This window comes from Cinclus cinclus, chromosome 13 (assembly GCF_963662255.1).
Source record: "Cinclus cinclus chromosome 13, bCinCin1.1, whole genome shotgun sequence".
Classification (NCBI taxonomy): Eukaryota; Metazoa; Chordata; class Aves; order Passeriformes; family Cinclidae; genus Cinclus; species Cinclus cinclus.
Genome location: NC_085058.1, coordinates 14,757,433 through 14,829,521, shown reverse-complemented (window position 1 = coordinate 14,829,521; position 72,089 = coordinate 14,757,433).

The window sequence follows — 72,089 nt, the reverse complement described above, 5'->3', positions numbered from 1 at the left end:
AGTGAGTGTTTAATGAATTATTACTTCTCTCTGTTTGTTGTTGTCATTTGGTTTTGATTTTGGGGTTTTCTGTTTGTTTTTTTGGTTTGATTGAGGCTTTGTCTTTGTAAACCTTTTTCCTTTTTTCACTGTCTCTTCCTTTGGACTAATGGAAACAATTACATGCTGTTTCCTGAGGAGAGCTTCTTCACCCTGTGGCACACTCAGCCTTATTCTGTCTTCCTCAGGTTTTGTGCTGCTCTACTTCCTTTCCCATTTTCCATTTGCCCCCTTCCTTCACATAGACACGCCAGGGAGCAATGCCCCAATGCCTGCACCCCAGAAAAGCTTTGGTTTGGTCTCTTGTGCAGAACACTTGCCCCACTGGTTGCAGAGGGTCCTGCCTGAGGAGAGCAGACAAGGATATCTCTATTGCATGGAGGGCAGGGATTACAGAAAAGCATCTTTCTGAGGCATCTGAGGTCACACGTACCCTCTCTCACATGTCTGTGCCTCTGTAAATGAGCCGCTCCCTGGATCCCCAGGGATCTACCAAGGCAGGTGCTGTGGCTGCCATCCCGCTGCCTCCTGCTGCTGATTCCCCTGGCTTTCAGCTTCCCGTTCATATCCTACATGCAGTATTCATAGAGACCAGCCAGAGGAAACTGGGATTTAGATTTCAGTCATGTTTCTGAATCCTTTGGTTTCCTGTAGCTTCTCCCTTCAAAGCAGTTCTCCTGAAGGCCCTGCTCACTCTTGCTTTCCTTTTGCTGATGCTCACAGGCAGTACAGAAAGAAGCCACAGCTTCTTCTTGCCAGCCTGCCTTTCCAGCACTTCTGGGGTCAGGGAGGCAGCTCCTGCATGGCAAACTTATTATACCTTTAAAAAAAAAAAATGCCTTTGATTAAAATGTGAGGGTCCCGTCTTTTTGTTGTCATTAATGTGGGCTGCAGGCTATGGGCCTTTGAAGTGTTTCCTCTTGGCTCATCTCCATGTTCTTTCCTTTTTTCCTCCCTCATTTTTCCTTTTTTTTCTTTTCCTCTCCTAATTTCAATTCTCTCAATTATCTGCCCTTTCCAGCTCAGGGTGAGATTTGTTAATTTTCACATGCTTGCAAAAACCTGGCTGGCACACTCCAGCTCCCTGCCAGCTTCTACATGGGCAGCCAGTCACAGGAGCAATCAAACAAGCAGCACATCTCTCTCATGGGCTGCCTTGACCCTGCTTGGCTGCTCCAGTGGGGAAGAGGACGGAATTGTGCACTTACCTTGCCAGAATGGCTCATCCCCTTTGCAGGAGCACCACTTAGCAAGGCACAACTGAATACTCTGCTGTGTTTAATTAAGGAGATTCAGAAATATTTCATTTGTGATCTCAGGCCTTCATAGGCTGATGGACTCCTTTTCATCCCCTAACCCTGAGGCAGTATTTTGCTTCCCAGCCTGAGTGGAATAAAAGGACACCAGGCTGAACCTTAATGTCCCCTCAGGTATTTCCACCTGTATTAACTGATTGCTAGTTTGGATGGGTCCAAAGAAGAAATAATAAACTTTCAAACTCATTTCTCTCTCCTCTGCTCAGAGCTGTGGTCTGGACAGTGGAAATGACTGGAACATTCATCTCTTGGTTGCTTAAGGACTCCCAAAAATTGAGGAAAAGGAGTAAAATGGCCAAGTTCCTTGAGGAAGGCGGTGCTATAGATCAGATGGAGAAAATGTAGCTCCCCTGGATGAAAGCCTCAGGCCCATGGGACAGTAGTGAGCACTTTCCTTCAGGCTGTCCTTCGTAGGTGTCATGAAGAGCCAAAATTTCATTACATTCCTGCAACCATCTGCCTTAACCTTTCTCATACTCAGTCTCTAGTTTCTTGTCCCATAAAAGCACAAGTGAATGCCTATAAGTAGCTTCTCTTTATCCCTCTCATAAAAGACTGCCTGCATGAGGTTTCTGTCTGTCTTTTAAGGAGGAAGAAGTTGCTCCAGATATGGAGCAACTCTGTCTCTCTTAGCTAAGGGGCTCGCCCCAGTTACAGGTATAGATCCGACTTGAACTTTTCACTGCTGGGCCAGCAAAACTGCTCAGGGAGAGAAAACAAAAATAGAAATAAAACTGAGGGGTACAACTAAGGATTAATTGCAAATCAACTAATGTTTTGGATTTCAATGTTGCTTAGATATACCCTGCCCCTGAGCATCCAGAGATATTTCCCCTGATCTGCATTGCCATAGGATAATGAACCATCCAAACATTGCACCTTGCTGGATTTTGGCTTCAGCATTGGGGTATAGAGAGTCTGGAGTGCTCTAAGAACTTTTTCTGACTTATCCAAGCACTCTGCAGAATGCTGTCATCCTCTTCATAGTTTCTCTTCCCCTTTTTCTCTCAAGCATAGACATGATTTTCTTCTACAGGAAAATGCTTTCCCCCAAGCATATTTTTTAGTCTTCCTTTTGTGTTCTTCAGGCTGGAAATTCTTCTTAATTTTTTTTTCCCCCCATAGAAGAGAACTACTAATTGGTGGAACTGATTTTAAAGTGATTGAATTAATCCTCCAGCCTTACAACTTCTCATGCCTCAAGCAAGAACACATCAGAGAGCTCCAAAACTGTCCAGTGATGCATCTCTAGCATGTTTGTCTTAAAACTGGAAGGTGAGATTTCCATGTACGAATCTATGTGGAAATGCTTGAATTTCTGCCCTGTAGTCACTGCACAGAAGCTCATACAGAACCATGTTAACAGGGGCGTTGGATTGCAGCTGGATCTGGTTTCTGGGGCACCAGATATCAGCGCAGAAAATCAGGGGACAATGAGATGGTGGCAGCTCACTCAGTCCAGGAGGGGACTTGATGCACAAAAAGATCTCTACTGTCTCAGGAACAGCAATTCCAATTAAGCAATTCTTAAATTCCTGGTGTTTAATAAGTCACTGGGTAAAGATAACTGATAAGAACCTTCATCCCCAGGTCATGTCAAATGGGAGATAGGATAGGTGGAGCTGAAACCTCCTCTGCTAACATCTAGTAACTTCTATAGCTGTGGTAAGTGGATTGTGTATCCCTAGCTTCAAAGTGACACAGAGCAGACAAGACATGAACTGTCTGCATCTGGCTGGATGCATTTGCATCCCATTCAGCCTCCTGCTCAAACCCAAGGGCCATCAAGGGGCCAGGTGCTGCACTTTCCAGCAGGCTTGGGGTGAGTGCTGCCAGCAGTGACGTTAAAAAACTGCCCAACCTCAGCACAGCCCGTTGGGACTCTTGGATTTTTCTTTATCGGACCTATGTCTTTTTTCTTCCAGAAATGAGAGGATGATGAACATGACACTTTGGTTGCCATGGGAACACAGCATGATGTTTGTGTTAGCTGTGCTCCTTCCTGCAGCCAGAGCTACTGCCTCGAGAGGTGACTGTGACCAGCACTGGTGGCACCTGGCAAGGCTCGCCCACATGCTCTCCCAGGAGTCTGGGTTTGGGGGTCAGCCCCACTTGTGTTATGAGAGCAAATCTGATGTGACAAGTCACTGGAAATTAGGAAAATCTGTCTGGCTGTTGGGTGGGAAATGGATGAGTTCTGCTTGAAACTTCTGCTGTAAAATCTTGCTGAAAACCATGAGCAGGGGTCCAGAGGGCCCCAGAGACCACAAAACTGCTCTTGCAGGGAATAGCTTGAAGTTTTTAGTGTGGGGGTAGGGGTGAAACAGAGCCCTGAGTTCTCCTTGAAACTTTTTTGCAGGGACAGCTCTAACATCCCAGGGAGAGTGTGAGGGGTCACAGCATTTCTACAACACCCCTTCTTCCTGCAGGTTTTTATATATTCCTTACCACTGTCCTCTCCAGGTTAGGGCTTTCCTGAGCCTCAGCTTGGCAATAATCAGGAAGCACTTTCGTGCTCTTGCAAAGCCATTTGGAGCTTTCAGAAAGACAGTGTGGGAGAGACCACTCATTGTCACTGCTGTTTTTCTCCTTTCACAGGCCTCTGCTTATATCCTTACCTAATATCATTTTATCAGGGAATCAGGGACAAAAATATATTTGTAAAGTTCTTACAGAAGAAAGTGTTACTGAAGCTAAGGGAGGGGGTGAGGATGCAATCCTGCTTAAGAGACAGGTAAAAACCACAGTCAGTCTCTCTCACTATGATGATTTGAATGATTTGAATGTGATGATTTGAATGGGAATCAGAAAGGGTGGGAGCACTCAGGAGGAGATAAAGGGAGCCCACTTAAAATCAACTGAGGTGATACTGAAGGAAAGGAAAAAGGTGAAGATGAAGGCTGTGTTGCAGGTAATACAGATGCTCTTAGGGCCTATGAGAAAGAGTGGAGAATACCACCAAGGGAATCCAGCCAGGTGGTTATAAACAATGATAAAATAGACTTTAGAGGAACAGTTTGCAGCATGGTAAGTGTTAGTCTTTAAGACCTGTCAGAAGTTTGGTAGAGAGTAGCAAAATCTGCAGAAATAGATTAGGAATGTGAAGCTTGTTGCTAGAAAAGAAAATTTATTTTCTGCCTGTCATAAATCTTTGCCTCTTCACCACTTTAGCTGCTTCCTGCATTCCCTAAGCAGGCTCAGTGTTCATACGTGGCCAGAGGGTTTCAATTTGAGCTCCAAATAATAATAAAAAATTCCATAAAGTGATTCCATGTGGAGAGGGGAGATAATAGTGCCTTATGTTTACACAGTAGGTTCCATGAGCCTTTGGGTCAGGCAGGCTGAGGAGCAGTTTCTCACCTGCTGCTGAAGTGCAGTGTGTTCTGGGGTGACACTGCACCTGCTCTGCAGTGACTGCACCAGGGTGGTGGGGAGAAACTACCCAGGAGGTTGCTGAGTGAAAACTGGGTAAAGAACGGAAGGAAGTACATTTCTCTGAATGTGCTGAATTTTAGCCAGGATGTTGAAGTTAAACACCTGGTTAATTAATAAATGAGCTGCAGCAGCACCATGCGCTTCAGAGCCATGATGGGACACTGGAATTTGTGCTTTTTTGTGAAGATGAACCTGGCTCTTCCATTACTGCTTTACTGCCATGATCCCAGGATTTTGCTGAAACTGGCCCAGTTGAATCTTGGATGGCAGCTGCTGTTTTTCCTGATGAAAAGGCTTTCCCAGCTGCAAGCCAGCCCAGCCTGCCTCTACAGAGGGCTCAGTGCCTGTCCTACCCAGATCAAGGTGTGCCATTTTGTTTAATCTGGTGTAGGAGAGCAGGAGCTGCATGATAGCTCCATGGAGAGATCTCATCCTTCATGTTAGCAGGAGGATCATGTGTCTGGGAAGGGCAGAGAGAAGACAATGTCTCTTATCACCTCTCTCCCTGTGTTTGACTTGGAATGCCTCATTCCTGCCTCCATGTGGAAAGGTCATCACAGCTTCTCTGTCCTAGGACTGGCTCCTAAACAAGGAGCACTGGGACTTGGTTCTTCTGTGTGATAAGAATCTCTCTGTTGACACCCAGCTCTGTTGGGGTGGGAGGACCTTGTGATGGCTGACCAGTGTAATTTCTGGTGGGAATTATGTTATTAAAATAATCTTTTACTTTTTCTTAGAGGTTTTGGCTTACTGAGTCTATCTTTGGGTTTGCATGCAACACTGGAATCCCTGGAAAACTTCCCCTCTGCTGCCTCTGTCCACAGAAGTTCTTCCTTATTCTGCTGTACCTGACTGATACAGGGATTGTCCCTGTACTGAGGCTTTTAGTTCTGGTGTTATGAGTGTGAAGGGCCATGCTTAGCAATGTGTTGGTTTTCTGCAGGGGCAGACAGAAGTGTGGCTTTTCCCTTACAGCGCTATTGTCCAGTTGAGCTGCTCCACCACATCAACTGCTCTGACCTCTGCCTGTTCCCTTTGCTCCCCTATTTCAGTTGTTAGAGAAATATGCAATAATCTTGAAACCTCACTGTAGTCAAATATTTTTTCTTTATATTTTCATCTACAAAAGCACAATGTTATTAGAATTTGCTCGGCTTGCAAGCAGATGAGCATCACCCTGTTTACAGAGGGTTCCCTATCACAGGCATGGGGTTTTATCCCTGCAAACCTCTGCTAGGGACATGGAGTGCTCTGAAAACATAAGCTGAGGCTTTGACTTCCCAATAGACTTTGAATCAAATCCAGGGTAAAGGGAAGGACCGTGACATGCTTACCATATCTGGACTTGTGGGAATTCCTTTTGCCTGGTTTACACAAGATTGAACAAGGGAGAGGTTTAACACTCCAAATGCATTTCTTAAGGAAGGAGTCAATGCTTTTCCTTGCATTACCTTGGATCCATGCCCCCTTCTCAGGCTGAACAGCCGAATGTGCGTACAGGGGCCTCAGTGACACAGTTCCAGGAAGACAAAAATCGAGGTCTGCCCCTCCTGTATTGGCAGGAGGAGGCACCACTGTCAGTGACTCTAAAGCAATTGAGCTGCATGTCCTGGCTGGAATCCAGCTGAACTGGGTCTAGAATACAACCTTCAATTATGTGCCCTTGGAGGTGATATCCAGATTGTCCTTCTGCTTGTTCACAGATGAGTGTGCTGATGTGGAGCAGGAGAGGGCTTGAAATGAGGTACTAGGGCAATGTCTGTGGTGGTGGCTGGGGTCCTCCCTGTCTGAAAGTGGAAGACAAGTGGGAATTTTGTTTTCCTGAAAGAGGAACTGGCTACATTTAGTTCTTGATTTTCAAGGTGCTGAAGGAGCACTGGTGTGCTTTGCATCAGAAGCTGAGTTATGAGATGTACTACATTCTCCCCTATCTCCTTTTGACCTGGTTAAACCAGTGATGGTTGAATTAAGATGGAAGTATATGATGCTTTTGTCTTCCATCTTGATCGTGGAAAACCTGAAAGATCATCTTTTTGAATGCTTAACAAGCCCAAAGCCTCCTGCTTCCCAGGGACCATCTGGCTGGGCTATATCTATAAAGTCCTGTAGCTCTACCAAGTTCAGGGTCATTAAATTATTCCAAACAAACCTTTCTCTTGTGATTTAATTGGATACGAAAACGACCTTTACCTCCTGCCTGAAGGTCTCTAATTGACAGTGTTGGTGGGACACCTGTTGTCCACTGAGGCTCCTGTTGGTCTCCCAGCATCAAGGCAGAGTTCTTTGTTTTAGTTCTGCAAGCAACAAAGCACTCCTGCAGTCCTCCCGTATGTCTCATATGCTGACTTTTCTACCTCTGAGAAAATCTCCACATCCCCAGTGTGGGAGATATGGATATATATCATTTTCATGAGGACTTTGGTTTGCGTAGCCTTCAGTTGATTTTTTGCTTTGTGAGGTTTTTTTTTTTTTGTTTTGCTTTTTTTGTTGTTGTTGTTGTTGGTTTTTTGTGGGTTTTTTTCTTTTTTTTTCTTTTCTGATTCCATCCCTTTGCTCCTAATCCCACCACCTGGTATGGCTCACACTGCAGAATCTCTCTGCCTCCTCAGTGTGTACGCCCTTCAAATATTTGTAGACATTTATCACTTCCCCCTCTCTGCTTAGTCATCTCTCTGCCAAGCTAGACATATTTAGTTCTTCTAATCTTTCCTTGCAAGTGAGTCCCTCCAGCACTCATAATTCATTTCTCCTTGCTCTTCTATCTTTTCCAGTTTGTCAGTACTTTAAGAATTTCTTATTTTGTGGTGGTTTAATATGAGCAGACACAAGGAACAAAAATGGAGAAGAAAAGCTTCCTGAGGACAGAAGGGTTTTTTTGGCTCCAAGTCACTGGGAATAGATAAGAGTGGGTAGTTCTGGGAATTCCTGCTGCAAGTTCTAGGTGGAAGTCTGGGACACAGAAGAGGGGTCCCCTCTTCTCTTCTGAATTTCTCTATTCCCCATCCCTGAAACATATAACAAATTCTATGAGCTAATGTTTTGGCTGGTTTGTTTCTGGAGTTTTTCTCTTAAAAGAGACGTGGCTCAACTTCCTGTTCCCTGTGTCTCTGTCAGGCTAAAGGCTTTGCCTAGGAGTGATTTTTTTTCTAGTGGGCTGCAGGGTGCAAGTGCTTCAGAGGTAGTGGGTGCATCTTAGCAGTGCTGGATTTCTATTTCTCAGCTTTGTTCTTCTCAAATACTGGCAGGCATGGTGCCAAAGGTTCATCAGAGAGCAGCCAGCTCCTTTTTATCTCAGGAAGATTTTTTTCCCCTCTGGACATTTGTTTCTGCTGTGTGCAAGCTTTATAAAAATGAATATAATTTCAAGTGGGTCCTGTTTCTAGGAGCCCAGATGGACTATTTTTCCTTTAAATAACCATCTCAACAAATTCTTTATATAGAACCTTGTTAATTAAAGCTGTACCCCAGGAGGATAGCTGGAGATGCTGTTCAGTCTCCACCTCTCGTACTGAACTCCACGGTGTTTTTGAGGCATTCCTGGTATCTCACACTGATGGCAATTTGTGCTGTCTGAGGTTACGTGACATGAGCAGAACTGAAAGGAGTGATGGGGAGCAGCAAGTTCCTTCACTCATTAACTACAGCAAGGTGTGCAGCTTTGCTGTCTGCATTAAGGGCTTTTTTAATATTCCCCATCACCATCTAGTGACCTGCAAGGGAGCAACAGTTTATCTAGCCACGAGATGCCATCAAATTTACTAAACTGAGATAGGTATCAGTATCAAAATGCTTCGAAAACCAGGATAAAATCCATAGCAAACTTGCACTGTCTGCCTACCTTTACATGGTGCAATCTAGATTTCAACTGCAAATGCAAAACCAATGTGTGTTTTCACACAGGAGGAATGAAAAGATCCTATTTTCCTTCCTTATATATCACCATCTTCCCACCCAGGCTAGGTACTTATTAAGCATCTGTCTTCTGCTTTGATTGTGTCCTGAGAACATTGAATTTAAGTAGAAATGTGCTGGATGGGCAGGAAATATTTCTCCACTGTGCATGAAGGCCTTTTGGGTCTCTTAAGCCAAACTATGGAAGGAAGGGGAAAGTAGAGGAAATAAAATTAGTGTTGGTTGGATATGGGAATGCAACTCATTCTTTTCATCCAACCCATGTCAGTCTATGCCACCAGCAAGTTGATGCTTCTGTATCGTCATAAAATGTAGAAACAAGGAACCCCAAACTTCTGGAGCAAAGAGCAAAACTGCTGTTGCTTTGACAGTGGATTGACTTTCCCAGCTGCCTGTGGGAACAGCTTTGGAGAGTCACACTGAGCAGTACATTGCAGATCTACAATGTAGATCTACACACTGGGTATCAAAACAGACAGAGCATTTACTGTCACTAGCAGGGTGCCTTTCACCCTTCTAGTTGTCAGAGCATTCAGAAGAATTAAACAATGGGTCTTTGTCTAGAAAAAGAAAACACTGCCTCTATCAGAAGCTTAGGCAGGAGTGGCAAAATCATTGTGAAGAACGACTAGAAAGAGAAGCAAGAGGCATTTTCACCAGCCCATCCTCAGATAAACTTGTTATGGGCTCTGATTCTTGAAACAGCACCATGTCATTTACTTTAGCACCTTCAAACTGCTGATTAGCATCATCATCCCACTGCAGCCTGGGCTGGCCAGCTGCTGCCTTTGATGCAGTTGCTTGTCTTTCCCAACGAGCTTGTCTTTCCCAGAGGAATTGGCAGCCGAGCTGGCTTCAGTTTGTCATGTTTGTCTACTGTCACTCACGTTTAGAAGGAGGGTGGGGTGGTTTTTTTCTGTTTGTGTTTCTGCTTTATAAGAATATGCAGTTGCTTAAGATCCATTTGGTTGACAAAGTGTTTTGCAAACAAACTGTACATGGGAATCACTTTGTTCGCTGCTGAAATGCAAAGCAATAATTTTTATTGTGGAATCTCGAGAGACAGATGTGGTTCAGCACAGCATGACTTTAAGGATTCGGCTGACTAGAGATGGGATTACTACCATATTTAAAGCAAAGCATACATTCAAAAGCTTTGAGCTGAGGTTTATTCTATGCAAATATTTGACAAGTAGCCTCTCATTTAAGCACAAATAAAAGTATTGAAGCTTGCACCATTTATAGCTGTTGGCAAAAGAAAATTGTTTCTAAACAAGTGTCTGTGAAGTATAATGGTTATTTCTCCCCATCATAAGTTCCTTTGTTATCTTGCTTGCCCCATTGACTCTTAGGTAGAAAAGGGTGTGGGAATTTTATTTATTCTGTCCCTCTTTTAATGTTTTCTGAACTTCTGATCTTTAGTGAGAATTTTTTATGTCTTTTTGCCTGAAATCAGCTCTGTATCAGTTAAAGTTCTTTGTGCTTAAATAACTAATACAAGGGCAGATCAGGTTTTCCCTTGCTCCTGTTCCCCAAGTGTGTTCAACCCCTGGCCTCATTTCCATTCATTGTAATGGAGTGCTAACAAAACGCATGGCCAACTTCTCTAATTAGTATCGTGTTCCTCAAGGTCTTTTGTTGTTGCCTGATATTATTTCTTATAGTTTAGCTTTTTGGGCTTTGTTGGTATTTCCCTAAACACCCCTAATAGTTCTCCCCATCTTCCAAATTATCTCTTTGGGCATGAACTGATATATTGCAAACAAAGCAATGCAATATTCATCATTAATTGATCATGATCTCTCCTGGTTTTGTTGTTGCTGTTGGGTTTTATTTTAATTCCCACTCTGTTTATGGGAAATTGTTTAATTTTATTCAATACCCTAACTTTTAAATTTTTATTAAACTATAATGCAGATATATATTCAGTGCGGCTTTCATGAGTTTGTTTTCTTGTGGATTGTTGATCTCATTTTAATTAAAATAGGGAAAGCATAGAAAGGAAATTAAAATAGGAATAAAAATAAACAGTTAGTTGTCCCACAATTCTACTGGGAGGAAAAGGTAAGGGACAGGGATTTTAACTTTAAATACAGTATATCATTCTTCTGCTCTTTAATAACCATTAGAAAAGTGAAGAAAAAGGACCTATGTCTGTAGAGGATGGAAATCTGCAGCTCTTCCCGCTAAGAACCAGCCTCCCGGGAGACTCTGTCTCAGACCAGGTTTGTTCAAGGGAAGGCTTATTATGTGGAATTGTGTCAAATGGTGAGGAGGGCTATAAAGAGCTAATCAGAATCCTCCAGCGCTAATTACCTGTGCTCTATAGAAGTCCCTATCTCCATTCAGATCCTTTTTAAAGGAACATCTCAGAGGAAACAAATGAAGTCTGGTTTTGCAAGTGCCGATTGAGATGGTAGAGAATTGCGAAGCTGTGGATTAAAGCCAGCGACTTTGAGACCTACCATAATATTTGACTTGCTTCTTCCCGCCCTCTCTTCCTCTTTTTGCATTCATGCATTGAAACATAACAAGAAAGCTCTGCATTTCTCATGCCTCCTTTATTCTGAAATCTCTAGGCACTTTGCAAAAATTAACTGTAAAATTTCACAGTTATCTACCCATCTATCCAATTTTTCTCAAAGCATTTGTTTTCCCTGCACAATTCAGAGGGATAGCGATGAACAGAGTATAATAAATATCTAAACAGTTTTCAGCAAAAGCAGGTAATTTAATCTATTAGAAAATGGTGGAGGACTCATGATTTATCATTGGAAGAAAGTCAGGACAACAGCTGTCAGAAGAAGAGTAATTGCTGTTTTACCAATGTCCAATGATAACATTCAGGATCAAGATTATTAGTATTTTTCATTAAAGGCAATTTGCAAATAATCACATTTGTAATTTGTTCTTGCAAATTTGGAGAGAGAGAATGAGGAAGTCTTGGGGGTAAAGTAGTGAGATCTTGAAAGAGAACATTCCGGAACAATAAAGCTAAAGAACATTTTCCTACGCAGCAGGAGGGAAGAATAAAAGCAATTTGAATCAGTGTTAACCTTTAAATCAGAAATAGCACTTGGTGCATGTTGATACTTGAGGATTCTCTATCATTGTTGCTGAATATAGGACCCAGCTACACTAGAGATACACATACAAAGTACCCAATTTAAGTGAGCACAAATAAGAGGCAGGTCTTGCCTCTTTGATTCATGCCACCAGCAATTTCAAGCAGAGCACGCCCAGAGTACAGTGCTCCTGAGCAGAGAGAGGTACAGCCTGTTCCCATTCTTATGGAGAAGTGTTAACACTGCAGAAAATCTCTCAGTTGTTGGGGACACCCGTGTGGGTCTGTCAGTGGTTTTGAAGTCAAGTTTGTCTTATCCTTAATGTCATTTCTTGGTGTGGAGTGAATAGAAGGACTTCCCTCATGGAAGAGATGAGGAGGACATTGGTCCTTATCCCAAAGCTTGACTATCTCCATTTTCCATTTATGCCATTGAATCTTGAGTATTATTTACCATAAAACCCAAATTAGAGCAGTTTTACTCCAAACATTTCCTGCTATTTTCAACCAGCAGGCTGCTCTAACCCATAGGTGTTTGCACGTTAATTTGCTTTGCATTCTGTGACTTCTGTCTTAACTGACCCAGGATATTTTCTTTCGGCATATGGTCCTGCAAAGAGGGCCTGGTATTTACAATATTAATATGTAGCCAGATCCAACTGTTTGGAAATACACTCATGAATGAAGTCTGATCAAATAGCACTGACACAACACCATTTGCTTGTCTGCCCTTTGTTCCTTATTTTTCCTTCAAATTGAAAGTACATTGCATTCAGCACCTACCAGCCAAAACCCACCGGCAAAAATTCAGATATCTGTCAGAGGTTAAGAGGTAAATGACAAATTATCCCAACAAAATTAAGGCAAAGAAAAAGTATCAGGAATTCTTTCTGTAAATCTGGAAAATAATTTGCATTTCAAATCTTAGACAAGCAGAGCAGCAGTGTAATTTCTGTCTGTAGATTCACCACTGTGATGTTCATTATCTGATTATCTCCATCTACAACCTTCCTAGTACTAATGCACATTGTCTTCCTAGTCCTGAATTAGTGAAATGTGTCTGACACTGAATTTGCAGGTAATTGCTATGGCTCCCCTCAATTAAATGTCTCTTAGGACACTCTTGGAAATTAAATGTTCCTTCTTGAGCCATTATTTGCTGACTCCATCCCTATCTTATTAAATAATTATCAAGTAAAAATGTGTAATTTGAAACATGCATGTCATGTCTAGGTAATGAAAGAAGGAGGCATTCTCAGTGGATTAATGACAGCAAAATATTGCCTTATATTCTCTCAAATAAGCCATTTCCCAAGGTCCTAATCAAAACTGACTAACCATCTTTGCACATGATGCCTCTCGATGCTGCTTTGAGGTGTCTCCCTTGTGTCCTTACAACTCCCATGGAGGAAGCATGGGGCTAAAACGTGCCCTTGGAGTGTTATGAGCCTTGACTGAAGGATTTGAACTTTGATGATCCTTGTGGGTCTCTTCCAACTCCAGATATTCTGGGGTTCTGTGATTTGGGTTTGTGTCACACTGAGAAGTTTTGTTCAGAGAGGTAAATGTAAGACCTGCATATAGTGCTTGAAAGTACAAAGCTTATATTTCCAATATTTAAAATATCTTGTGCTCTATAAAGTTAATCCCACTACAGTTCTCAAAATGTTTACAATGAACCGTAAATATTCATAGCAGTGTGATTTCAGTGAAGTTATCAGAGATTTACACTGCCATAAGCAAGACCATAATCTAGTCCTTTGTCCTTTCACTACAGGATTTTATAAGGTAGAGATCAAATCTGAAGATCTTTATTCAGTGATAATTAAACCAGACAAATTAGAAATTCTTCTACTGCAGTCAGACTTTGGCACAAGTTGAATATGAAATATATTAATTTTCTTCTTAAAATAAATACCCTTGTTTTTGATCATAATTTGTTTTAACTTCAGCTCATTCTCCTTCCTCAGCTCAATGACACTTTGATGGCTCAGTCTTCATTTTAATAGTCATAGCTTGGAGAAATTGAATATGACTAAGGAAGAAATAGAGGTGTCTGTTTCTCATATCTCTGCTTGGGAAGGGTTGTCCTTGATATCAGCTATATGCCTCTTAAAGTAGGATGTTTTTTATTCTCCAGCAACTCTCTCTTTTAGAAATAACACTTATTTGTATAAGCTGAAACAAAACCTATATTTCAGCACCTTATCTATGTTTGTAAATTCTAGGAAACAGATTTCCAGTTGCCACTTAGATATTTGGGGTCTTTTGTTCCTTCAACCAAAACCTTCCTTGATTTGTTTTGTTGCTTATGGAAGTGCTTGTTTCTAGCAAGTTATTTTGTCTGCCTGGATTCTGATATGAATACAAAAGCAAACATTGTAATCATCTGCAGAAGCAAATGTGAAGTGGAAATCCATTATTGTGGTAGCCTGGCACGCCTCTGTGGGAAACACAAGAAAGCATGTCATCTTCCATGTTTGGGTTCTCCAGTTTGTTGGGAAAATAAAAGCCATGGAAAGTGTAAATGGGAAACTTGATCTCTATTTCAGCTGGCATTATTTCTTACAAGAGCAAGGGAAAGGCTTTTTTCTTAGTATACTGTTGGCTGTTCTTTAATGTGGTTTTCTTTTCTTTTGCTTTTTGTGGTTTTCACACTTGCTCATGTTGTGAGAGCTGTTCGTCTGTGGCTGTACTGCTCTAGCAGTCGGAGCAATATTTTTATTTCTGCCTTATGCTGGTGCCTTCATGTTGTGTAAAAGGTTAGTAAATTGATCCTTCAACCAAATATTCTCAAATCGCCATGTTCATGTGTTGGGTCCTGTCACAGGTATCACCAAAACTGGGGGTCTTTTAGTCATTAACAGATTTTGACAATGAACATTTCCATTGCTTATCTACAAAGAAAACCATAACAGAGTAAGTTACTTAAGAAATGATGTGCCTGCTCATAACTCATGTTTCCCTTCATGGTGGATATTTTGGAAATAAAAGCTCAGGTTCACTTGTCTTTTGGAATATATATATATATTTACATATGCATACAAGTGTCTGTGTAGGTATAGAGAGGGGGAAAATATAGAAATCAAAGCATATAAACATCTGCCTTCTAAAAGAAACTGTCACTTCATCCAGGGATTATGAAGTGCATTCATTTTGTGAAATAGTTTGTTTTGAAGAATTCAGTAAGGGAATCCACTCTGAAAAAGCCTAGTCCTCATTAATGCAATGGGGAAGATAATCTACAATGGAAAGAATGAAGGCAGTATCTCAAAATGTACATGGAGCTTTAGGGCCAGAGCTAGGAATGACCTGCCCACTTCAAAACTTGATCTCACCATGGTCTGAAGGATTGCAATAAATGAGCGCTTGTCTGAGTTACTTAATGACTGGAAGAAAATGTATTTGTTCTTCTACACCACGGAGTGATATACTGTTTGTAAGCACATGGTAAGTGAGGAGCTGTAAAACAGCATTTCTGGCTTTTTGCTTCACTTAATCATGGAACAGAGCAGACCCTGAGGCCCTGTGCAAATTTTAGGACCCATGAAAACTAAAGAGTGAGTGAACGTAAATTAACCGGTTCTCCTGGGGATTAAAAAGACAAGCTCATTATTTTGTTTTCCATTCTGCTAAAAGGGCCAGTTTCCAGCAAGAATTGTAATAAAAAGAAATTATAGCTCTGTCTGAGGTAATTTTCTACCAGATGCAGTACCTGATAGGTCTCCAAATGGTAGGGAGCATCATTCAGCCTGGAGCAAAAGGTATCCCAAGGATTACCCCATGGATCTACTACCCTTGGGTCTTTTACTGACATTAATCTGGCTGATATAAGAAGGTGTAATATAGAAAGGCCAGGGGAAGGTTTCCTATATATTTGATATAGATTATACTCCAGAAAATGTACTGACCATCTGTGTACAATATACGTGGCAATCGAAAAGCCTTCTTTTCTAAAATATTTCAAAATCGGCCATTTTCCCTGTTCTTTAAATATATAGTATGTACTTGTATATTTGACACAACATTCTGAATATGTTCTCATATTCAAAGCATAATGAGTAAGATTCATCACAGGATAAGAAACATTTTCCATGTTAGCAATGCTAATGAATAAATTATATGGCATTCCTGCATTGCTTGCTGTTATTATTTGATCTTTGCAGTTTAAGTAGCAAGCAGAATTGCTTCTTACTGAATTTTTGTGTTTGCAGCTAAGATTCCTGGCCTACCTAATAGCTGTTTGGAGACCAATCTTGAAAGAGCTAGAATATTGCAGTGGCTCAGAACAGGCAGGTGCCTGTGCTAGCAGCCCTGTGACAGTATTGCAATCAGCTTGACTGGTTCCTGCTATGTTCTTTTTGCTGGAATTGGCTGAGGGTCAACAGGGTGAGACAGTGAATTGTTCTGCACTTTTAAATGGTATGAGCCACAGAGCAGTACAGCTGTGGCTGGTGAGTCTTTGTCCACACTGTGTATATTTCAAGGGGATTCCCGAATTTAGCTCTAGTCTGGCTGAACAGAGTGAATCACAGTGGTCACAGCAATTAAATGGTCCTGGAGCATATCTTCAAGTTAAACATCATCTGAAAGAAATCTGGTTAACACGCCCCAAAGAAACCCAGCTAAGATCACTCCAAAATGTGAGTCAAAATAGAGTAAAGTGGGAACAGTCTGGAGATTCAGGTTCAGGTGGGATGGGGCTCTGAGCATCCTGACCTAGTTCATGTCCCTGCTCACTGCAGCAGGGGTTGGAGTGGGTGACCTTTAAAGATCCCTTCCAACCCAACCATTCCATGATTCCATGCTCTTTAGCAGGACAGTCCTGCTGCACAAAACAAAAACAAAAACAAAACAAACAAACAAAAAAAAGTGAAGGCAGGTGGATAAACTGTTTAATAGGGGAATTGTTTCATCACTTATTTAAAGAGATAAAAGGTTACTTAAAAGGTTACTTAAAACTTTCATCACCTTAAAAGCAGTCAATGCATGGACTGGTGAGCAAGGAAGGGGAGCATGCTGAGAGTAATGCTGTTTTGACACTCAGGATTGCTTGTTTTCCTCATCCTTCTTTGTATGGACAAGGGGATGTTCCCAAAAGTAAAGTGGTCAATTAAACATGCCCCAGTTACAGTAAATGTATAAAGGTTCTTTGTTTAATTATTGCTTTCTTAAATTTAACAGTGTAGGCACTTTTTCAACTGGGGGGGGGGGGGGGGGGCACAATAGGAGGTAATGGCACTTTGCAACAATTGGCCTAATGAAGGATGATGAGTTTCATTCAAGGTAGTGGGATTTACTATGGACACTGGGGTCTCTGCCAGAACATCCTATTACAGGATCAGGACCCTCAACAATAAATGGTTCACATTCTTGGAACTAATGTCTCTAATGGGAATAACAGAAGTGGAGATAATAATAATGTATTACCTCGACCACAGGAGTGCATTGAAGGATTAATTGAATAATGGACTAAATTTATCTTTGATGCAACTGTGCTGATCTGATCAGTAGGATTTTACCTTCACGTTAATAAAACACATGAAAAAATAATCTTTGCAATTCTCATTTTGCTTTTATTATTATTATTATTAATGATTGTCTTATAAAACCAGAATGCAAATTAGCAGTCTGGTTTGCCTCAGATAAAAAAATTGAAGTCTTAGTTGGAAGCTACCCCAAACTTTTGTCTAAAATGCTGATTAACAACCTCAGGGGAATGAGCTTCCTTGCAAGATTTCAACACTTCTGCTTAGTTTTGGGCAACGCAGAAATGGTGTAAGAACAAGACTTTCCTAAGGATTTTTTTTTCTATGTCATGTCAGCTAAAATGTAATTCAGGCAACTTAACAAAAATGTGTTTTCTACAGCAATCATGTAAATGTTTTATAAGCATATACTGTCACCTTTCTTCCTATTGAATTGTGCCTGAATCCATCCAGTTTCTCATTTCTCTTTGATTATTCACAGAAACATGTTACTTGAAATTTATATCTAATGCTATGAGAAAGTGGTTTTAGAAATAAGGTACTGAAGGAACACAGGATCTGCCATCTCTTTAACCCATGCCAAAATCAGGAATGACTGGTTGACATTCAATGACTCTTCCAGGGATATGGAAGGACAGCAAAATTTTGGTCTTTTGAATCTTCAAAGTGGTATTTTGGAGCTGAAGAGTAGTTTAAGCTTACTTGTTATTTTCTTACTTTGGTTTGGGGTGCCTTGATTCTTTTCCATAAATGTCTGCAGAATTCCTGTTTTTTCTCTTAGGTCATCAGTTGTCACAATTTGAGCCCTACTAACATTTCTCAATGCACAGGTTTACCTGAGGTGTTAGTGCACTGCAGTCTGCATATTGGCAGGGAGAGGAGAATGAAAACACAGGCATAAATTACAGGATCTTGTTTCAGAGAATGGATGATTGCTGAGGGCCACAGAAAGTTTCTCTTGGAAGATTTTTGCAGCAGGGGCTGATAGGGTCTAGAAAAGTGAATTTTGCTGGCACTGTCACCCTATGGTTTCCTGTAGTACTTACAAGTGAAAATGCTGAGAAAATTATCTGTTGCTTAAATATCATTTGGAATAAGAACAAAACCTCATTTCCTTCAGCACTTCAGTGCCTGGCTTTTACTTTAATTGGGCAGGCCAAAGGAAGCATGGCCAGTGCACCTTGGTGGATTGGAGAAGCAGCCACAAAATGTGAGTGTCCCACAGTGAGGATGGATATGCTCAGGAGGTGGCAAATTAGAATGTTTTAATCCAGTTTATCCAGAAACCATCTGCAAAACCCAACCCGTCAAGGTCATGTATGTTGGCATTGTGTCCATCTATGCCTGACCTAGAATGGACCCTCTAGTTTATGTAGGAAATGAAAGAGAGGAGGAGCTGGAGCAGGGCAGGAGGGAACAGTTCTATGACTGAAAACAGCAAACACTGAGTGAAGGGAAGGTAAATCCTGTTTCCCCAGCTTTATCCATTCATTAGAGATCAGTAATGGAAACTTTATCAGCTGTCGGTTCAGAACTACTGCAGTAAATAGACTTGAAATCTCCATGGGATGTTCAAGAGAAAAAAACAATAATAGCCAACACTTTCCTTTGAGCCTTCCCCATAACAAGGCAGGGGTGGGAAGATGCAGTTAAATTCTTAAGCTCACTGCCCAACAAACAAGGTCACAGAGAAACAGTGTGAAAATTACAACTGCAAACAGAGAACGTTGTCTTGGTTTGAATCAGGCTCCTCATGCAGAAATTACACCGTATCAAATCCAGGTCTTGCACAGCCTAAAACACCTTGCTAACAGTTATGTCTTCCAGATCATTGTATTTTAATGTACAGGAAAGCCTCAATTTCTAAATTCGGGCATTATTAGCAAAGATTTTTTAAAAATAGTTTCACTGACACTTGGCATGTAAATATGTGTGTTAGACCAGTGATTATTTTCTTAGGATTTTTTGTTTGTTTCTTCTTTTTAAAGGTTTTGTTTGTTTGGTTTTGTGTGGTTTTTTGTTTTGTTTTGTTTTTTTTTTTGTTTTTTTGGTTTTTTGGGGGGTTTTTTTGCAAATTTCCCAGACCTTTGAGATTTCCAATGCCTTTTTGCAGCCTTCTGCTGGGAACAGTGATATTCCTTAAACCACAGTACTACAGACTGCTAGTCCTGCTACCCGGGAAAAAGTCTCCCTCAGTCAGGAAATTGGAAGGAACTGCTAGATTATTTATTTAAATCTGCTCTGGGCTAACTAGGGAGGGAACTTGGACATGAATAAGCTTTAAGCTGACAGAGGGTGGGATCTCCTGAACGCCCAAGTTTTAGCTTTGAAGGTATTGTTGAAAATAGTGAATATTTCCGCTCTAGAGTGCTACAGCAATTCACTCTTTGTCCTTCCCCCTGTCCCAGGCATGAGCAGGAAGGATATGAACGTGTCTTCCTTGTGTAAGGCTGCTCTGTACAATGCTGAAGTGAAACAGGAGCAAGTGGGAATGATGTGCATGTCTCAACACCACTTTAACGTGATTTAAACCATTATGCATGATCCATGAACCCTTGGGCATATCATCCTCATTTAAAACTCCAGCTTACCTTTTTTACAAGGGCTTCTCTCCAACACAAGCTCCTTAGGTCCTATTTTGCCCGTTTGTAGGAAGTGCATTTACAGAGAACACAACATTAACAGTTTCTCTGAGCATTTTGCTGCTCACTGGAGTGCCTGAGGTCAGCTTGCCAAGGCACTTCCTCTGTGCCTGTACAGTATGCATTTAACAAGCTGACTCAGGGAATTCCCAGCCATTTCAGGTTCAGCAGGTCAAGAATCTGCCCTGAAAGACCAAGTTCTTCATACTTAGACATATGTATCTGGGTTGCTGTGCTGGGCTTAGCAGCTGTTGCTTGTTGGTTTTGCTGAAAGCTGTGTCACACAGTGTCATCACCCAGGACAGAACCCCAGGGGCTGCTTGCTGCAGGCAAGGGTCTGCTGACAGCAAGTTCTTGCATGGTCTCAAAGCTGGAGAAAACAGAAACCTTGGCCCTGGTGGCCATGCTGTTGCACCTGAGGTATGTGGTGAATGGAACAGGCATGCTGAAAAAAAATCGTGAATCGTTGTGGTTTAAAGGTGAAGCTTGCAAGTTTCTGTTTCTTTAGGTGAAACCCTGGAAGGGGAGAATATCACCAGCAGAGAAGAGAAGGAAATATTTTATTGCATTATTACCTTGGCTTTCTAGCAGGCCCTAGCCAGAATTTTGCCACCTATGGCTGAGCATTACTTTCCCAGCTGCTTCTTCTTTTCAGTCTCCTGCTGATATAAGCAGGGAATGAACTGTAAGTAGAGCATTTAATTGCCACCAAAGGTGTGCTCATTTCTCTGTATGCCACACACTTCCACCACGACCTTTGTCAAATCATTTGGTTTCTCCAGATTCTATACTGAGGCTTCTAAGGTTTTTTGGGTTTTTTTGAGTTACCAAGTGTTTGTTTAATGTAAATATGTCTAGGCCTCAAAATTAAAGGAAACTCATCTTAAAGAGAGCCTTGAGGCACAACTGGTATATACATCAATAACAGATATGTATTTTACAAGCAATCTGGACATTAAGGTTTATTATATGCCAACAATGTATCAATGACTATAACTAACTGTTTATATAGCAGTGAAAAGCCCGAGGATATTTCAGATTTGGCTTTGAGCCACAGTTTGTCTCCTACCAGAAAAGAAAAAGTAAAAAAAAAAAAAAAAAAATAGGGAAGGAAATCAGTCTGTAAATATTTTCTGAGCAGCCTGAGCAAGAGGAACCAGACAATTTTATTTTATCTGCTGGCTAAGCATTGGAATATGGTGGTGTTGCCAGAGATCCTGTTGCTACCTTTACGCTAGCAGTTGTTTATTGTATATAGTAGTGTTATTAATTCCTTGTTGCATTCATGAGGGTTTAACAGCACAGCAGTGACAGTGTAGGATGCTATAACAGATCTCCAGGGCCCTGTAAAAGAACAGGGGTAGGCAGCAGTGGTAGTGTTGTTAGAAAGGATAAAACAATTGTTCTTCCTTGGGTCTCCCCAGAGGACTCCAGCAGGGACACAGCCAAAATAACAAATTTTGAAGAGGCTTCTTTAAGGACTCAATATGTTCAGAAGTCCACACACACTAATGCAGTTAGGAAGTCTCATATGATCAATGCAATGTCTGTGCAGATAGTGACATTAAATGTACAGGAGAGCTGTGGAAAAAGATTAAATAAATGTTATCAATGTGATTCCAGTGGTGATAATGGGAAATGAGACCAAAAATATTACAAAAAAAACATTTATGTGAAATCATTTGGGGAGGGGAGTGATTACAAAGGAAACAGTGCTAATTTAGAGAACTAATTATCATATAGGCTTCACAGCAATCTAAAAGGAACCTGGAAGCCATTAGCAATACACCCCATGGTTTTGCTCAAGTAAGGGATTGATGGCACTGAGTCCATAAAGACAGCAGCAGTAATGAATCTCCAGTCCTTAAACAGTAATGATCTCCATGACAGATATTCCAGAGAACTGCCTTGTCAACCCTCCTATGACTCCTTTTGCTTTATTTCTAATACTGTCTTGAAGAAAAAAATTGAGGTTTCCTTTGCAGCTCCATATGTAGCTTTTCCCTATGGTGGCCAAATGAGGAAAAGTTACAATGGATCCAAGACCTCTCCTCATGGGAATGAGGTAATGCTGCTTATGAGTCCTTGAAATTCTATGCAATGATGCTTTGGAGCACAGAAGAGTCTTTTTCTGATAGGAACTGGGCACAAATCTGCCCTGTCCCTATAGCAGAATATTTCAGATTCCGGGGTTTCACTTTTTTATCGTGATATTTTAGAAGAGAATGTAACAATGTGGTCTGGGCTTGTCCATGGCCTGTAAGGCACTGGGTGAGTATGGAGGTGTCTGTAGGAAGTTCTTCCTCTCCAAGCCTGGCTGCAGTGAAGCAGTGAGTGCTGCTCTGTCCTGGCTGTGACCCCCAGTGGGTTGGAATGAGCCTCCTGGGCTGTCCATCTCACACTTCCACCAGCACTAAATTCACTGAAAGGGAACTTCACCACATGTACCATGTATGGGTGCCACTCATGATAAACAGACTCTCTGATTTAATCTGTTTTGAATTCCATTTGCTTATGATTACCTGAACAGCCCTTGTTTATGCTGGCTTTCTCAGTCTGTTACTCATAGATGTCTCTGAATAGACAAGCTTCCTATCCAGTTTAATGTGCTTAAATTTTATAAATAAACTTTTCAGGGAACTGGTTACTTACTGTTCTTGTTCCTGTATCAAAGTGTGCTGCTCTTTCTTTGTAATGTACTCCTACATCCTTTGATATCTCCTATCTGCAGTTTTTAAACCAACCTTTTAAACCCAAGCTGACTTGTGGGGTTGGAAACAAGCTCGTGGGAACAAAACAGAGGCAGTGAATAGTTTAATCCACAATGAACCTTCCTGTCACATTTTTGTGTGATTTAGAGGAAAACATTTTGGTTGAAAAAGGCTGCGTTGTTTATACTGTAATAGTCTAAGGATCTAGATAAGACATTTATTAGACAAACTGATATAGAGAAGAACAGAGACACAAGTGCCAGACTGGAGAGCTAAGTATAATTTGAGAAATCATCAGAGTTTTGTTAGAGGGATGAGTAATACCATCTCTGTGGGAAAATGCAGTTGGCAGAGGAGAGAGTGTTAGCAGAGGAAGAGAAAGGTGAAGAGGTAATTATCTCCTAGGAGAATGGCACAGAGAGACATGCTTGGCTCAGGCAGCCTGGGAAGAGAGAATATCACACACTGTAAAACCAACACCACAACTGGTATTTTGGGGTTCTGCAAGATGTAAAGAACTGCTGTCCCTAAGGAAAAGATAACTAAAAAAAATAATCTAAAATCATACCAAAAATTATTACATAGGGCTTTTACCTAAAGAGGAGGCTCTTCTATTGAAAGAAGTTGCATTTTTAAATAGATTTCAGACCTAAATACTGTGAAAAAAAAGTTTGGATTGATGAAGAAAACCTCCTGTGACTGTCATCTACTGTGCTGCTCTGCAGCTCATGTGGAAATTCTCTGAGCAATTGCAAGTGGAAATAGATCTTGTCTTGCTTTAAAAAAGCCATTCTTCTTGATCCCAAAATTAAATTGGTCAGGAAAAGGCCAGAAAACTACCCAGACTGTCCTCATCTCAGCAGTGCTACTTAATGACATTTTAAGCACTTCAAGCTACATTATCCTATGTGGAAGAACAGCTCTGTGTCTCAAATCTCAGTTTAGGACATGAGAACAAGTTTAAATGTTTCTTGTTCCAGGCTTCCTGTCTGGCTTTTGGATGGGATTTGTTCTTCTCTCATTTTAGCTGTCAGGTCTGAGCTCTGAGGTGGGTGGGATGAATCTCTCTCTGGAGAGCCTGATTTCTGGCTGTTGACAGCAGGAGGAGCTTGTAAAAGAGAAATTCAGCCTGTTTTTTTTTTTTTTTTTTAAGCTGTTAGTTGTCTAGATAGGTGAGAACAATCCCAACCTTTGTCAGTTGTCTACATTTATTTATTTATTTTTAATTGCTTTTTCTTCCTTTTAAAGGAAGTGCAGTACAGAACTTCCTTATGGCAAAGAAATAAATGTACTGAAGTTTGTAGTGTAACAAGATGTTATCCTAAGATGTGCACCATATGTAAAAAGATATGTAGAAAGATGGATCTTTGTTTACAGTGGGAGTGTTTCTGTTTCAGAATGATTTCTCTTTCTTAAATCCCTTTTTCTGCTGTTGCCCGCAAAAGCACAAAATCTTATGCTGCAAATGATGCAGAAATCATCCCCCTTTTCCCCTCTCTCTTAATTGTTATGTTCACACTTTAGATGAAGTGTCTGAGTGGAGGGTTTAATTTAGATTTAATAGGATAATTATTGCATGACAAATTAATGCCAAACAATTATTAAGTACATCTCTACTGAGGCTTCTGGAGTTTGTAATAGGATAGCTATCAGCTACCTGGTGGTTCAACTTCAAGAAGTCTGCTCCTAATAATCACAGCATTTATTTAACATACAATTTAAATACTGCTTTAGGTATAGTATTGTCAGAAAATAACTCAATTCTCCTGACACCTGAAAACTGGTAATGCCATTTTTTTACTGAGGAGTTTCAGGATGGTCCTAAGGGATGGGATTATTGCTGGTGTTATCAGCACTGTCTGCACTACATCTTTGGAAACAATTATTAAAGACCCAGATCCTCACTTGTGCATTCCATATCATCTGCAGTCAACGGAATTGCTCCAGGGTAAAATTGATTGTAAAGACGAAGGATCCGGTCCTGGTTTGTTAATATGGTCTTTGTTGGACTAGGTCTGCAATTAATTTGGGGTGCTGTAAGGTATTCCTTTCTACAAAATTACTTGGAACTGTGTGAAATTATTTTAACACTGAGGGTCAACTGCTATCTAAACTATTGTTAAACTAACTAAACTTCTATTAAACTGTTCCCTCAGAGCTTTCTAATAGAGGTGGAAATGGAGGGGATGTCCATGAGTGTCCTGGATGTTGGAGTCCTGGAGTCTTGCTCTGGCAGGTTTTATCTCCTACAACTATTGCAAACAAATTGTAGTTTTTTCTCCCCTCTGCTGAGGATGAGAAGGTAACAAGTGTTGTCCTTCTCATGGGTACAGCTCTCCTCCTCCCTGGCTGAAAGAAGAAATTCCTGTTCCCATGGAATGCTCCAAAGGAGTTATCCTGGGAAGGTTGTAGCTGCTCTGATGTACCTAATACAGGTGCTTATAGAAAATCAGCAGTGGTTGCTGGTTATTGGCTCATAAAATCATGCTGGAGTAGATGGGGCTGGGGGAGACTGCAGAAATGGCAGGTATCCTCTACTGGTGTTATGCTAAAAATTCATTCCATGCTTGATCTAAACTGTGCCATAACTTCTCGACCTACAAAACATTCTGCAAAGTTATTGTTTGGCTGGTTGGGGATTTGTTTCCTGCCTTTTCCAAAGGGCTGGGACAGGGTGAGTGACAGGAGGATAGTTTTGTTTGCAGCTGTGATGTTAATTTTGTAGCTGCAAACCTTAGCTGGTTATCAGTAGTCTGGATAGTGAAACTGGCTGCCAGCCTGTCATTACGTTTCGATTAGTGCTTTTAAAGACAGCTCCAAAAAAAAGTGCCCAGAGCTGCTGTTTATTTATTTACAATGGGCTTACATTTGTAAAGGAATAAATAACATGCCTTCCCATGAGCTGCGAAAAGGAGTTTATTGCAAGGCATTCAGGGTAAATGCAACAGGAAGACATTTGGACCAAAATTACCTTTCTCCCTGCAATGCAATGTGAATATGTTGCTCTGCATGTCTTTGCATGTATATGTGTGTGTAAGAAACTGAACAACAGGTTGTCATGAGAGCTTGCCCCCTTTCCTGCCTGCTGCCACTGGTTGCATTTAAAAACAGCAAGAGAGCATTTCATCTCTTGTCACACTGGGTGGCTTGTCCCATCTGCCTCCAGCCAGATTCTGATATGGCACTTGAGATTGATCAAAACTTTGTAATAATACCCCAGTAGAAGGTTCAAGTCTCCTTTTTGTGGTGAGGGCAGTGCTTGCATTCTTTGGGGCTGCTTGGAGCACCCGTAGGACATGAACTAGATTTGAACTTGTCTGTTTACAGATTAATCTGTCCCTATAAAGATTCCTTTTTAGATCCCATTATTTATGAGAGAAGACTGCTCTTCCCCTCCTCCTTCCTCCCCACCCTCTCCCAGGCTTCAAATCTTATTGCTGTGCCATCTAGTTTAATCTAACCCACAGCAATTAATGTCCTTGAATGGCAGTGTTTAAACAGCAAACAATTTCATCCTGCAAATGGTAGTTTGCTGTCTGGAATATGAACAGATCTTTAACAGTTACATCAGACTGTATTTCCCCATGGCACCTGTAAAAGCCTGCTGTATTTTGCTGCTACCTGCAACACAAACATTATTCACACGGTTGTTTAAGGAATTGCCAAAATCGCGTTTTCTGGTGTCAGGTGCTTGGTTTATGTTCCTGTGCCTGGTGTCACGTCTTCAGCTCAGTGCAGTGCTGGGGGTGCTTCCTAATCCCTCATTGCCAAGAAGGTGTGGGCCATGGCAAGGGAAATCCAAGCTGCTGGGAAGCACATGGAAATAAGCACGGGCTGCCTGCCTTTTGACTTGGTGCTTTGGTCTCTCCCTGGGAGGATGGGGAGGAGGAAGGTTGGTGTTTTCAGCCTTTGCTTTGTCAGCAGCCCCAGTCCAGCATCGCTACTGTTTGGGGGGTTTTGTTTTGAGCACCTTCCTGAGGTGGTGCTGGGCTGTGCTCATTGGCAGCTCTTCAATCCCAGCAGGAATCATTCTGCAGAGCACCCATCAGATCTAATCAACCACAGCCTGCTTCGAGCTAGCATTTCCTTTTATTGTATTGTATCTGGAGCTCCCAAGCCTTTTCCCTCCAGTAACTTCTAGGAATGAATCTTTAAAAACTCATAGCACCTTGCTTTCAGATGTTAATCCTTCAGCTAATGCAAACATGGGGAAAAGGCTGATTTGGAAGAAAGAGGCTCCAGCTGCTTCTGCTGGCAGAAGGGACTGAGAGCCCTTACAGACAGTGCTGTTCAGGGGAAAACTGATGGAAGAAATAGTAGTGTTTCTTGGTGTCTCTTAAAGCAATCCTAAAATGGTAAACGCAGTTGAGGAGTACTAATTATCAGCCCCAAGCAAATGAATCTATTTAGTGTGAGGCTGTGATTTCCTCTGAGAAAGCCCTTGAGAAATGCTGATGCCTTCAGAAGGTTGAATCCAGTGAAAAGCTGAAGCTGAAGCTCTCAGAGAGAGATTGCCTGAAGTTCATGGGTAGGGGAACTTAGGACATGGAGCCTCCATTATCCAGATTAACAGTTAACATTTTCCTACATCAGATTAAAATATATGGGCTCATTTATTATTTATTATCTTACTCAGCTGCTATTTCAACTGCTGCCACATCTGATAAGAACAGCAGAGCCTCCCAGGGGGCTTTTATCACAGAAGCAGATGATACCCATATTGCTGTAGATAGATAGGAAGGCAGATGAATAATCTTTCATGGTCTGTCATTCAGGATAGTGAAACTATGGCTGATATCTCGGGGTAGTCTCCTCAACAGAAAAAGGTTAATCACCTTTTACTACTGCTGAAACAAAATAGACACAAAAGGAAAATGTTTTAACCCTCCATAAAATCTTTTGCATATTTTCAAACTAACCAATCATCTGAAATGGGAAAGCAGGGTTACTTTATTTAATAAATACAGATAAAGCAAATAGTATGATTTGAAGCCATACCACATGCTTGTAGCGTGTTCGGCTTCAGAATTAAAAAAGAAAAACCCAGTAGAAGGCTCTTTTAAAAAATATTGATGATATCCTTTCTGTGACACATAAGGCCAAATGTATTTTCACACTCATATTTGCTCCCTGTGTATGGCTCATCTTCACAGAAATCTACACTCACCCATGAGTATCTATAAAAAGGACTGGGAAGATATTTCCCTTAGTGTACTGAATGGCCAGTAAGGTATAGGGTCTTGTATGCTGCTGTTTCTTTCTTGACAAATTGTCATATTGCAAGAACTAAGCTATTTTTTATTTAATCTGTGTGGGCCAACCACATTGCATTGCATTCTTAGCAATCATTTAAAAAATTGTAAATTTTAAAAATTGTAAAATCTGCAATTCTGAAGGGTTATACAGCATTATATGAGCAGTCAAGGGAGTTCCTGTGCTGGTGCCAGTTTCCTAATTCAAATGCTAGAGGGACCAAGCTTGGCTGATGCTTTACTTGACTAAATACTCACAAGAAGGGAGGAACTGGTGGTAAAACTCTTCAACACACATATTGCTGTGAGGAGCATATTAAAAAACATGCACAGGAGTAGAAATGGAGCTTTGGCAAATTAACATCCAGTGCTTAGCCTCATTTTTATATGGTTATAAATAATTAACACTGCAGAATATTGGTAACACTGCAAAAGCCAGTCAATAGCATTTTCTTTTCCAAAAGGTCAGGTGAATCAAAAAATAGAAAGGGAGAAAAACAACATTAAGGCAACACTTCTAGGTTATTACAAATAAATTGGTGAGGAAGGGGCTGGTTTTGCTTAGCTGCTCTGCCTAAAATGGGATGTAGGCTTGAACTCCTGTGAAACCACCACAGTGCTGGATGTCTGATAATGCATCTTGCCCCAGGATTTTCCTCTGTGGGGACAGGGTTGGGACCGTGTGAGGTTTCCTTGTGTAGGAGTGGAGGGGTTGAACAAGGCTGTGCTGCTCTGGCCACGCTGCAGTTCTGGCTGTGCCCACTCCTCGTTTCTTCCCAGGGCCACCTGGCTCTGCAGGAATGCTCTGGATCCTCTCTGCTGTGCCACAGTGGAAGGCCACAGTTCTGCCAGTCCTAAAAGCTGCTGAACTTTGAAACCTGGCAGCACGTACCTGGTCACGGCGCCAGAAGCTCAACAGCTTAATGCCTCTCCACATCGCTGAACACCATAATTCCCATCCTAATTATGACCTGGTCATTGTGCAGAAAAAGAAAGCACAGCCAGACACAGTCCAGTTGTAATCCCTTAACTGCTGCTCAAATGAGCTGTCCTTGTGCTGTCTAATGATGCCAGATTACAGTAGGCAGGGAAAAGCCATGGAAAATTATCAATCTCTTTGCGACCTACAGGAAAGTGCTGGATGCTGAAACCCCCCATGGGGTAACTTGGCTCACTCTGGATGGATCAGTCCTATCACTTTTAAAAGTGGACAGAGCAGTCTTTGGATGTGCTCCTCTCCTGCTGTAACCCACAGGTCTTTAAGCAAGCATAGAAAGGCATGGGGGGGGAAAAGATGATGTTCCTGCTGTCTCAGGGAGTTTTGAGATGCAGCACAGTCCCAGTGCTTTCAGGGAAAGCTTTCAGGGAAAGCTGGCTGGTGCATTGGACCATCAGCTCCTAGGACCTGGGTGTAATCACAGAGGAATGACTTAAATGGTGGCCTCCACAGCAGTACTTTTACAGCTTCCTCGGGGTGAGCAAAAGTAAACCCTTTTTGAGAAAAGTGGAGTAGGACATGATTTTTATACCCAAGAATAACACATCTTATATTTTCTTTGTGAATATGAACATTTCTACCCTGCAGAAAGTACTTTCTCTCTCCCAAACTCCCTCAGCTCACATGATAGTTGGCAAAATGGGTTAAGAAGCCTAAATTTTTGTGACAGTTAAAATACAAGAACCTGAATAATTTATGCAGCTTCACCCCAAGTTAGGGGGCAAACATCAGCCAGTGTGCTGCAGCCAGAGTTCCTTGAAATCCTACTTCAGCTTTGGGTACTTTAGGTTTATTTTATTCAAGAAACACAGAAAGAGAAGCAGAAGCATATGAGCAAGCATACCCAAAATTTCTAATTGAAGGTGACATGAGCTGAAATAATAATAATCCCAGCACCTGTTAGATGCATTAGTCCTATGTGTGCCTAAGGTGTTCTGCACACACACCAAACTCCTGCTAAAGGACTTCAGCCCATGCTGCTGAACCAGAAGAGCCAAAATCTCCATTGTGCCTTGCAAATTACTCCCCAGTGGGATCTTAAATATTAATCTCTTTCAGGTTATTGATCATGTAGAAGGCAAGAAATCTATTTAGGCCATGGAGTAGAATAGGAACTCTCCTTTGTCATTGTGACAGAGGTAGGATAAGGTGTCTTGGAGTGGTGGCAATGGTCACCATCTCTCCTGGGCATCATCTCTCCTTTGCACCTCCCTGCCTGCAGCGAGAGCACCTTTCAGAGTGCTGTGAGCACTGCCTGGGATGGAATAGCTGGGGGCAGAACCTGTGCCAGAGTCAGTGCATGAGGACTGACAGATTCCAGAATTTGCTTCTAGAGCATGGTGAAAAGCTCCATCAGGCCTGCAGTGAGGTGTGAGCCTCAGCAACCCTTGAGAGATGCCACTTTCCCCTTCCCACCACTGCAGCGAGTTACAAGCCACATCCATGTCAGACATGGGATGAGCTTGCATCATGTTCTACGCACAGCATCCCTGGAAATCTTAAAGATTAAAAATGTAGCAAACCATAAATATTTGAAATCCCCTGGAGCTGGCATATGTACTGTCTTTAAGCAGAGATTTTTGATCTGGTATCTGTTTTTTCTGCAACAGCAACATGCCCCTTGCAAAGATTTGTTTTTTGGGTTTTTTTTCCCCTTCATTTTTCTTCCATTTCCCTTCTCTGGCAATGGAAAATTTCACATTGCTCTGGCACAGCAGAAGAAGAATATTACAAATTCCATTTGCCCAGCTGCACAGACAGGAGGGGAGCTTCAGCCTCTCCTGACCCCTGTGCCACTTCTTTCTGCTTTTCTTCTTGTCTGGATTTTGCCTAAGTGTGTGGTAATATGATGGCATGAGGGATGGCTCTGTAGCAAGGTCACCTTCTGCATCTGCACAGGAACAGGTCTGAAATGGGGAGACTTCTTTTTTGCTGAGCACTCAGGATGTGCAGGACAGCACATGCTGTCTGCCCTGATGATGTGCCCTGAGCCAGAGACTGCAGCCCCTGCACTGCTGGGCTAGCCTGCCCCTGGGTCCTTCTGAAGGATGTGGGAATCTCTTCCCAGTGTTTAATCCAAGGGATTATGGGTGGCAGTGTGGTGGAAGAGGCAGTGCTTAGCTCTGCCATTCCTCAAATTAATGGAGACAAGTGGTGCATGTTGCAACGTCACTCAAAGCACTGTTTGAATTTAAGCTGCTCTTGAACAGCCTGGTTAGACTGGCAAACGTTCTGGGGCAGGGTGGGCAGCTATTTTCTTGAATATTTTCTGACTAACGCTGGGAATGTAATCAGGCTATCTCCTATGTTCTGTGCATCTGCTCTAATAAGCACTCTCCTGTCTGTCGAAGAGAAGAGCCAGGAACAGCACCAAAAGAAATTCCCCCTTGCATCCAAATGAGTGTTGCCTGGGGGAAGGAAGAACATATTCCTTCCCCTGACTTATAATGAGAGGGAAGAGACAAATCAGACTTTTGGGATGAAGTAATGCAATTTTTATAGTCCAGGATTCATCCAGTTACCCTGTATGATTATATCCAACATTACCCCAGGGTGTCCCAACATTGTCCTGCAGTGATTCTCCCTCAGGAGCTGAACTCTGCAGACTTTGCTTTGCAAGATATCTCTCTGGAGCTGGAGATTGGCAGCTGTAGTAATTCTCATTAGCAGACTCATTAGCCTTGGATATGGATCACCCTGTAGGGGGAGACAGTGGTTCTCTTTGGTAAAACATCTTTTGTGATCAAAGACAGGGAATATCTCACCCTCATTTCCTCACAGTTAAGCTGAAATGCAATTATGTTCTTCCCGAGGCCGGGGGAATAGGGAGATGATAGCAAGCACTGACTTCCCCCAATGAACTTCTTTTCCAGGCAATTTTTCAGAAGGATTTCCCCACCCTCCTTTGCTCTGATGGTGCTGCAGACCAAGCTCTTCAGGGCATCTAAGGGTTTGGTTTTTTCTCAGTCTATTGCTATTTTTAGCCTGGTTTCTTTCCCAAGCTAGGAATCCATAATCATGTGCTCCCTCACCTTTGGTCTGGCAGTCCCTCAGACCTCCTCTAATGGTCTCTGAATTAATTGACCAATTTCAGCCATTATGGACAGCAAAAATTATGTTTCTTTGAGTAGAACAGGCAAAAGAGAGAGGTTTGCATGTTTCTGTTAATGAGGGTTGCCATGAGCATTACCTGTCCTGCTTTGGTCTAGATGGCTGCTCAACACACACACACAGGCCTGACACAGACTGGTCTTTATCTTGCTGTGGACAAGTGACATGGGGAAGAAAAGGATGGGAAGACATCAGGGCTGAGAAAGGATTATGTGTGAGGGGTGCTTGTGAAGGAGAACTGGGCTCCTTAAGGCCACAAGGGATATAGGACACCGACTGACCCACTTGAGAAGGAGTTTTATTTGTTTCCAAAATTTACTGCAGTGCTGATAGCGGTAGAAAGGATTTCTGCTGTTAGAAGATGTCCTAAGGACCTGGTTCAGTACTGGGCACCAGAGACACCAGATGTACTCCCCATTTAACTCTTCTTGGAAGAACCTAACTAGGAGAAAGATCTCACTGCTCAACAGCAGCTCAGCTCCCTTGGAGACTTACCTAAACTTCATATCTTATAATTCCCAAATGTTCCTTGCAGACATCTATTGAGAAGATCTTGAAATGCTTCCTGTTTAGCCAGACCAGCCCTGCACTTACAAGCACTGCTAGCAGAGACGGCTCTCATCTTCAGGCCAGCAAATTGCATTGACTCACTTGCCAATGAGCAGTGAATTCCCTTTCTTGTCTCTCCTTAAAAAGACACAGTTGTACCTTCAACTAAGCCTTTGTTCAGCTCACATGTTTTTTAACCTTCTAACAGCTGTGTCATCAAGATCCAGTTTTGGCTCAGGGCTTATTTGAACTTGCAAACCTTTTTGGGTGTGTGGGGAAGTTGTGGTACTTCAAGAGGACAAGTGCTGCTGTTTCTTTGGCCTTTGGAACTACTGCTAATAGAAGAGGCTATGTGACTCCATCACATGGAGAGTTAATTGAAACCCTGGCTGTCTGCTCTTGGCCATTATGTCAGGCTGAATTGCATGTCATTCATCCAGAGCATCCTGAGCCCTCCCCTGATGCTTCTTACCCCCATCAATTTGGATTTCCAAGATAGCAGTTGGAGGGAAGACAAAATTTTCATGTCACTGGGCAACAAACACAATATTAATTTTGCACAGATTTATTATGTGTCTGGAAAATGTATTGCTCCTATGTCCACTACATAACAAAGCTGGCCAGTATGGATGGTGCCTCGCTGTACTCTGCACTGGTGGCTGTGACTGGGAGCAGGATTGCCAGATGTCCTGACAGAACATCAGCCATTCCCTGGAAGTGGCCAACTGCTCTGACTCATGCTCTGAATTGCAGGGAGTGGGTGTTGTTGAGTAACTGCAACAGCATCAGTAGCCCTCATGTCCCTGGTGACCAGGGGCTGCTTAAATCATGGCATTGAAATTCTATATGGAGGTTCATAACAATGAGCTTTATTGATCCTGTCCACACTGAAGGCCTGATCCAGCCAGGCATCTGAACAGGAATATTGCTCTAAGGCAGCAAGTGTGTGCTTTCACTTTGCTTTGCTCCAATTTTAAATGCAAAGTACATCCTCAGAACAAATCTCAGCGGCTTGTGTAGAAGGGGAATCGCATTCCCCTCAAAGTGCCAATTGCAGCAACATCATGTCAGAGTGGTACCCTTAGAGAAGAGACCTGAGCCAGCACTGAAAGGATTGAGGAGCACCTGCACAATCCATCACAACATTACTGTCAAAGGGAGGTGGGAGTGAGTGGGAAAGCAGCCCACGGGTGGTGATGGTATTCAGCTCTGGGTGATCATTTCTGATCTGCAGGACATGCTGGAGGCAACTCCATGACTGTCCTGATTCAACTAGATTGTTGTATTCAACAAACATGATTTCTGCCAGGCTCTGAGCAGGATATGGTTAAAAGTGGGACTGGCAGTGTCCTCAATCTGTTTGTCACCTCCATATGCAGCAGTGGGTCATCAGAAGGCCCCTCCCCTCTTCCCTCCCTCATTCTTTCCTTACTTACTGCCCTTTGGGGGAGAGTTGTAGATCATTTTGGAGCACAATACAAGCTAGGAACCTTGCCTGCAAGTGTGAGAAAATATTCAATTTACAGGTGTAGTGGATATTTATAAGGCTGCATGTAGCTTTTTAGTGTTACTTCAGTGGACGTATTAATTAGGTTAAAACCATCTGGGAACCTTGTGGTGATGGTGAACTGAACCCCTGTCACTGCAGGTTAGGGTCTGCCACTAACCACAACTGAGAAAGGAAGAGATACACTGTTCAGAAAATCCATTCATTTTATGAAGGCAGTATTTGTCAATACCTGGAGGTCATGTGGGAGGCAGATATATCCACACCTCTCTTTGTGTCCCAACTTAGAGCAGCACAGAGCAAGTAGCTCGGTGCTGCCATCAGCTGCAGAAGTGTTTTGGTGGCCTCTAACCTGAGGTGCCACAGGACACTGACAAGTGCCTTTTATTCTGCTTTTTATCCCAGGCTGTTTTTTTTTTTTTTTTTTTTTTTAATTGCAATTTTGCTTTATGGGGATCTCTGTGTTACGTTGTGACCATTTCACATGTAGAACTTGGAGACCTAATTTAAGAAATCTTAGGAAGCTGTCTATTTCCTTGGCTTCTATTTCACTCTTTGTCACACCTGCTTTGATGTATTAAGCCATCACTTGTTGTGTGCGTGCTGTTTAATCCTTTTAATTCGTTTGATTGCTAGAAGTTGAAAGACAAAAGGAATAAATAACTGAAACAAAGACTGAAACGTGCACTTAAAGCGTGCTTCCTCCTCCTGAAGTTGAGATTGTTTTGCTTTTAGACATAGAATTAGTCCAGTTCACTTAATCATTTTTTTCTAATGGGAGGTGCACAAAAGGAGGGATTCTCTTAGGTGAGGTTCAGCAATTGAGGCATCCAGGGAACCAGAGAGAGACTCTTGTCTGCCCTTAAGCTTCTTAATTTGCTTGCTAATTAAAAAAAATTCAAAGTACTCCCCCCAAAACGAAATCAGGGTTCTGTCTTTATACCCATTGGAAAGCTGATTTTCCTTTGGTGAGGGAAAACACTCTGGGCAACTCTTGCTTTTAATAACTTCTCCCCCTAAAAATGTGGAGGGATCTATAGTCCAATTAAAAAATCATCTGCACCAATGCACACAGCACAGGCAATAAACAGGAGGAGCTGGAAGCAGTTGTGCATCTGGAAAACTATGACACAGTTGGAAACATTGGGAACATTATGGGATGACTGGGAAACTGGGGTGCAGCAGTGGATGAGCTAAATTCTTCAGAAGGGATAGGCAAGGAAGGAAAGACACTGGGGTAGCCCTGTACAGCAGAGAGTGTTTTTATTGTCTGGAGCCTAATGATGGGACAGTAGGATAGAGGGGGAATGCCAACAAAGCAGGAATCCTGGTGGGAGTCTGTTATAGGTCATCCAGCCAGGATATGGAGATATGAAATATTCTATAAGCACCTAGAACAAAGGTTTGCCCACAAAAATGGTTGACTCGCCATCCCTGGAGGTATTTAAAAGATGTATAGATGTGGGCCCTGGGGACATGGGTTAGTGGTGGGTTTGTCAGTGCTTGTTAATGGTTGGACTTGCTGACCTAAAGGTATTTTCCAACCTAAATGAGTATGATTCCCTGAATACTGGCTGGAGACACTGTCTTACCTAAGTGTCAGATGAGTCTACAACTCAGCCTTCAGCTGGGAGGTGACCATGCTCTGACACTTGCCCTCACAAACATTTGCAGAGAATTTCTGGCCACCCAGGCTGCAATAACATGGTGTAATTAAAGTGAATTTGTCTTGTGCCATACAGATTGAGGGGCTGAGGCCAGAATAGGCTCAAAACTCAAAAAGATGAATGAAGTTTTCTCATCCCAGGAGTCCTGTTGATCAGCAAGATTTACTGTTTGCTGTTAAGAATCTGAAGTCAATAATCATCAGACAATAACACATTGATAATGAAGCACTTGCTGCCTGCCTGTGCCTTGTGCTGGTTTTGCCCCTTTCTGATCTGCAAAGCCCCAGGTACCCTGGCAGGGCGATGTGCACTGCTGCAGCTCCCTGCATTTCTGTCCTGAAAATGGAAAGGGATTATTTTTGTATGCTTTTGAATGTGTGAACATTTCTAATTTTCTTGCCTGCTCCTGGGGCTTTAGCTTTGTTAACATTTTGGTAATGAAGCTGTGCCTTAAAAAACCTTTTCACAAAAAAAAGCATTCAGGCAATCAGTTCAGAGCAACCAAAGTCCTGTAGCTTCAGAGTAACTGTGTTGTCTTGTTCATTTTTTCCATTTAATGGAATTGCCTCCCCTGCTCACCTCACACGCTTACTTCAGTGGGAATAGTCAAGTGGGAGCTCCAAAATTCAAATTATATTGGATGTGTTCTTTTGTTCCTTTTGAAGAGAGGTATAAAAGGCCGGGCTGTGAAAATTTAAGATTGCATTTTTGTTGTACTTAGGAATGTATTTATTACCTCATGTCTCAATCTCTCTGTTGCCTTATTTTGTGCCCACCTATAGAAAGGATCATAGTCTGTCACAGCAGTGAGAGGAGGAAATAAATTTTCTCTCCTGTGGTTTGAGAGGGAGACCACCTCTCCAAGAGGGACAGCTGTAATCCAAGATCCAAGGGAGTCAGGGCCAGGGTGGTCTGGGAGATGCTCCAAGCTCCTCCCAGGAGCAGCAATTATCTCCCACCTTTGCATGTGGCTGTCCTGGATCATTGCAGCAAATGCAGGACCCAGCAGCAACTTTAAGATACTGGCAGAGGAGGATATTTCCATCAAGGCCACACCTATCCTATCCTCTTGTCACAGCACTGCCATGTGGCTGGGCATGGCAAAAGTTAGGATTGTGTCCAGGAGGTTAAAACTGAGGCCCTTTGAGCTGAGTTTGCAATTTAGTCTTCCAGCTGGTCTCACAGTCCTGTTTATTCATCATCCGTCCTTCCGCTATAACCCGGCCAAACAGCGAGAAACAGGATTTGTTTTCTAAATTTATGCAGTCAAAAACTATTTTTGTAAGTTCTTCTCAATGTGAGCCAGGATCCTTCTGAGGTACATGCACAACCCAAAATGCTGCTACATAAGCCCATCTCCCTGATTCTCATGGCAATTTTGCTTTTCTCATACTGGTATTTTAATTCAAGCGGAAAGATACCACTAATTCAAAATATTGTTCCTGCAAAGGATTCAATGACCTGGAAGTCAGGCATGGAGAACTGGTGCATGTATCATTCTATAGGCTAAGTTTGACTCTAGGGGTAAATATTTTCATTTGTTTAGTGATAATTTAATAGACAAATGACAATGCCAGAGAAATAGCATAATCTTTGGTATTAGAAAGAGTTGTTGAAATCTGCTTAGTAAAGACATAAATATTTTTAATTAATAAAATGTTCTTCAAAAATACATTATTTACTGGTTTGAATAGTAATGAGAAAACAATTTATCCTATTTAATGAACCATTTTAAAACATTTTTTTTGACAGCACAACAGACTGTTCCCTTTGGCATTCTTCTTCTTCTCCTGCTGGTACTTGCATATAAAACCAAACACAGTAATATGGTGAAACAGGGTAAGACTTTCCAGAATCTAGCCCATAAATTCAGGTTTAGCTCACCCCAGTTATCTGGGGAATGCATTACACTGTCCCAGACCAGGCTCTATTGAAACACATTACTGAAGAAATAAGAACAGTTGACATTGTTGAAATGTCACCTCTTGGTAACCTCAGTTTATTCAGGGAACAAAATGATCTCTGAGTACAAACCTGTCCTGATAATCTCTGGAGAAATCCCTCCATAAGACTATTTAAAGGTTATCTGCAATTTGGCTGGAAAATAGAGTCAAAGCTGTTAACATGACTCTGTCTTTGTACAATCCTGGAAAGTTCAATGTGTTTCTGAGTTGTCAAGTGCAGAGATTTTGGCCTGCTTAGAGCTATGGCAAATACTCCTGAGGATTCTTGTCAGAATTTAGAAATGTATTGATCAGGATGAGTAAGAGGAAAAGAATAAAAAGTCAACATGAAGCATCCTGAAACTGAAATGCAAGGATCAAGTAACAAAACAAAATCAAAACCTATCAAAGACCTTTTCTGACACTAAGAATATGTTAATTAGTGCATGTTAATTCTATCAAGTGTTCCTTCACACTGTGGAGGAAAAGGTTAGATTGTTGCTGAATTTGAACTCATTATTGGACTTACATGTCTTGTTTTTGACAAAATAGGTGAATGCACAGTGGAACAATCCAGTAAAATGGGGGAAATGAGGCTTTTCTTGATGCTTACAAAATAGTCAGAAGCTGGTGAACCCCAATTGAGTGTTCAGATGGGGACAGGGGAGTCACAGGGACAAGTTCCCTTATCTGGACACATGTGTTAATTTTTGGTTAGATCTGTTTCATGCATATTTTTTTTTCACCTCCTATTTGATGGATTCGCTCTGTCTGGTCATGCTGTGCTGTGTGGGATGGGCCATCTCAGGCAAAAGGGAAAACTGGGCAGGGAAACATGAGCAGGATGAGACACGTGGGGAGGAGAGAGAGTGGAGTAGACCCACAGGTGTGAGGCTGGGAGATCCTTGCTTCTCCACAGTGACCAGCTAATGAATGAGAGGACCTTTGAAAGAGATATTACAGCAAAGAGAGAGCCAAACTCTTCCCAGAGGTGCACAGTCAATAGGCAAGAGCCAGTGGGCACAAGCTCCAGCAAAAAGAATTTCTGGCTTTATATGTAAAAAAAAAAAAAAAAAAGATGTGAGTTTTTTTAAGTAATGAAACAAGGACCCAGAGAGGTGTGGCTCTGTATCCTTGGGGCTTTCAAGATTTGACTACAAAAGACCTTCAGCAGCCTGATCTTGCTTTGAAGTTAACTCTGCAGGCAGTCGCACTAGGTGACCTACAGAGATCCCTTCCAACCTAAATTATTCTACAATTCTAAGAAAATGAGGCTTATGTTTTATGAATAGGCACCGTATGGTACAGCAAACAAATACAACAAAGGAATGAAAAGTTATTTTTCTTTTATAAATCAAGCCTTTCTTTTCCCTTGCCAAGATTTGGGTGAAAGATTTCCTTAGCAACACCAGAATGTATTTTTTGGCAGAGAAGGGGTGGTGCAAAAAAGTACTGTTCCAGCACAGTGTAGGTGCTTGGCCCATCAGCAGGTGCAGTGTGAAAAGACAGATCTCTGAACCCTAAGTTTGGCAGGTTTCAGTTTAGGAAAAAAAGGAAAACCAGAAAAGAAAAGGAAACCATCTGCACCTCAAGTTCTGCTGAAACAGAGTTAAGCAATGAAAGACAAAGTATCTTAAAAGCAATCACCTGGGCTTTTCCTTTTAATGTTGCCAAAGACTAAACAAAATGTTATACCAAATGTTCTTGCAAAAATGGAGAAAATAGCTGTGGCCCAGAACTACAGAGCACCTGACCAGCATTTCAAATACACATTCTTCCCCTTCCTCCCTAGGTCAGCAGTCTCTAGGAAATGAGAAACAATCACTTTGGTGGTGTTTCCCCCAGTGGGCGGCCTTGCCTGTAAGCGATTTGTCATTTAGCACAGTTAAATGAGAGATCATGTTTTTGTTTTCCCCCTTTAGCCAAGCTGTGATCCTGCTGCTGCTGCAGCAGTGAGTGTGCTCCCCTCCCTCTCCTCTCCCTACCTGCCAAACATGCTCACCAACACCAGATCTGTCTGGCCTGGAGTCCTGCTGTACTTCACAGCTTGGAATAGCCAGGGAGCCATCCAGCCCCAGGAACAACTCCAGCATGGCTGGAGAAAATTATAGGAGGCAGGGGAAATGATGTGAAGCTAAGCCCAGCAGCACTGGTGCTCTGCAGTCCTGTACCATGTCTCCTCTGAAATTCCTCTTCCTCTCTTCCTTTGGGAAGGAGTAGCTCCAACCCTTTTCCCTCAGGCTGTGTAGTGCTTCCAGCGGGTTGCATACGGAGCATTAGGGCAGATTTGCAATTGAAGGATGCCTTTTTTGAGCCTCTCAGAAGTTAACAAGCCAAACTATCCCTAAATTTGGGATAATCCCTGCAGTGCTGTCTGGAACTAAGAGATAACTGCCCAGCTCTTGCTGGTGGTTTTTGTCTGGGATGAGAGGTGAAGCTGACTGGAGCCTATTCTCCTTTGACATGTGGTCCAGGAGAGGTTCTGCATGTGGGGATAACAGAGCATACCAGAAGCAGTTTCATGTAGCACAGGGCCTGGATTAATCTTGGAAATAAGAATGTCTCTAAACCTGTATGATCCTATTCTACATTGCAAAAGGATTATTGTTACTGTGAAGGTCTACCTGCAGACAGATACTACAGCTCTTTACCAGCTGCTTTAGACAAATCATACACCTGTTCTCCTTATTTTCTCTTTCTGTCACCATATGCCTGCAAATGTACAATAAATAAACAAATAAAAGAAGAATACGGCTGTTAGTCAAAAGTAAGCATCAAGGAGGTGAGAACATCCTCTCTCCAGAATGACTAGTGCCTGGAAAATGAGCCTTGAGGGGGAAAAAAATGAAGGGAAGTCATGGAAATGAACAACAGGAGAATGCTACAAAATGTTGTTGCTTCTCAGTAGAATTTTACCCATCAGCTTTGACATAAGTACCATATTCCGGCTGTAAAACATAATTAGAGCAGTGAATCAGAAAGGAGCTGTCCATCGAACAGCACAGTGTGTTCTCAGCCAAGGAGAGTGATGTGAAACACATGCAAATAAGGCTGAGTTCCCCTGCTTCCTCCTTAGGAAACTGAGTGTGACACAATCAGCAAAAAGCGTTTGCAGCGAACTACAAATTTCACATGCTGTTGGGAGCCGGAATTCGCCTCCGAGCCCTGCATGAAGTGGAGGGAGCTGCCTCCCTCCATCAGCTGCTGCTCTCTGAGCTCCCCTTGCAGAATGCAACTGTTCCACTGTGCTGCTCCACACCTCTGTTTGAGGGGAAAGCCATGGCCAAACTCAACAGATTTGGATGCAAGCTCAAAGCCTGTTCCAGGACGCAGCAGAAAGTCTTCCAGCTCAGTGCTGTGGGTTCTTCTGATGTTTGCCAGGCTTGATCCAATCATCTATCATTTTATCAACTATGCTGGCTTTGTGCACAGAGGGCTCAAAAGCTGGGTCTTCTAAAGTGGCTGCTCAGAGCAAAGACAGGCTCTCTCTCATTTTGGTTTCTTCAGGGTTTTATCTGTACTTTTTTTCCCCCTGCTATTCTACAGCTTGGTAGTCTACGTCCACAGCATTATAGGCTATAACATTATTTAGACATTTATTGCTGCATTCCTGATCCTCAGAGTTGAATTTTTATTGTGTCAGTCTCTTGACCTACCAAATCTGCTTTCAGGCTGGGAAGTTCAGACACTGTGGGATACGCATGGCTCATTCCCAAACACTGCCCCTCCAGAGAATTTGACACAAATGTCCTAAGTTATATTCTTCTGCAAGCCAAACCTTCATTTGATCCTGGTTATTGGGAAGAGGGCAGACCTGACCATAAATCTGAGTACATTACATATCCAGCTAAACAGACTGAGTTTTATAATGGCTTTTGACTGCTTAATGTTGCGCTGATTTTGGAGATGCAGCAGCAGCACAAGTAACACAGGCAATCAATGCTGAATGGGTGGAATTTCACTGCTTGCACATTCCCTACAACTAGGACTTTGTCCCTGAGGAGCTTCTGGAATCCAGCAAAAATTGCTTATCCTGGTTAATATTTGAAATGAAACACATCCTCCCTGCCCCAAGCTGACCCAGAATCTGTGATGAGGAACATCTCATGCCTCATGGCCAAGCTTATAGGGATGCCTGTCCCTGAGGAATCCAAAATCCCTTTCATTTGTGCAAGGGAAATTAATTGTGTGCTAAATGTAAATTCATCCTAGAGAAGCGCAGCTGGTAGCAGTGGCCTCCTCAAATGCATTCAGCTCTCCAAAGGCTGCTGATTCTGAACTACACGTGCTGGCTCCTATCTTGTATTCTGAGGATCTGTGCTCTAACTCTGTTGTTAAGCCCATTTTCCCCTTAGGTTGCACTTGCAGTGTGTGTGGGCAGCACTCAGCTGTGGTGTATAACAAGCAGGATCTGTCTATCAGCACTGTGTCATTTTGGCAGCACAGGAAGGATCTTTCTTTGATATGGAACAGCCAAGGTTTTGTCGAGTGGTGATAACCAACCTGAGCTGGGCACTTGTGCAAAGCTCCTGCACACTTCAGTTGTGCTGCATCAGACCCTCTGTCTTCGACTTTCTTGGCTCACAGACTGAATTTTCCCCTTGAAAGTAAATGTCCTCCTTATATAACTGACAGAAAACCCCTGGGATTTTTAGACAAAACCAGGTACCTGAACATAGATGGGGCATTTCAGGTGCCCAAGGGTGGCAGAGACTGACAAATATATCTAGGACCCAGTGGAGATTTTATACCTTTAGAAATCATTAGCTGAATACCAGGCAGCTTGTCCTACAGGTGTCTGAAGGCATTTTGGACACCATGTTTTGCAGCTGGATATTCCTCTTTCCACCTCATGACCCTTCTCAGAAGGTATTTGGGTCCCTGTGAAAGGATTTCTTGATTTCTCGATTTCTCACTAACTTGCTTCAGCCAAGAAGGAGCAAAGGCAAGGAAGGGCAAAATGGCAGTACAAGAAATAAATAACAGCAGACCTCTGTGAAGGACCCAAACCTTTGAGGATCTGCACTTGCTCTTAATATTAATGCAGATCTGAGTTATTAGGCACCAGAAAGAGGCAAAATGCTCTCTGCCAGACCAAACACATATCAGAGAGATGGAGAGATACCACTGAAAGTAACAGGAGCCGCTGCTGGGCTCCACATGCCCAGAAACACTTCCCAAAATCTATCCTTTACTGAAAAGAATTCACTGTAAAGAGCACATTTCACCAAGTGAGCTTGTCAGTGCTTTGATCATGCATCTGTCATTGTTTATGGTGGCCTCCTTTCCTCTCTGAAGTTAAAGATCACACACTGCCCTTTCTTTCCCAAGTCTCTTTTGCTCCCTGCTCCACTCTGTGGCTGAGCAATAACAGTTCTGGATTGCTGTTGTGCTGCCCTTACAGATTTATTTCATAACATCAGGCTGCTGGGTTAACAGTCAGTCATTAGAGCCCATAAGGATGAGTTGCTTTTTCCACACTTCTTTTTCAGTCTAAGAATGCCAGGAGATTGTCCCAGTCCAGTGGAATAAGGCTGAAGCTCACTGGCTGGATGAATAGAAGAAATGAACACGTATCTAGATTTTAGCATCAAATGTATCATTTCCAGTGTAATGCCGTCCCTGCTATTAACTTAGCAAGAGATGAAGAACCTGCTGGGAATAATTTTTCCATTTTTGTTTTAATCAAGAAATCAGTAAATTAATATTAGCTTTATGAAAACAGCATGGCCTTTTTGTTTTCCCCGGTGAGTATTTATTCAGGTTTTTGAACAAGTTCTCATCATTCACTCCTTATGTTTTCCACAAATTTTGAGTATTTCTGCCAGTAAGGTCCAAGTAAGAGCTTATAGCAGCTTTGCTTGAATGCCAGTTCATGGATATCTGTCACAGGAGTCAGAAATGTCCTGGTCTGATTTATGTTGGGAATTATCCAGCTGAAGGGCACTAGTCAAACTCCATCATGCTCGGGGGAGGGGAAGGAAACACACCTGAGAGTGTGGTTAGGTCAGGCAGAACCCTGATGGAGAAAAAGGGCTCTCAACGGAGGGGGAAGGCAGGCGGGGTTTTGGGAAGTGCAAGGAGATGACAGTTCAGGTATTTTGGTTTCAGAATTAAAATTGGACCATGGGAATTGAACTGGGCTCTTGGCAGGCACTTCACAGTTTCCAGCAACCTCTAACTTCGGCTGGGATGTGAGAACAGGGATAGTGAGTGAATCTTGGTAATCACCTAATTTATCTAATCAGATTAATTCATCGCCAGCAGGAGAAGTGTCAAGTGGAAGGTGGAACAGGAATGCCTGAGCTTTCTTGGCCATGGCTTATTGGCCTTTTCCAGAGCTGTAGGAATTGGGATACCCTGGATTGGCAGAGCTTTCATGTATCTCAGTGGCCAGGGAATCAGTCCATGAGGCACAGAACATCTGGTTTATTTTCTTCATCTGCTGGCTGACGTTGTGTGGTGGGAGGTCAGACTGCCTTTTGTCTCCATCCCTGAGGATCCTTTGCATGATGCTGAAGACAAGAGGAGCAAGGGTGGAATGAACTTCTTCACTGCAGGTGCTGAGAGGACATTCTGGTCACTGTGACAGCTCAAGCCTTTGTCACCTTTCTCAAGGAAGAACAAATTCACTGTAATGAGCTCTAGAAAAAGCTCCAAGTGACAACAGTGTCTTCACTGGTTCAGCCAAACTGGTGACAACTCTGCAGTCAGAAAGCTGGGCTTCTTCTTTTCCCTTTCTTCTTTTCCCTTTTCCTTTTTACTTTCTCCTACTGTATTCCTCCTACACCACCACCACATCCCCACATTAAAAAAACAAACAAACAAAAAAAATTAAATGAAAAGGGCATGTCTGTGTTGACATCACAAAACAACAATGAAGATAAACACAGCTGAAAGTGTTGTCTGAAACATCCAGCAGTGATATGATTTTGCCCTGTTTCTGACAGATTAAGGTGTCCATGAATTCACCTGCTCTTTTCTAGCCCTGAAGTCTCATTATTCACTATTTTTCTTGCTCTTTTCTCTTTCATTGTATCTCCTCATGTGGTTGATCATGTGGTTTTGTTTTTAATAAATTGCCCTCTAAAATAAGGGCATGAATACAAACTTTTCAGTACTTTTTTCCTTTCCCATAAATATTGTATTTAAATGCATCTAAAAGAGAGTCTAGAGGGGTCATCTTATGCTACAGAAGCTGTTGCTAAAGAAATAAGGAATAAGAGATCTTGTAAAATGAAGGGTTTACATAATTTTTTACACTGCAAGGACATGTAGTTGAGGTAACTTTTTTGCATATTTAATAAAATAATGAAATTATTTTTAATTGTGGTTTCTTGCCACTAGAACTTGTCATTGCTTACTAGACTCTGTTACAAAAAAAAAGAAGAAGAAAGTCTCTGAAGTTAATTTAGAAATTTTTAGTGTTTTACTTCCTTTGGACTGTTATTAACTTTGATATTTCATGCCCATTTATTCCATCAAAATTAGCATAACCATTTCCTACCAATAAAATAATAATTGTTCCTTTCTATTATTTTTGTTACTACAGAAGTGAAATGCAGGGCTCTGTTTTCATCTTTTACTTTCTAGGTCTTTTGTAGTACAATTGCAAAATTATGTTTTTGTCCCATCAAATGATTCAAGTCTTTCAGAATTATTTATCTCTCACACTTTTGGAGGAAAAATCATGTCTTAATATGTTTTTTGAGACAGAATCTTTTATTTAGCTAACTTGGAAATCCTGCATCAGTCTGAAACATCTCTAATTCAGAAGGATGATTTATTTTTTACTATATGTAGAAATCCTTACTAACTCTCTAGCTAAGTAAGGTAAAGAGACGACTTTTCTGAAAAAGCAATAAACAAAACAACAAAACAAGTAGAAACCCCAACCAAAAAAAACAATCCAAACTCCCTTATATGTAAAAGATTTTCTGAAATCTTTTGAACAAAGGAGTTAATTAAAACTCAGCCTTTCCATGATTGTTTTTTTTTTTCTTTTACAGATTCTTTTCTTAAAGGAGACAGTGAATTATCTTTTTTTAAAAAAAATAAAATTACCAGCTCTAAATCTGAGTGTTAAGCACAAAAACAGAGAAGAAGGGCAGGCTTTCAGTCTGGTGCCTTCTACAACAGATTCGTTTAAAAATAAAACCTAGAAAGAGATGCAGAGATTGGCCTGAAATCTGATCTAAATTCTTTTCCTGGCAGGGGAATAAACCAGGTAGCTTTATCAGCCTTTCCTGTTGTGACTGCATTTCTTAGCACTGCCTTTGACTTGACAGGTTCTGGCAGGTGTTTTGTTCTCATCTGGGGTGAGAAGCTGCAGGGATTTAATTCACGGCGACTGCAGCCTGCAGCTCTCCGAGGTGCACCTTTACTATGGATGCTGGAGGAGCAAACGTGCAGGGAGACATGCATGTGCTGCCAGGTGTGGGACACAGATGGCACATGCAGGCACATCCGTGACTTGTCATGGACGGTGAGGGATGCCCGTGTGCTTCCTTGGGAGGTAGGATGAACTCCCACCTGCAAAGTTCAAAGCTCCTCCATTAATTTATCTGACTGGAAAGCTGAGGAAGTCAGTCCTGCTTTTAGCTCTGGAAGACAAAGAAACAGGTAAAACAAAACAACAAACAAAACAAACCTTTCTAGATGTATAAAAATGCTTTTACAAATCTCGGGCACCCCGTCCAATCTGGGGGCCACACACCCATGTCCACATGCCTGCTGTCTGCATCTCTGGATTGTTTTACTTGCATGGGGAAATTAATTTGAGTCCCTGCCACAAATCCAAGACCCTGAGCAGGGTGTACAGCTTGGGCTTGTGCTCTCCAGACCTCCCCAGCATAAGCTGGTCCCTGCTGCAGTAAACTCCATCAGCACGTACCAGACTTTCAATCTCAGACTCTCAGAAACAGACCCATCTTCAAAATCTATAATGCAATTCACAGAGTCAATTTTTCATCTAGAGCTCTACGTCTGGGGTGTGCCAAGTTTCTGAGAGTTGCAGTCTGGGTGTTTTTTGCCTTTCTGGTTTTTTTTGGTTTGTATTTTGTTTGGTTGGTTTTTTTCCCTTTCTTCTCTCAGATGATTAATGTGAGTCATTGACTGTTTTTTTTTTCTGCTTCTCTGATGATTTGATTGGCTTTGTAAGGCCAAAATGAACCCAGTACCTTCTGGAAGTATTTGGAGGCCTTTGCTAATTCAATTAACTCTAAACTAAATTCTTTGTGGGAGGAAGTGAATAAAAACTGCCTGGTGGGGAAGGAATTCCGCTTACTTAAACTTCAGTTCCTTGTGCCACTGCACTGACCTTTTTCACAAACATCCCTGAGAAGGGTAGAATCCAAGAGAGAACCAGGTTTATTTCTGAGACCATTAAGTCACCATTAAACTGTTTGAATCATAGGACTAGAGGGGACAATTTTGAGTCATTGAGTCCTGTTCTTTCCAGCAGAGGCAGACTTACAGAAAGAAGGTGTCCAAGAAATATTTGCAGAACAGCTGCTCTACCTGCCCTCAAGGAGCATGTCCCACTGCCCTCCACGCCATCAGTGGCCTGGAGTGAGAAATGAAAACAAAATCCTACAACTACTTATCACAAGGGAGGACAGCAGGAGAGATAGGATGTCTCTCATGTCCTAGATTTTCCTAGAGTAGTGTGGCTGTTGTGTAAAACTTCTGGGTGAGTCAGTGCACCAGACCACACAGCACACCAGAAGGGACAGGAAAGTTTAGCTGACATCAGGGAAGAAAATCTCTAATTTTCTCACACAAAGCAAAATAACCAAACCCAAGCAGCTGCCAAATAGCCACAGAGCAGAAGTAGCCTCCAGAGCAGAAAACGAGCCTTGGCCCTCCCCACGGGGCTCCAGAGGTGTCTGCACACAAATGAGTGACTGCTCTGGTGTATTATTCACTTCAGTGGTGTAGGAAGGAGCTGAGCAGAGAGATCTGGATGTCATCATTCTATTTCCAGAAAGAAAGGCCTCATTTCAGTGTTTCACTCCCTGTCTGAGAGGAGATGAGGGGCTGGGAGGCACCCTGGGCTGGACAGTGCCTGCCACTTTCACACTGTTTGCTGGAAGGAGGAAATGGGCAGCACAGGGATACGTTCCCAGATCAGATGACCCATTTTATTTGAGCTGAATTGAAAAATTTGTGTTTCATTTTTAACTTTGGCTTAACCTTTAAAAGAAAAATCTGTCAGCCTCCAAAATAGGACCTCAAAAGGTTTTGTTTATAAGAAAAGCTGAATCAAAACATTGAGAGACTCCTAGATTTCTTCATACCACCTCTCCAGAAAAAGCTGTTTTGCACCTCACAGATTTTAGGTGCTCATAGAATCCTTTCCACCCCCCCCCCCCCCCACACACCTTTGAGCATGAAATCCTCAAGAGCCACTGCTGAGCAGTGACCTTATGTCCCTCTTGTCCAGCTGAACCTCAGAAATGCAGGGAACTCGAAAAAACATCTCTTTGGTTTAAATTGCTTCCATCAAACTAATGTGTCCTCTCCTGATCACTGGGATGCCTTTGCTCTCCAAGATCATTGTCTGTTCACTTCCCATGTGGCTCTGCCATCAGTCAGCCCAGGAGATCTGAGTTTCAACCAGAATAATTTATGAAGCAGCAGCAAAAGTGCTGGTGGATTAAAAGATGCCATGCTGTTTGTTGTTGTTTTAAATCTGATGTCTTTACAAAGGGAAAGCATTTCCAGGAATGGGTTTGTAGTCTTAATAAAGATCTGAAGCAAGTGAACAGGAGAAGGAAGTAGGAGGAAGGTTTTGAAAACACTTTAGGGGGTGTGGGGGGGAAGCTGACATGAAATGGAAGTTAAAATGAGAGGTGTAATGATTTGAGAAAAAACACTCAGCTGCTTCCCTCTTTCCTTGCTCTGCCTTTCTTCCCTGATAAACATATGGATGGGAGAGTCAAAACAGATTTAGAGTAGGAATGCAAATGAGGTTTACATGAAACAGCATCTTGTCAGTGGTTGCTGGAGGTACCTGGATGTGTCCCAAGTTCCCAGGCAGCGGTTTGCTCAGGTACAGCAGGAGCAGCAGGTGCCTCCAGGCTTCACTCATGGACCATCCGCTCACACAGCAAGAGTTTTGCTGTGCCAGGTGCAGAGGATTAGAAAGTGGGAAAATGGGCCTGATCCAAACTTGTGCTTGGTGTGATTTGGATTCTGGATAGCTTAGTGACCCTTGAGGGTATGTGGCTGCTCACACACTGTGCTCAACATCTCACAGAAAAAGGCTAATGTTGGCTAAGGTTTTGATGTTGTTCCATTAGCCTGTGCCTTGCCTTGGACAGTCTGTCACACAAGCCAGGCAGCCAAAATATAGGTCAAAGAGCTTCTTGTTGTGATACTCTGCACTCAAAAACTTCTCCTGCATAAATTTCAGTAGAATAGCTGCAGTGTCTGAGAATTTTTAATAGTCTGAATGGCATTTTCCTCAAATCTGCATGCAATTTCAAAATCCCCTCACCTGATATTTGATGTCCACCTGGGGCTGACAGCCCCAACTACCCAGAAGAGGGCAGGAAGGATTGTCCTGTTGTCCTGTTGTCACTCTCCTGTCTCATATGGGGGCAAGGATTGAATTGATAAGTAAATGCCCAAAAGCTCTTCCTTCCCAACCCCTGGAAATCCATGGCAGCAGAAAGGTGAAGTACCCAGTCAAGGTGCTCAACTGCCCTGGATGAACTACCTGAGAGGCACCAGCACCTCCAGAGGAAAGCAAAATAAACTGCTCCCTGGAAGTATTTCCACTGGCTCAACAGGAGGTTGCATTTAGAATAATTTGGTTGTACTTTGATAAATCTGGGCTAATCTTTCCTTAAAGCTTGTTCTTGACAACATCTTTTCATTTCTGGGCTGCCATACACCCATTCCCAATGTTCCTCTATCCATGCTTTTGAGTGAAGGAGACCAAAGAATGGGTGGGGAGAAAATAAGACTCAACAACTGAAACCTTTTATTTTAAGGGCTGAAAAATGGTCACATTAACCTGGCTGTGTTCCTCCAAGTTGGAAATATTGTGAGCTGGAGTTTGGCACAATGCTCTCTTTTCAGTGACTAAATATCTCATTAGTTTGGGACGTAGGATGTGAGGGGGATGGCTGTTGTCAAAATGAAGCATTATGAAAAAGGTAGATATCAGGATGAGCTCTTAAAACTTCCATGTAACTACTTGGCATTTCTTCTTAACTCCCAAAAGGACTGGATTTAATGATACAGTGATCCATTGTGTGCTTGACCTTGTGTCTGGTCTCCCCAGGATGGCCCAAAAATCAATGGCAGGACTTTAATCAGCTGTAATGAGTTCATGGAAGAGAATAATTTACCAAGGCCATTCTGTCATGTACATTTGCACCATGGTTCTAACTTATTTTTAAGCCAATTATTAACTATGAATCAGGATTGGAGGGAAAATAATCTGTGCTTGGTCAACCTTGTGCTTTCTGAGATTTTTAGATGATAAAACCAGCAGCCGTCTATGCCCCTTATCTATTGAAACATTTAATGGATTTGTTTCCCTCCTAAATTATCCATAGTGAATTTTTTCCTCTACTTTTCATAAAGTAGATCCAAAAACATGCAGTGGTTGGAGAAAACAAAAGACAACTTACTCATTAGGATTCAAGCAACTTCAACCCAGGCTTGGGGGCTAGAAAGTAAATTGGATGATTTGTACACAGATTAGTTGCAGCTTTCATACACAGTCGTACACTTCTGTAGTAAACAATGCAAAACCAAAATCATAAAAACCCTCAGTGTCACACAACTCTGGGAGTTATTATTTTTGCGTAAAAAGTCTATATGGGCTCTGCTCAAAGCTAGTACTGCAAGGAGTGGAAGGCAGACAACGAGTGGCACCTTAGTGGTTTTCTTTGCTGTTTCACTGCTACTGGGTCCATCAGAGAGGTGTCATCACCATGACAGTGAAGGGAAAAAAGATCAAACCCTGTCTGAGGAGCAGCATGCTCAGCTCTTCAGCTGTGTGCTTAGCAGAGAGTGATCTTGGTAGCACCACCCTGATAATTAAATCTTACTTTGTCTCTTTTTAACGTTGTAATGACACCAATTATAAGTCAGATCCTGATGTTTTTCAAGGGTTTTTTTGAGAGCTCGGCTCCTTGAGACTGACTTTATGAGACACATAAGGTAGAAGGGATGGGTTTGCTCTGGGGTGGTCCCGGGCTGCCAGTTGCAAAAGCACCTTTTCCTGTTGGTTTCGGGTGTACAGACCATGGACACCCAAGCAGAGAGGGAAATCAAAGGGTTGGTGCACAGATTGGTCTGTTAATGGTCTTGCATCTTCGTGTTGTGGACGGCAAACCGGGAACTGGCTCCTGCCAAACCTTTGCCTGTAGGAACCTCTGGAACCTAGTGGCAAGCTCTGTCCTGTGCAGGTATCCTAAAAAGCTGTATTTTAGGGAGGCAATGCTACTAATAAATTATGCTAACAATAAGCCTTAGCTCTGCTGCTCCTGGGAGTATCTGGGAGGAAGCAAAGTGTGCTCAGCCCATGGAAGTATAACTGACAGTCTGAAAAGTAAAACTCATACAGTGGTCTCAGTCCTCCTAATGCTGTTACAGCAAGTGTGAAAAAAGGGCTTGTGTGTGTTTCCACCCTACACAGGGACCTTGTGCTCAAAAGAATAAAAGTACTGCTCAGGCAAGGGATTAGACCACTGCCAATTTCCCTAGGCTGACAGCATTGCTGAAATAGAAAAAACCTCAAAGACTATTTCTCATACCCCTGCAGCTTCCCGTAGTCTTGCTTTGGAGCTCTCTCTAGCAGTGCCGGCACAGGCAAGGCTCCTCCTTCCCCCTGCTCCCCTAGCAGCATCACTATACACTTCACTGAATGACAAACAGACTGTGAGAGCACAGGGGCTGGACATTACAGTTTATTGGGAAGCTGAGTATTTCCAGATAGCTCAAAAACAGGAGCTGCACTGCCAGACTTCAGCCCCTGACCGTGCTTAGAGATGCAGGCTGCACCTCTGAGAGCTTCCAGGTACCATCATTGATGTGGCCATCTGGAGCCATCAGGCATGATGGTGATTCCAGACCAGCAGAGAGAGCTCTTGATATGCACTTATGGCTGAGGACATTGAGAAAGCACATCACAAACATTTCCATGGCAACTGTCTTTGATGGACTTCAGGGCAGTAGGAAACTGAAGAATAAGTTGACTTAGGGCAAGGGAAATAAAACTGTGATTGTAAGTATTGTGTAAGTGCTGGGTGTGGGTGGGAAGGTATTCACATCCATGAGGATGGAACTTAACCTAAGCCACTGCCCAGGTTATTCGTCTCAGTCAGGGCTCAGTTTTTGCCTGCTGACAAACATGTGAAGTTTTATTTTCACTGGTGGCTTCTGCTTCACTGTTCCTATCACTTGGGGAAGATTATCACTTAAAATCCATAATAATAAACCTCTGCATAGCAGGGGTTTCCCCTGGCAGCAATCTCAGCATGACCTGGGAGTCTTCTGTGAGGACTGGACTTTGGGTTCAACAGGGCAATTCTGCATAGCTATGGGTTTTGGAGAGTAAAGCTCAGAGATGTACTGGCAGTGGGCTTGAAAAACCAAGCCCCAAATAAAGATTCATTTTTGTGAATCTGTGGCAAAATCTGTGTACTAGCAGTGCATGTACAGGCAAAATGAGTGCATCAGGTGCTGGGAGAGGATTGCATTAATTTATTTTCCTGTGAATGTCATATTCAACAGAGAGAAGCAGTACACGTGGCAAAAACCAGCATGGATTAAGCACAGCTTCTATTCTGTTCCTAAAAACAGCTCTGGGTATACTGGTGGTTTAAGGCTAATTGGAGAGGGCTTTTGATGGTCCCATCAGAGAGAGAGGAATGATTCAGTCACTCCTGCTGAACAGAGTCAAATGCTTCCAGCTTTTGGGTTACACTCCAAGAGACAGGATGCTTGGCCAGGCTTGCTTGTTCTGGTGTGAGCATGAGGGAACAAAGACAAACAGAAGCTTATTCCTCAAAGAGAGTGAGTTTCTCACATGCAGAGGTTTGCAAACCAGCTGTTCAGGACAGAGCAGAGCCCACACAAATATTTTTTCTTGCTTTGTCTTCTCCAGTGATATCAACCTAAACCCCAAAAGCTTGAGCATAAATGTGCTGAGCCGTGTGCTGCCATGGGCCAAATCTGTGTGCACTGGCCTGGAGGCTTGGAGTTACCCTTTGGTGTGAAAAGAGAGGTGTTTTCCTAACTAAGCATTTAGAAATGAGAAAGAGGGCCAGAGACATGGAACCTGTGTGAAAGTGGTTAGCTTTTCTCTTTTTCCTTCACTCAGAGTCAGGACTGAATGCTTGAGAGACGGATTTCTTGTTCGGACTTGGTTGTTTATTAAATCTTATCTAAAGTACAGAGAGTTCTTCAGCACTTCTAGCTATCAAGCCAAAAGCAAGAAAATGTCAGTCAATCTAGCTAGTTACAAGGTCTTTTGAAGCCTAACCATCCAATTAAAAGCTAACACCTATATTATTTTTACTTTTGACCCAGTGACCTGTGACCTGCACCGTGGTACTAACTATCCAATCCAAAAACCTGAAATCATGAAGAAGGAAAAAGAAGGAAGAAAGAGACAACACCCAAGAACATCCATCTTGTCCCATACCTATTACTATATTCTAAAATCCCAAATCCAAAACCCTTCACCATGTGAAATTACACATTTCTATTCGAACTACACACCAGTGATTCTAACTCTGTCACTCAAATTTGGAAGCCTTCTTCAAGGCCTCAAGTCAAAAGCGGTGTTCTTTTGGGGGTCAGTGTCAGAAAGCAAAGAAAGTTTAAAACTCCCAAGCTTCAGGGTTCCAACACTGTGGACCCACAGTGCACCTTGCACACCTGGTTTTCATCGGGCAGGACATCCTGCCAACACGGCCCTGTTGGAGGCTCTTTGTGTCCGGGGCTCATTAGCACCCCGAAATCACAGCTGCAGCCCTTCTCACACGCTTGCCTCTGACTCAGAAGTTATCATTCTCATCCCCACCCCTTTCTGTTTGCCATTCTGGAGTTATTTATTTATATCAGGAGAGACAATGGCAGTGTTTCACTCTGGAATACTAAGCAGGCAGGACCTGGTCCCGCAGGTACTGCAGGATGTGGAGTTGATTTGTCCGATCCTACGTGACTAATATTAAATATCACCATATGGAGCTGAAGTCTTCCCCAGGAGCTTATCACTAATTCATCTAAGGGTGACTTTTGTTGTCAGTGTTAAAGTAATGCTGGGATTTTCTTTCTTTTTTTCTGTGTTACTACACTGCCCTCCTTTTTTTTTTTTCTTCCTGTTTCTGAGAACTACTCAAGGCAAACAGAAATATTAATTAAACTGCTTAAAAAATAATCCCCACAGAAAGGCTATTCTTGCACCTGGATGTGTAAATGGAAAGTGTGTAATTTGGTCACAGAGGGAAAAAATAGCTCACTTTCCACCTAACTCTTGTGAAATCAGCTGTGAACCTTATTCTTAGCAGAGAAGCAGAATCTATTCCATGTAAACAGTATAATCTATCAACTGCTTTCTCTTTTTTTTTTTCCTGTTTGCACAAGTATTTTGTGAGTTTATATTTGCCAGCTGGACTATTTAGCTGGCAATTTTAAGGGAATCAAATTCAAGCGTTCAACACATGGTGAAAGTTGTTCACCTTGACTCTTCACTTCTTATAAACAATTACTGGATTCTCAGAGTTGTGTACACATACACTTCAGATCTGTGATCAAATGGCTGGCATGTCTAGCCAGTTATAATTAACCAAACCTCTTTCTCAGGGCAGCACCCTCTGATGTTCATGGAAATAAAGCGTAGCCCCCTACTCTTCCCAATGAGCTCTTCTCTTGCTTCTTTCTCAAACCAATTTCTTTTAGTGCTGTTTATTTCCAGAATCCCATTGTGCTGGGCACTGTGAAAACACAGAAGCACAACAGATCTTTGAATCCTTACAGCCAAAACATGTCCCTGATGCATCAAATTAGCCTTTTGAATCAAGAGCTGCCTTCTACTTGGAAACTCAGAGCTGCTTCTGCTTTCTCTGTTGCCTTCAAAGACATATTTTTTCCAATGTTTTCTGATGCCCAGACCAGAATCCTGTTTTCTCTCTTGACCGTTCCACTGGGTTTTGTCTACTGTGAGAGATGCTCTCTCCAAATTCCTTTTCCAAGCATCAGAGAGGCAGCTCAGGGCTGGGAATTACAGGCAGGGCGAGCAGCTCTGTTCTTGTGCTTGCTCCTCGGGATTGCTGCATAATGTACGAGTGATGAGGGGAAGATTGATGTAGTGGTGAGCACAGTTCAGGTTGCAGCCGCTTGCTCCCTGAGAGCCCATTAAAGGGAAGATTTAGATGCAGCAGGAGTTGTTGGGATGGCTGGAGAGTTAATTCCACATGGAGGACAATTAACAGCTCCTAGTGAGGTGCATGCTGTCATCCTTGCCTGCCCTGAGGAAGCTTCCACCTCACCTGAGTTCCCCTCCTACCTCACCTCCTTGGCTCAGTACCTGTTACAGAACCAGAGGGGAAATGTCAGTCAGGGAAATGTGTGTGGGGCTGGCACTTGTTGGATCCAAGTGCCCATTCCAGCTCTGCGAGCAAAATTCCTCATGTTTTACACTGAATAAAGGCAGGGTATTTTTATGTGGTCGTGCCTAGTCCACCATCTAACTGTACTTAGAGGAAAGATATGAGGGGAAATGGATTCAGTGGAGCAACACACCAGCCTGAAGCTGATCCTCCTTTAGCTGTGTTCCTGGCACCTCATGGACAAAGATCTTTTGCTCCAATTCTCAGAAGACACATGAGGAAGCATAGAGCCATCCAAGAGTAGGCATTGTCACGCTGTGAAATAAGGAGGTGGTTACACTTACAGATATTCAATATAATCAGCTTCTAAGTGATGGTCTTTAAAGACCCATTCAATTATGTTTCACACATTTTCACTAAAGTATCAGCACTGCAGTGAGAGTAGAGATTACTTATCACCTTTCCTGTTCCTACCTGAATGTAAAATTACTTGGGTTTTTTTGTTTCCCAGTAGAATAATTCTGAAGCAGGTTTTTCCAGATTTGGGTTGAGGACCATTTGCAGTCACTTTCAAAAAGTTTCAACTGTACATTACACCATGATGCAATTTAAACTCCATTTTAACTTCATTTTCCTCTAAGAACAGCTTTAATTTCTTTTTTTATTTTCCCTTAACTATCAGAAATGTCATACAAAACTGGTAAAGAAACCCAAGGAGACTGTTATTAGATAATAGTGCTACAGATTAGCAGTCATACAGAGTCTGCCTTACATTGTATGTTTTTAAATTCGTTTTAAGGGCAGATTTTCACATTGAATTTCAGTCTTTTCAAGGCTACAAACTTACTACTGACACTAAAATACTCTTAATATTTCACATTGTAAAAAGTTGCTTGATTTACTCATCTTTTAGGGGCACATCTGGTCCAGAGACTTTGCAGTTTGTGAACCACTGCCCCGAGAGACCAGCCAGCAAACATCAGCTGGTAATTCCAGAGCTAGTAATTCCAAAACACACCCGTGACCCTGTCCCAACCTTCACCATTTCCCTGCTACCTCAAAACTGGGTTTCCCTTGGTTGTGGAGAAGAAAGTTCGTAACCTCCAGACAATTAGACAAACTCTAATACAGCAATCAGCGTAATTTATTTAAATAAGCCCATACTGCATTTTCGTGATTTACGTGAGTTTTTATTTGCAGTCCTTTCAAATCATTTGGGACAAAGAAGAAATTGCCTAAGATGCTCTCTTCTTTGAAGGAACTGAATTTATGATTAATGCTATTTCATAAATAAATTAATTGATTTATTTGTACATCTTCAAAAACTTTGTTGCATACTCAAAGAGTAAGAGTTATGACTTTAAGGATGAAAAACTGTGTCCTTCATATGACTTTAAGGAATTAAATCCTGGTTTGGCACAGAAGAGAGTGATGAACTTGTGATTCTTGTCTGAGACTGATAACATGACTGAAAATGACTCAATTTCCATGGTTTGATTAATTTCTTGCCTTTAGCCAGAGCTCATTTGATATTTGACATCTGTGATGGCCTATCTTCAGGTACATGATCCCACTTTTTGTACAAAGTAATATTTTGAATCCATCCAACTACACAGTAGTAGCCAAACATCTACTTAGTCCTTGAGTTGTTCTTCTTATCTCTTAAATTCTCCAGCTCTTACTCCAAATGCCATTATTTTGAAATGTTCGTCTCCTTTCTACCTGAAGATACATGGTGGCTGGTCCATACTTAGAGATGCTACATTCGTGGGGGTATATCTCTATAAAATTTAATGTTACAGGATTTACATCTTTGACTTGTTCTTTGCCTCTTCTTCTAAGGTGCTTTATTATAAACAGCCATAATTATGATTAATACTAAAGCAGCAAATGAATTTTAAAAAGTCTTGAAATTAATCTGTCAGCCAGAAGTTCATTCAAATATTACCCAAACAATGCTTGCCTTAAGATGTCCAAGAGTAGCTCTGCACAGAAGAGACATTGTCTTAATTAACTGACTTCTGGGTTATTTTTGAGCCCATTTTTTTCTCTCCTCGTGACTAGGGTTAATATTCAGCTGAAATGTTCTGTTGCTTAGGAACCATCTTGTAATGCTGAATTCATTAAGGCTTTTTCCAGCTTGCTCCCGGGAACCTTGTTAGATAGTGTTTCCTACTTTTATCCTAATTAACAGGTACCTAGAAAAAAAAAAACAACTTATTTCAGTTGAGAGCATTTCTGTTTATCTTTTGCCAGTCTTTTTTCTCCCACCTGTAAAGAAGCTGTAGTATTTCTGACCTCAAACTCCTAATTATTTTTCAGTAAATTACAGTATCCTTTGAGCAATGCAAGTACAGTTCTTAGACTGGTCCTGGCATTTGTGACTGTCAAGAGGATTGGGTGGGCTCTTCCCCTGGGCTTGGGTGACCTCAGCAACTGATTTCAGTCCAGGCTGCTGTTTCAGTGCAGGAAATGTCAGTGATATTTTGATTTAAATGGGATAGCAGGCTAGGGCTTGTGACATCAGCATGGCCAGAAAGGTGAGTGGTGCATGCACAGAGCCAGAGGGCTGCAGGAACCCAACAGCTGTCCATCACTCACACCCAGGGGACAAGAGCCACAGCTGTAAATTGGACAAACGGTTCTGTCATTTTGTCCATCCCTGACCTCCTCTGAAGTTATCCATTAGGGCCTCATCTCCTGCCACATCTTTTATCTGTTTCACATTGCTTAGCTCGTGGCTCTGGTTTTCCTTTACTCATGGGTGCCCAAAAGCCAAAGGGGAGCACAGCCAAGTGTTCTTCAAAGAAATTGGGTATTCTTGGACCTGTTTTGGATTGTTGTTACATTGACAAGGCCAAACAGGAGAAGCTCTATTGATGCCATTAAACCATCTGCATATTGTGAACAAAGAATGAGAGTTCTGGAGTCCTTCTGATGAAGAGAAGGCTCTACTTTCAATAAGTTTATTTCTGTAAGTTTTGTTGATCAAAACTATTTTTTTTTTGTCTGTGCTGCCCCTCCAACCAAATTTGCCCCAGTCATACTCCAGGACTTATTCTGGGAAAGAATAAGTTATGAATCTCCTTAGGTTTTTTTTTTTTTCACCAGTCCTTTTATGTAACTTTAGAAAACAAGAACCTTTTCAGATTCAAAAAGAGGGACGGAGGGGAGTATGGATAACCTAAAATATATGTGTTGATTGCTGCTGTGCCTCCCACTCCCATTCTGCATGCAGAGCCTGGAAATGCCAAGGCAAAGGTGTTTCCATGGCGTTTACTGTTTAGACCTCTGCAGTCAATATCCCGCCCTGATAATAGCAAAGAGCATGTTAACATGTGATTTTCAGCCAAGATCTGCAAATTCAAAAGTGCTGAGAATATTAGCCATGGATATGAATAAAGAACTGAATTTCTGGATGCTTGTGTACGCTTCCCATGCCCCCAAGACAACAATTTCTCCATCCTGATAAAGAGACTTGCTTTCTCCGTGTTGAGTTCTCAGGCAGAACTGCTGATGCCACAAACATTTTATTTATTGCCAGCCCTTATTAGATTTACCAATATTTAGCAGCCAGACACAGAATTAAGTGATTTTAAGTGATCACATCCTATTAAACATTTGTCTTTGACATGGCCCTGTTAATTGCCTTGATCTGCTTTAAGAAGCCAATTCAGATTCCTTTAAAGTTCTGTTAAATAAGGAAGACAATATGCTGCCTGTTTTGTAAAAGCTGACAGCAGTGTTCAGGTAAAATAAAGACGAATTCAAGGAAGTTATTTATTTCCCAAACTAAACTGGAGTTGATTTTGGATAATGATTCACCTTAGTTATTTTAATAGCAAGCTGAATAAAACAAGAAAAGTGAAATGGCATCAGGAGGTTGTTTGTTTGTTTTTTTTTTTCTGGTAGGGCTGAATGAAAATGTTTTATTTTTGCTTTGTTTCAATACAGTTTGGAGGGTTTAATCCAGACATTTCATTAATGTAGGTCAATTCAATCAGCTTTAACTCAAGAAAACGAACATTCTGGAAGGGGGGGAAAAAGGCACAGTAAGTTTTGGATATATAACAACAAAAATCAAAAGCTGAAAGAAACTTAGTTTTTAGATCACTAAAAATCTTTCTATCGGATGACCACAATTTGGAAGCTTCAATTTTGTTTGCTGAGGGTGTTTTTTAAAATATGTGCTTTGGATCAATCTCTTTTCTGATCTTCCAGAACTGCAAGCAAATAAACAAAAAAAAATTTCCTTATTCATGCACCTCTGCTCATGAGGGAGTCTGTCTCTGAAAGCATTCCAGCACACTTTCAAAGATGTAAGAGTTTCAGATTACTCTGATAGGACTCAGGGACATGTCCAGACAGTGAGATCTTCACTGATATTTTCTGACACTCACTATCTATAACATTTCTCACCAGATATCCTCTTCATCGTATCAGCATACTCAGAGCTATGATTGGCACAATCACACACACACACACACACACACACAAAGGGGAAAAAAAGAGTTTACAGGTGAGATATGCCTAATATTTATCTTCATGCTTCTTTTCATACCCTCAAAGATCTGCAGATGAGAGGGATGGGAAAGGCAGAAGTATCAGGCCTATGAATCTGTATTGGCTCAAACGACCTCTTATACACCCAGTTTCAAAAAAGGCCAGTGAGCACAGTGATGGGTGACTGTTCTAACTTTGGACTGCAGGAGACAGCTCAGATCTGTCGGGCACCAGGCTCTGAAGACAAGCTCAGTCTCAGTGCAAGCAGAAGGTAAAGCATGCCCTGTCCTTGTGCTGCTTTTCTTGTCTAAGGGAAATGGGAATATGGAAAAGAGTGTGACAGGAAAGATGGACAGGAAGAAGAAGAGCAAATCTGCTCCTTGGCATGGAAGGAGAGGATCTGAGCAGGTCTGACTCATCCAGCTCTATGGAGGGAGGCTTGGAAACGCTGGCATGGAGCTGCTGCCACGTGTGACTCATATTAAGAGTCAGCATTAAGTGAAGTGTGGCTGATTTGTGTGGTTCATGTTGAAGGGCACTGTTTAGGTGAAGTGGAAGATGAACCTAAGGGATTAATTGCCATTTTTTTTCCCAGGGCCCTCCCTGACTCTCCAACTTGCTGAAGATATTTCTGACTGAGCAGCACTGTGAGTCCCATGAGAAATGCTGCTCCTCTGAGTTGGCCAGTCTGCTCTGCAGAACGGCTGAGCACTGGCTGAGCATCTGTGCAGGGAAGAAAGCTGGAAGAAGCAGCTTTTGTGGCTTAAATGTTGAAAGAGGCCCTCGTAGATGCAGATTTAAGTCCAATTTCTGTTGCAGACTCACTAGAGAGGTGTGAGTTAGTTGCTTGCCTCAGCTGCCATTGAAACACTGGAAGAATACTACTTCCCATTACTGCTTTCCTGTCCTATTCAGATCATGTTCCTTCCTGTGGAGGAAATCTATCTCAGTTGGCAGTGGCATAATGCCAAAACCAAGGACTCTAGTCACAAGCGATGCCTCTGCATGTTTGTATTATTGCATTTCATTTTTTAAACCTCTGCCTCTTTTACAACATCACCCTTGCCAGCATGAAGGGCTCACAGTGGCTGGGGCTGAGCTAGCAGAGTCAGCAGATGATACAGTTTGGATCCCATCTCCTTTGTCCTTTTAGGATTTCCACCTGATTTTTAAAGCTTCTACCTCCCTCTGAAGCAGCAGCACTGCTCCAGCTGAGACTGTCAAATCATTCGTGCCTGTCCCTCTGGTCATGACATTGGGGGATCTGCTGACCCAGATCAAATGTGAGCTGCAGAGCTCTTGCACTTTCTAGGCACAGGCCACTGAGGGCAGTGGCAGGAGATCCAAGGTCCCCCAGAGGAGGTGCCATGTTTGGATGGGCTCTTCTCCAAGGTTCAATTTCCCCCCTGTAAAATAAACATCAAGTTCTCACTTTTTCAAATAAGTCCAGTGAGGAGAAAAAAAAAAAAAAAAAAGCATCTTGAAGAGAGACTACAGAGCCAGAAGTGGGTCTAGGGCACAGAAGAAAGTCACCTCTCTGTAATTCTGAACTTCTCAGTTTCTTATGACATTGCACACTAATCCATGGCAAGCAGGTGCAACAGTGAATTTTCTTATAAATCCTGCTGCTCATTCTCCCACTCCCCCTCCAGCTCAGGCAATCAAAAAATCAGATCACTGAAATTGCATTGTGGGAGCAAATACATCAGTAAAGGGAATGTTTGGACTCAGGGTTTCAGCCTTATAAAGTGAATATCTATAAATGGGGTGAGCAATTTTTAATTATTGGTAGATTCATTTTTATTCTTACATTGGAGAGAAGTTAAGGGCACACCCACGCACAGGTCCTGGGTCTGTCACACACGCTGCATTTCCGTCAGCAGTTCCCAGCCAGTCCTCTTGCCCAGGACTCTGCTCACAGGCCCATACAATAAGTCCTTCTGATTAAATATTCCCCAGGCCTTTCACTTATACCTTGTGCTATAGATCTGCTGGACATTAGTGTGTGTATGTGTAGACAAATATATTTGATTTATGGAAACTATAATGACCTGCAATGAGATAATCTCACCTGTCCCCAGAGTGTTAATCTTCATTTCCCACAGTCACTTACTCTTAAATCTGACTGAAGGCTACGGGGTCTGGCAGGAGAGCTGTAACAACTTTCTCCTGCTCCGAGATAACAGGAGTGGAGCCCAGAAAACAAGAACGATGCTGACAAGCCAAAGAATCCTGTATAAATTACACAGCCATCATCTAGATTTCATGGAAGCTAATCCTATTTGTGTTTTGCTCTCTGTTTCTCAGTAGTCAGGCTCCTGCCATTATTACACCTGCAACCTTCCCTTTCTTAAGCTTCTCTTTTAGCATTCAAGCCCAACGTCATGCTACAGAGCTCCAGGCTGACCAGGCAGTGGCTTGAGATTGTAAGTGCAACAGGTCTCATGCTTTTATGTACATGAGTGCACTGGAATTATTATTTGAATGGATTTGCAAGCAGTACAATATCATGGCTGAGTGTTCCGATAGGAGTGAAAGAAAACCTTTTCAAAATATTTTGGTTCATGACAAAAGAATAGTTAAATGTTCCAACTTGTTGTCCTGGTTCATGGTTAAAGCAGCCAGAGCAATCTTGTCCTTTCCCACAGAATAGAATTTTCATTTTCTGTGCAGCCTGGGAGATATTTCCCTGTTCTCAGGGTGCTGGGTGGACCAGAGCAGCATTCCTGGCACAGTGCAGCCCTGTGTCAGGTTCCGAGATGAACACACGCTCATTAGAGCACAAATCAGGACACCCGTGGTCCATTCCCAGACACAGCCTTGGCTTTATTAAATCCCCTCTGCACCTTAGTGACACCAGATGGACACTGCCTTAGTGAAAGCTTGACTTGGGGTAATAACAGTCCTGACATATTTATGGAATAACGTGTGAAACATGTTTCTAATTAGCAGCCAAAGGTGCTCTTTAAGCTCGTCAATGCGTGCGTATTTTTATGTAAGTGAAATAGAGGGGCACTAAAAAGGAATCTCATTGATCCCAGGAATAATTTGTCATCATGAATAAGAGAACCTGAGAGTCCTTGTGTTAGAACAGTTGATTGTAAAATAAACAGCACTTTTTATTGAGTAGCCATGCCTGTTCCCCAGAGTCTGCAGATCCATTACTTACACTGCTCCAGTCCCACCATGAAGCCACTCAGTCAGCAGTGTGAATCTTTCTTCTCCTCAGGTCATCACAAAACACTTCAGCTGGGGATTTTTTCTTCTATTTCTTTCGCATTGTTTATAAACCTGCCAAGGTTTGAAGAAGGAACTTGTGTTTGTCCCAGAGGTCACGTATTATGCAACTCATTTGCTGGTTCAGTTACAGACACCACAAGCTGTCTTGCCTTCAGTTTGCAAGCTGGAGCCACTTTCTATTTGTAACTGAACCAGCTCTTCCCCATGTGTGTGGTAAGACCTGCTGGACCCTGCATCTTTGTCTGATCCTGTTCAAGCTAGAATGAAACTATTAAAGATATCTGGAAAAGAGGTTTGGGTTGTAAGGGGTTGGCCAGATCCCAGGATCCCATTTTATTTTGCAATTTCAACACTTAGCAAAGATTTCAATGGTGATGTTCAGTAGGAAAAGAGGGAGCTACAGAATGTGAGTATCTTTGCTTTTCACAAGAACTGATGAAGGCAAGGTGAGATCGTGAACTGTGCTGAGTTCCCAAGGAGCTGGTTTGGTGGAGAAAAAAAAAGAGAGAGAGAAGAAAATTCCCCACTGAGCTTTTGCATCAGAGCAGGGCACACAGGCATTGAAGCATTTAGTCCTGGTTAGTGTCTTCAGCCTGGTACACAGCAATGCATGTGGGGACGGTTGTCATGAAACACCAGAATGAGTTGCTGATGGATACAGGATGAAAGACCCAGAGTGGATAAGGAGCTTAACACAAGCCTGGGAAGGGTTTCTGGCCTTTGTGCTACCTCAGGGACAAGTGTTAAACCTAAGGAGGACTGTGAAAGAAAAGAAAAAATAGGGAAGGTGGTGTACAAGAGCTTCAAAGTGCAAGAAAATATGAGACTGGCCCTTTCTCTAGAGCTTAGAAGCAAAATTGGCTTCCTGGAGAGAGAACATAAGAAATCTGGCAACCTAAATATATTTAAAGGGCTTACAGCTCTCCAGGGAAAATTTTGAGGCTATTGAAGTGGAAAAACCCATTTGCTAAAATTAAACAGGCTTTTTTTTTTTTTCCCAGAAAAGGGAAAAAAAAATAAAAACTGACAAAGCAGACAAATGTTTGGCAGGAGACACAGAAAAGAAAAAAACAAAAAAACAAACATCACAACCTGGCAATAGCAACAACATGATGTGAGAAATCTGGGGGGGGAGAGGTCCAGCCTGTTTCCCCTTTGTCTTCCACAAAATCTGCACGGGGAAAGTGAGATATTGGTCCATGTAGAGTTTCCTAAACAGCCAACTTTGCAAAAAGAAAACTCAAAAAAAAGTTCTTAAAAAGCCAGAAGAGAGGCTTTCCAAGATGAAATTTGAAAATGTAAGGCCAGTGAGAACTGTTGCAGAGCTAATGTTGGACAAGCCCTAATAGCTGGTGTGTGATAGGGAATGGTGATTGCTGGTCCACCTTGGGCTCCAGCCTAATGCTGAGAACAGGCATGGTCACAGTGAGTGGCTCATGTGATGAAATGGCAGGTGCTGAATGATTTTGCCTAATTTGATTGCACATTTTGAAGAAATTGGCTGTGAAAATGTTAATGTGAAACAGTGCCTGGCCCAGGCCTCTATCCCTCCATGCCTGGAGCAAGGCACACACTGCTGAGATGGATTTATTTATCTTGGGTTCTCAGCATCTGCACCCCTTCAGCCCATGGGGAAGCTGGAGAGCACAACATGTGACATCTCAGCTCTTGCTGTGGCAGCAAATTGTTGACCTGGAATTTGAGGTTTGCCCCAGGGAGGAGTGGCATCAGGGAGAGAGCAAAGCTGCTGTTGAAACAGCCCATAAATCTTGGTATTGGTGAAGTGGATGGCAGGCCAGGGAGAACATCTCTGTGATTACAGCGAGGTAAAGGTGAAAACCCTCCACTCACAGCAGTGCTGCAACTGAATCCAAAGGAATAATGGGGCTTATGGGAGAGATGCCCTTGTGTTTCCATGGCCAGCTGGGTGTGAAGGGCCCCAGCAGGTCAGCATTAACCTGCCTTGTTCATGCTGTGAGCCAAGATGTCAAGCTGATCAGCCCTTGCCTCCCTCAAGTATGCAAGATGGATGTTGATCCTCACAGAGTGCATTCCCCTAAGATCAATGACCTGGTTAAGGCTAATTACCATGTGCTCTCACTCTAAATTAAAAGGACCTTAGTAACTGAAAGCCCTGTGTGATTAAGTGGCTCCAAATATTAACTGTGATAAGAGTGGTATGGAGTTTCAAGGTTTCCTCAGTTCTGTGTATTTGTCACGCTGTAAGCCCACCACAGGGACCTCGGAGCTCTGCTTCTAAAGGTCTGCAAATGGAAGTTGGGGTCATTTGTCAGTTGGGAGTGGACAAACCAAAGAATGCTTTTGAGCACCAGCTTTGTCTGAGCAGCCAAGGTTTGATCCCTGTGGAACTGGCTGGGATAGTGAGCCTCGTGCTTTTTCATCAGCATCCACCCTGCTCCAATTGCCCTTGCTCTTACCCTTGTGCTGAGCCCAGGACAGCTTTAGGAGAACTTTCTCCCTGACTTCATGTGAGTGCTGAAGGTGCTGGTGGCTCCTGAGCAAGTGCAGAATGCAGCACAGTGAGACACCCCACTGAAAACTTCTGTGCTTTGGACTTGGCTGATACAGGAGGTCTTCTGTAGAGGCAGAAGCTTCCCACCCACCTTCTGCAAGGGGAAGAAGGGAGAAATATTGGAGAAGCAAGGTTGAGGGCTAATGGAAATTATTCCTCTATATTCCCTACAACAGGAGAGACAACAGCCTAAGAGCAATCGTCCAGTCTCAGAACAAATGTCCAGCTGGAGTGGAATAGTCCCTCTGTCCATGACTAGTAGTGTGTGCTGAGAAATTAGTATAAGAAAGAGAAAAAAAAACAGAGAAAGAAAACTCCCTGTCAACACCTCTCCTCATTTTTCAGTAATCTGCAGCTTAAAGAGTCCCAAATTGGAGCTTGGATCCACTTCACTGTGTTTAATAAGCCCTTGATGTACTTTTCTTCCATGAATTTGTCTAATTGCTTTTTGAACCCATTTATACTTTGGGCAATGAGCTCTACGGTTTGATTATGCTTTGTGTATGAAAAAGGGCTTTCTTTTCTCTGCTTAAATCTGTGGCCTGATCGGTTTATTCAGTGCCTCTTGTTTCTGCCTTAGAAGAAACAGTGAAAAATTGTTTGTAGTCCCTTCTGTGCTATTTATGATTTTATATCACCACATGTACACCCTTCTCTCATCAAACTGATGAGCCCCAGCCTTTTGATTTCTGTGCCCAGGACCTGGTCCATTCCCACCTGGTTGTACTTCCAGCCATTTCAGTGCCCCTTCTATTTCTACAGAATTTTTGTCTGATATATCACAGCCAGAATAATCAGGATGTGAGCAATGCTTTTTATTCTTATTCTAGATATCTCCTAATTGTTACTAACATACTCTTGGCCTCTGCTGAGCACTGAACTGACTTTTTCAGAGAAATTCCTAGTGATTCCAAGATAACTCCTGAGAGACTCCAGCTAATTTGGAACCATGTCTCTGTATTTACAATTAAAATTGATTTTCCTCATGTGCAACATTTTATGCTTATCTGGTCTGGAAGGGTTGTTTCCATTCACTTTGGGAAAAAAAATATTCTGAAAGTTGTTCTACCTGCATTTCAAATAGAGAATTGTTCAGATTCATCCCTCATAAACTACTGACCTCCTTGCTGGTGAACTCTGATAAAAGAATTTATTAGGCTTTTCCACTTCATCTTTTCCTTTCTTGAGGACCCATTACACACCAATCATGAACTGCCAGTATAAAATATCTGACAAGTTTCTTGTTTCTGATGTGCTTGAATTGTGGCTTCAATTGTCTCTTAGGAGCTGTTTCTGAAAACCTTTTTGCCCTGCCTTATGACAGATTAACATTGAACTTGGCCAAGCTCTTTTCTGTTTTCCCCTTTTTGGCCCAATTTATGCTCTTCAGTGGATATCTTCTACTTTAAGTATCTTTTTCATTTTTTTTTCTTTTTTAATCTGTGACTGAACCAAACATAGCCCTTTTCCCTGTATTCAGTCTTTCTGCAATTTTTGATGCTTTAAGTTTTAGCAAGCAGCTAATGTGATCTCTTCCACAATTTTCATGCCACAGGAGAAGTTTTTTACCCTCTTAGCTGTTGATTTTCTGCTTCATTTTTTATGATGCTGGCTTTCCTCAAGATAAATTCTAATGCTACTGGAGTGAAGGGTTTGTTTATTTATTTCTGAATCCTACAAGGCTGTTGAATTGAATTAAATTGTGCTTCTTATTACAGATGGATTCTTAAATAGCTGTGTCTCAAACTTAGTCCTGGTCAGAGCTCGATGAGGAGTTGTCTTTTCCTCCTACAGGAGCTCAGCACTGTGTATCCAGACTTTCCATATTAATCAAGTTCAATACACACACATGTATTAATAGGGACTGCAGAATTATGCCTGGCTGGGACATGGATTCCTTTCAGGCTCAAACAGCTCATATGATAAATAACTGGGTTAGCATATAAACAGTCTGAGATCTTTGGAATTCGTTTTTGCATTTTTTTTTGGTTTGGTTTGGGGTTTTAAAATTTTTTTTGGTGTGGTTTTTTTTTTTGTGGGGTTTTTTGTTTGTTTTGTTTTTGGGGTTTTTTTGTTACTTTTGTTTATTTGTTTATTAATAATTCACAAATCTAGGCTTCCAGAAGTCAATTCATATGTTGAATCTCTCTGTGCTGTGTTCCTGCCACCATTCACATGGGAAAGGAACAGATTTTCATTGTGATAATTCCCACCTTTATCCAAAAATATACAGCTGTTTTTCTTCAGATGCTGAGAAATATCACTGACCACTCATGAAAGCCTGCAATTACATCGTCCTTTCTGCTTTTCTCAAGAATTTCCCCAAATTCTGCCACTTTATAAATAGTATTTTAAAAATCCCAAAATGTACAAGGCTTGTGTCATCTGTACCAGCATTTCCTGAAAGCTGGCTCTGCTATCTGATGCAATAAATAATCTCTTAGAACATCCAAGACTATAAATCAGTAGGAGAATAACCCGAACCCAGTAGCAAATTATCACAGGAAAACTTACAAATCTGTAGAGACTTGCAGACTTTACTTGAACCCAAACTCAAATGTTTAATATGTGGGACCTGCACATGGGATCAGCTGGACTGCAGACCCTTTCTCTGTAACCCTTTAATAAATAAATCTGTGCCTTTATTTTTAGTAGCAGCTTTAACTGCCAAGCTATCTGTCATGTCTGGCCTGTCTGGTCTTCTTCACTGTCATATCAGAGTGCTCATATTAAATAATATACTGGCACCATGTTTTCGTAAGAGGATTTTGATAAGCAATAAAGGGAGAGTCTGATAGCATTGATATGAAACTCCTATAAGGAGAGCTGAATTCTCCCATTCTGTTCCCTGGTTAGCTCTACCAGTGCTTTTCCCAGAACAGCTTTGCTGGCTGTCCCAGCCCTACATTTCGGGAGCATTCAGCAAAACCCACTTCTCTCTGCACTGCACCTGCTATTCAGGGGACAAGTCCTCACACAGTGACCCACAGCACTGCCCACCTCTGTATTCCTACAATCTTCTCTGTGCCTGGAGTGCCAGGTGAGAGAACAGTGGGATATTCCTTGCTCTTGATAAATGGGGACAGGATTCAGGTGGCTGTGCTCATTTCCACTGTAGCCTTGAGCAGGTTTGAAGCTCCATCTCTGGTGAGAGTTTTAACATCTCAGCTGCTGCTCTTTGCTACCTGCTTCAAGGTCAGACCTAATACAAAAGGGATCTGCATTCACTGTCATGGAAAAGGCTGGAAATACAGGGCAAGTAAAGGCTACTTTCACCCCCTCACTCATTTTCCCTATATTGCCCGTGTGCTGGAGGAGGATTCCTGGGCTGTGCTTCCCCCATCCCTGGGCTCTGAAAGGCCAGGGGGTGTGCTGTACAGAAGCACACAAAAACATAATTGCTTTCAATTTTCTCTTTTGTAGTGAAATTTTATGACCAGGATGCAGGGTGATCTGCAAGACAAGTTGGCAGAGGTTTTGGGCCAAACATAATTTGGGATTGCTGCCCCAGAAATTCTGGAACTAGATAGAGACATAAAAATGCTGTGGATGCAGGTTGAGAACTAAGTACAGTGTTTGTTATTCTGTCTGTCTTAGTCTGGCAAGGGACTGGAATAATAAGAGGTGGGGAAGCATTGTTTCTGCTATGGATACAGCGTGATTACTTTTTCTTGGAATGTGTCTCTTTAGAGGAGATGTATAAAACCGTCCAAGGCAATCTGCACATTCCCAGAAAAGGTCTGCAAAATTACGGTCTGCAATCTCGAAGGTGGCATGGCAGAAATGCTCCAGCACTGACTTATAATTTCCCACCAACTGAATTCTGATGGTTGGGAGTGAGTAGGACAGGAGTGATGCAGTGCCTTGGAGGAGAGAGCTGTTATTTATGCACAAATACATTAATAATCAACAATGAGAAATGAAAGAGAAAATTCACATGGCAATTTAATGGGATTTTGGGAATTTCTGATATACTTATGAAGTTTTGCATGTATCCAAAAAGGGACTCCAACAAATTCCTTTTCCCCATTTTTAATGGAGGTTAAACAGATTTTAGAAAGTATTAGGGCAAATTTATTAAATATTATGTAGATCTTTGAAAACCACTGGTGATTCAATAGCAGTTGTTTTTGAGTTAGCAAACCTTTCCTTGTGCTTGTTAGAAATCTTGGTAGATTAAACAAGGAGCCAGGTCTAGCAAATGTAGAAATTTAATATTTAGTGTCAGTCTGAACAAACCACAGGTGGATTTTGCAATGACGTGTTCAAGATTTAACAAATATTGTCTCATCTCAAGAAAATAAATGTTAAATAAGGATGAAGCTAATAAGGTTCAGCAAGACAAGAGCTCCATTTACAACTCTTTTATGTATTTAATAAATACATTTATTAAATGAAGTACAGTGCTCATAGGAGATTGTATCAATGTAAGAAATTCATCTCTGGTATGGCTTAATCAGACTAATTCTCCATTTATTAAATGTTCTTGAGATTTAAAGAGTCCACATCAAGCTTAATGTGCATCTGGAAGGCTCTGTAAAGCATTCATAAGGAATGGCAGCAGTGGCAGCCTTGGGGTTAGGAAGTTTCTTCCTTTATTCTCTTGCTTCACCCCAGGAAAGGGACATCTGAAGGAGGGAGTAGGAAGTAATTTTGAAATGAAAGTATTTCTAATATTAAATTTGTGTGGGAGAGAAGCTTCTGGACATGGTCAAGGGAGACAGAGGAGCTCATACCCAGAAGTAGGACAATGAGTTACCTGGGGTTGTGGCAGGTGTGAGATTATAGACTTGCCACACTGGGATAGACACCAAGAATCTGGAACACTGAATATTCAGCATTTTTAACATTAAGGAAAATATATATCTTGCAGATTGCAGTGGACTGACCCTTTAGCCACAGTCCAGGTGGAATAGCAGGGCAAGCATCTGTTAATCATTTGTCTTTCTGTTCTCTACCCGTGATTTCTATTCCTAGCCAGCTCAGCTCTTGGCTGCCTTGCTGAGACAAATAGAGAGGTGATGAGTTGATCTGGTCCTTTAATGTGTGGATTTCTGTCCCCTGGGAGATGGAAAAAGGCTCTGAGGTCATGCCTGGGAACCCTGGAGAGCTCCTAGATTGTCTCAGGGCTCAGCAGGTGCTGCACTGGACAATGGTGTGCTGAAGAACCTGAAGGTCATGCATAAATTTGAGCCCACTGATGATCCCAACTGTAGTTAGGTGACTCAAAATCCCCACTGTCCAATGTCACCATGGTCTTCCCAATGACAACACAGCGGCATGCTCCCTGTTGCTGAGCATTATCACTTCCATGAACTCCTACTGCACATGGTGCCTTCAAGGACTGGCTAAACCCAGCAAAATCCAGGATGTGGTTTGATAGGCCTGGGAAAAATGTATTTGACTTGTTTTCAAAAGAAAAATTCTTAGCGATGACATTTGCAAAGTGAAAATCTCAACTTTGGCTCTGCTTAATTAGTTCAAAAGATGGTGTAAATTAAATGTGGATCTTTGCTACCTAAAGCGTATTTTGAGAGTCTCCCACAATCTTCCATAGAGGGGGACAAAGCAAGGAGCCCTCAACAAAGCAGGGGAGGCCAGCAGAAGTGCACAATTAATACAAACAGCACTATTTACTGCTGTCTGCTGCTGTTCCAGAGCAGATTTCCCAACAGCAGAGAAAACATCTCTCAGAAGAGATAATAATCATAATTGAAATCAGAAAACCCTCAAGTATCTTTGTATGTGCAGTAATAGCACAACATTTTGAATCACAGGGGGATTAATAACAGGGAGCAATGTTCTGACACTTGTGGTGTGTTTTGTTTGGGACAGGGGGATGAGCTGTGCTGCACAATCCCCAGGGATGGCTCTTGAAGGACTTCTCTCTCCAACCCTCACTGAAAGTGGGGTGGCATCTGGTTTGCCACACAGTGGCAGAATGACCAGAGCTCAAGATGAACCTGGCATGATGGAACTGAAACTATTTAACATTCTGGCACTCCAGGCAGGAAGAAAAGAGAAGCACTCAAAATCTAAGCTGATGTTCAGCTCATACCAAATTTTGCAGGAACAATTATAAAATGCAAATACTCTGGACACTTGCTTAACAAAGCAAATCCAGCCATTACCTGCCTCTATTCTTTTATCAAAAGTCCATTTAAAGAGAAAATTATCTTTTTTTTTTCTTTTCTCTCCCAAGGTCTATGATAATGCAAGTTGTCCATCAGAATCCTCACTGTATCACCATGCCAGAGAAAGCTGGCTCCTGTGAAGTGCTTCTTGTGTCACATCAGAAAACAATGATAACTCTGCTGGTCATCTCCTTGTGCTGAGCAGCTTTTTAGAGCAGGAAGGTTTATGGCAGGTGAGAACTCCTCATTTTACAGCAGAAACACAGAGAAAACCACACTTTTTGCCAGAGCAACTCCCACATGTTGGCAGGAAGCCACCAACCAGATTAACCCATACAAGCAAGCAAGATGTACTGAAAAAAACCAGCCACTGTCTGAGCTGGTCACTTTTATTTCTAAACTAACCTTGATCTGAATCTGTATCAGCTCTGACTACAGCATTACCTGCTGCTGGTCCCTTCTCTCCTGG